The following is a 72,089-nucleotide window of genomic DNA, read 5'->3' on the forward strand; positions in this document are numbered from 1 at the left end:
GGTTTGACTGCGTTGGTCGGTTAGCTCAGCTGGTTAGAGCGTGGTGCGAATAACGCCAAGGTCGTGTGTTCAATCCCCGCACTGACCATGTGAGGCGCTTCCGTCGTTCGCAGGTCTGTGTCAGTGTTCGCCGTGACTTTTACTTTCACCGTCTGCAAGAACTTGTCACATGGTCGGTTGAGATGTGTATTCATTCGAAAGGCGACCATCGCTGTCATGGAACATCAACCCGCTGGTCCCATGCCGGATCTCAGCTGCGTTGCTATTTTAACAAACAACGTGCTCCACCAAAGCACGAAACAGGAAGCCTCACCTGCGCAATAAAACATTTGACAGGGATAGACGCACAACTTGATCGCCGTACCCATGATGACTGCTGGATGTTTTCTGCAGCAAATCAATCAGTCTCAATTGTTTTCACAAACAAATGCAAAGCATGAAATATATGCAGTTTTAAGCAGACCTGGCACAGTCTCGGAGCAGAACCAGAGTTCAGGCTTCAATTCAAATCAAAGATTCGTTCATGTTATTTTCCTTGATCTCTGTTAATACTTGTCACGCGACTTCCAGAGGGAATTCATTCGCTTGCACACCTCTCATGCATCGAAGCTGGAGTTATCATGACACCAGCAATATCATAGAGCCATTAATAAAATGAAATTACTGCGGGTGCTGGAATCGGAAACCAAAAGAGAGAATGCTGGAAAGTCTCAGCAGTTCTGGCACCATCTGCAAGGAGAGAAAAGAGCTGACGTTTCGATTCTAACTGATCATTTGTTAAAGATAAAAAAGGGGGAGAATTAGGGAGCTGTTTACACCAGGCTGAGAGATGGTGAGTCAGGGCTCCAGATGCAAAGGTGATAATGAGAGTGCATGGAGAGATCTAAGGGAGATTAGGAGCCGTGAATGACGCAGGTTGTAGCCAGTGCGATGTGAGAAAATATGTGGGGGGTGGGTGAACCTGAGACAAAATGGAAAACAGGGGAGAAGGGTAGCAAAGCGGGAAGTGGAAAGGAAAAAGATATTGATGGTGTGGGGAGCGAGAGAAAGAGAGACAATCAAGAAATAAGAGTTACAGAACAATAAAAAAATCACAAATAAAAAAGATAAATAAAATAATTGAAATAACATTACCTGAAGTTTTTTGAATTCAACAACTTGAGACAATTTTCTTCATTGAATTTATTTATCTTTTTTATCATTTCAGCTGCACTATCATAGAGCTCATTAGATATGGACAGCACTGAAAGCACAGTCTTCGGCCGAACTCGTCCATTCCAAACAGATATCTTCAATTGATCCAACCGCGATTGCATGCACTTGACCCACGTCTCTCCAAACCCTTCCTATTCAAATACACGTTAAGATTCCTTAAAAGTATTGGAATTATACCATCCATCACCTGCTTGTCTGGCAACTTATTCCACAAACACACCACCCTCTGCGCGCAGCCACTGCCCATCACTGCCTTTCCAATTCTCGCCCTCCCACACCTGGTTTATACCCTCTAGTTCTGCACTGCCACACTTGAGCGAAAGAAACTTATCTATTTACCCGATACATGCCCCTCATGATTGAAAAGCCTCCATAAGATCCGCTCCCAGCCTCTGACGCGCCAGGCAAAATAGTGAGTGAGTGTTCAGCCTGGAAACGTTTGCAACTGTTCCATTTTCAAATGTAGGATGTAGCATGCTGTCTGAAGCAATCATCTTAGCATCTGATCTGTCACTGACGAACGCTGCAGGAAGGCGTGATAACTTGCTAAATATGCTGTCAAACGAAGATTGCATGAGCAACGTGAGTGATTGAGGAAAACGTGCAATTGGCTTCTGAGCTGTTGCTGACACCAAAGCAACTGCGTCGTTCGGGAGCAGAAAAAATCCCACTGTTCGATTACAATTCAAATGCATTTGGCATAAGGTTCGTAGCAGTTTATCAGCAGCACATACCCTGACTCCAAACGTCTGTGAGTATCCAGTAGAACAGTGAGCGATCGTTGAAGGTACGTTTCTCCAGACGATATTTGTCAACATGACAAGCTGCAGCTGAGCTGGTGGCATTGCGATTGAAACTGCATGCGTCCGGACATTGTGCTTAATTTTGAATATCAGAGCAAATGGTTAAGTCGAGTAGGCGCGTTCGGAAAACTAAATGCTTTTTTTTCGTTGAAAAGCTTTGCAACGAAAGGAAGTATTTCAGACGATCGTGCGATCGACATGAAGCAGAAAATGAACAGCCGCCGCGGTTGTGAGCACCGGGAATATAGGCATTTGCTTTCGCGGTTTTACTGTGTTGGTCGGTTAGCTCAGCTGGTTAGAGCGTGGTGCGAATAACGCCCAGGTCGTGGGTTCAATCCCCGCACTGACCATATGAGGCGGTTCCGTCGTTCGCAGATCTGTGTCAGTGTTCGCCGTGGCTTTTACTTTCACCGTCTGCAAGAACTTGTCACATGGTCGGTTGAGATGTGTATTCATTCGAAAGGCGACCATCGCTGTCATGGAACATCAACCCGCTGGTCCCATGCCGGATCTCAGCTGCGTTGCTATTTTAACAAACAACGTGCTCCACCAAAGCACGAAACAGGAAGCCTCACCTGCGCAATAAAACATTTGACAGGGATAGACGCACAACTTGATCGCCGTACCCATGATGACTGCTGGATGTTTTCTGCAGCAAATCAATCAGTCTCAATTGTTTTCACAAACAAATGCAAAGCATGAAATATATGCAGTTTTAAGCAGACCTGGCACAGTCTCGGAGCAGAACCAGAGTTCAGGCTTCAATTCAAATCAAAGATTCGTTCATGTTATTTTCCTTGATCTCTGTTAATACTTGTCACGCGACTTCCAGAGGGAATTCATTCGCTTGCACACCTCTCATGCATCGAAGCTGGAGTTATCATGACACCAGCAATATCATAGAGCCATTAATAAAATGAAATTACTGCGGGTGCTGGAATCGGAAACCAAAAGAGAGAATGCTGGAAAGTCTCAGCAGTTCTGGCACCATCTGCAAGGAGAGAAAAGAGCTGACGTTTCGATTCTAACTGATCATTTGTTAAAGATAAAAAAGGGGGAGAATTAGGGAGCTGTTTACACCAGGCTGAGAGATGGTGAGTCAGGGCTCCAGATGCAAAGGTGATAATGAGAGTGCATGGAGAGATCTAAGGGAGATTAGGAGCCGTGAATGACGCAGGTTGTAGCCAGTGCGATGTGAGAAAATATGTGGGGGGTGGGTGAACCTGAGACAAAATGGAAAACAGGGGAGAAGGGTAGCAAAGCGGGAAGTGGAAAGGAAAAAGATATTGATGGTGTGGGGAGCGAGAGAAAGAGAGACAATCAAGAAATAAGAGTTACAGAACAATAAAAAAATCACAAATAAAAAAGATAAATAAAATAATTGAAATAACATTACCTGAAGTTTTTTGAATTCAACAACTTGAGACAATTTTCTTCATTGAATTTATTTATCTTTTTTATCATTTCAGCTGCACTATCATAGAGCTCATTAGATATGGACAGCACTGAAAGCACAGTCTTCGGCCGAACTCGTCCATTCCAAACAGATATCTTCAATTGATCCAACCGCGATTGCATGCACTTGACCCACGTCTCTCCAAACCCTTCCTATTCAAATACACGTTAAGATTCCTTAAAAGTATTGGAATTATACCATCCATCACCTGCTTGTCTGGCAACTTATTCCACAAACACACCACCCTCTGCGCGCAGCCATTGCCCATCACTGCCTTTCCAATTCTCGCCCTCCCACACCTGGTTTATACCCTCTAGTTCTGCACTGCCACACTTGAGCGAAAGAAACTTATCTATTTACCCGATACATGCCCCTCATGATTGAAAAGCCTCCATAAGATCCGCTCCCAGCCTCTGACGCGCCAGGCAAAATAGTGAGTGAGTGTTCAGCCTGGAAACGTTTGCAACTGTTCCATTTTCAAATGTAGGATGTAGCATGCTGTCTGAAGCAATCATCTTAGCATCTGATCTGTCACTGACGAACGCTGCAGGAAGGCGTGATAACTTGCTAAATATGCTGTCAAACGAAGATTGCATGAGCAACGTGAGTGATTGAGGAAAACGTGCAATTGGCTTCTGAGCTGTTGCTGACACCAAAGCAACTGCGTCGTTCGGGAGCAGAAAAAATCCCACTGTTCGACTACAATTCAAATGCATTTGGCATAAGGTTCGTAGCAGTTTATCAGCAGCAAATAACCCTGACTCCAAACGTCTGTGAGTATCCAGTAGAACAGTGAGCGATCGTTGAAGGTACGTTTCTCCAGACGATATTTGTCAACATGACAAGCTGCAGCTGAGCTGGTGGCATTGCGATTGAAATTGCATGCGTCCGGACATTGTGCTTAATTTTGAATATCAGAGCAAATGGTTAAGTCGAGTAGGCGCGTTCGGAAAACTAAATGCCTTTTTTTCGTTGAAAAGCTTTGCAACGAAAGGAAGTATTTCAGACGATCGTGCGATCGACATGAAGCAGAAAATGAACAGCCGCCGCGGTTGTGAGCACCGGGAATATAGGCATTTGCTTTCGCGGTTTTACTGCGTTGGTCGGTTAGCTCAGCTGGTTAGAGCGTGGTGCGAATAACGCCAAGGTCGTGTGTTCAATCCCCGCACTGACCATGTGAGGCGCTTCCGTCGTTCGCAGGTCTGTGTCAGTGTTCGCCGTGACTTTTACTTTCACCGTCTGCAAGAACTTGTCACATGGTCGGTTGAGATGTGTATTCATTCGAAAGGCGACCATCGCTGTCATGGAACATCAACCCGCTGGTCCCATGCCGGATCTCAGCTGCGTTGCTATTTTAACAAACAACGTGCTCCACCAAAGCACGAAACAGGAAGCCTCACCTGCGCAATAAAACATTTGACAGGGATAGACGCACAACTTGACCGCCGTACCCATGATGACTGCTGGATGTTTTCTGCAGCAAATCAATCAGTCTCAATTGTTTTCACAAACAAATGCAAAGCATGAAATATATGCAGTTTTAAGCAGACCTGGCACAGTCTCGGAGCAGAACCAGAGTTCAGGCTTCAATTCAAATCAAAGATTCGTTCATGTTATTTTCCTTGATCTCTGTTAATACTTGTCACGCGACTTCCAGAGGGAATTCATTCGCTTGCACACCTCTCATGCATCGAAGCTGGAGTTATCATGACACCAGCAATATCATAGAGCCATTAATAAAATGAAATTACTGCGGGTGCTGGAATCGGAAACCAAAAGAGAGAATGCTGGAAAGTCTCAGCAGTTCTGGCACCATCTGCAAGGAGAGAAAAGAGCTGACGTTTCGATTCTAACTGATCATTTGTTAAAGATAAAAAAGGGGGAGAATTAGGGAGCTGTTTACACCAGGCTGAGAGATGGTGAGTCAGGGCTCCAGATGCAAAGGTGATAATGAGAGTGCATGGAGAGATCTAAGGGAGATTAGGAGCCGTGAATGACGCAGGTTGTAGCCAGTGCGATGTGAGAAAATATGTGGGGGGTGGGTGAACCTGAGACAAAATGGAAAACAGGGGAGAAGGGTAGCAAAGCGGGAAGTGGAAAGGAAAAAGATATTGATGGTGTGGGGAGCGAGAGAAAGAGAGACAATCAAGAAATAAGAGTTACAGAACAATAAAAAAATCACAAATAAAAAAGATAAATAAAATAATTGAAATAACATTACCTGAAGTTTTTTGAATTCAACAACTTGAGACAATTTTCTTCATTGAATTTATTTATCTTTTTTATCATTTCAGCTGCACTATCATAGAGCTCATTAGATATGGACAGCACTGAAAGCACAGTCTTCGGCCGAACTCGTCCATTCCAAACAGATATCTTCAATTGATCCAACCGCGATTGCATGCACTTGACCCACGTCTCTCCAAACCCTTCCTATTCAAATACATGTTAAGATTCCTTAAAAGTATTGGAATTATACCATCCATCACCTGCTTGTCTGGCAACTTATTCCACAAACACACCACCCTCTGCGCGCAGCCACTGCCCATCACTGCCTTTCCAATTCTCGCCCTCCCACACCTGGTTTATACCCTCTAGTTCTGCACTGCCACACTTGAGCGAAAGAAACTTATCTATTTACCCGATACATGCCCCTCATGATTGAAAAGCCTCCATAAGATCCGCTCCCAGCCTCTGACGCGCCAGGCAAAATAGTGAGTGAGTGTTCAGCCTGGAAACGTTTGCAACTGTTCCATTTTCAAATGTAGGATGTAGCATGCTGTCTGAAGCAATCATCTTAGCATCTGATCTGTCACTGACGAACGCTGCAGGAAGGCGTGATAACTTGCTAAATATGCTGTCAAACGAAGATTGCATGAGCAACGTGAGTGATTGAGGAAAACGTGAAATTGGCTTCTGAGCTGTTGCTGACACCAAAGCAACTGCGTCGTTCGGGAGCAGAAAAAATCCCACTGTTCGATTACAATTCAAATGCATTTGGCATAAGGTTCGTAGCAGTTTATCAGCAGCACATAACCCTGACTCCAAACGTCTGTGAGTATCCAGTAGAACAGTGAGCGATCGTTGAAGGTACGTTTCTCCAGACGATATTTGTCAACATGACAAGCTGCAGCTGAGCTGGTGGCATTGCGATTGAAACTGCATGCGTCCGGACATTGTGCTTAATTTTGAATATCAGAGCAAATGGTTAAGTCGAGTAGGCGCGTTCGGAAAACTAAATGCTTTTTTTTCGTTGAAAAGCTTTGCAACGAAAGGAAGTATTTCAGACGATCGTGCGATCGACATGAAGCAGAAAATGAACAGCCGCCGCGGTTGTGAGCACCGGGAATATAGGCATTTGCTTTCGCGGTTTTACTGTGTTGGTCGGTTAGCTCAGCTGGTTAGAGCGTGGTGCGAATAACGCCCAGGTCGTGGGTTCAATCCCCGCACTGACCATATGAGGCGGTTCCGTCGTTCGCAGATCTGTGTCAGTGTTCGCCGTGGCTTTTACTTTCACCGTCTGCAAGAACTTGTCACATGGTCGGTTGAGATGTGTATTCATTCGAAAGGCGACCATCGCTGTCATGGAACATCAACCCGCTGGTCCCATGCCGGATCTCAGCTGCGTTGCTATTTTAACAAACAACGTGCTCCACCAAACCACGAAACAGGAAGCCTCACCTGCGCAATAAAACATTTGACAGGGATAGACGCACGACTTGATCGCCGTACCCATGATGACTGCTGGATGTTGTCTGCAGCAAATCAATCAGTCTCAATTGTTTTCACAAACAAATGCAAAGCATGAAATATATGCAGTTTTAAGCAGACCTGGCACAGTCTCGGAGCAGAACCAGAGTTCAGGCTTCAATTCAAATCAAAGATTCGTTCATGTTATTTTCCTTGATCTCTGTTAATACTTGTCACGCGACTTCCAGAGGGAATTCATTCGCTTGCACACCTCTCATGCATCGAAGCTGGAGTTATCATGACACCAGCAATATCATAGAGCCATTAATAAAATGAAATTACTGCGGGTGCTGGAATCGGAAACCAAAAGAGAGAATGCTGGAAAGTCTCAGCAGTTCTGGCACCATCTGCAAGGAGAGAAAAGAGCTGACGTTTCGATTCTAACTGATCATTTGTTAAAGATAAAAAAGGGGGAGAATTAGGGAGCTGTTTACACCAGGCTGAGAGATGGTGAGTCAGGGCTCCAGATGCAAAGGTGATAATGAGAGTGCATGGAGAGATCTAAGGGAGATTAGGAGCCGTGAATGACGCAGGTTGTAGCCAGTGCGATGTGAGAAAATATGTGGGGGGTGGCTGAACCTGAGACAAAATGGAAAACAGGGGAGAAGGGTAGCAAAGCGGGAAGTGGAAAGGAAAAAGATATTGATGGTGTGGGGAGCGAGAGAAAGAGAGACAATCAAGAAATAAGAGTTACAGAACAATAAAAAAAATCACAAATAAAAAAGATAAATAAAATAATTGAAATAACATTACCTGAAGTTTTTTGAATTCAACAACTTGAGACAATTTTCTTCATTGAATTTATTTATCTTTTTTATCATTTCAGCTGCACTATCATAGAGCTCATTAGATATGGACAGCACTGAAAGCACAGTCTTCGGCCGAACTCGTCCATTCCAAACAGATATCTTCAATTGATCCAACCGCGATTGCATGCACTTGACCCACGTCTCTCCAAACCCTTCCTATTCAAATACACGTTAAGATTCCTTAAAAGTATTGGAATTATACCATCCATCACCTGCTTGTCTGGCAACTTATTCCACAAACACACCACCCTCTGCGCGCAGCCACTGCCCATCACTGCCTTTCCAATTCTCGCCCTCCCACACCTGGTTTATACCCTCTAGTTCTGCACTGCCACACTTGAGCGAAAGAAACTTATCTATTTACCCGATACATGCCCCTCATGATTGAAAAGCCTCCATAAGATCCGCTCCCAGCCTCTGACGCGCCAGGCAAAATAGTGAGTGAGTGTTCAGCCTGGAAACGTTTGCAACTGTTCCATTTTCAAATGTAGGATGTAGCATGCTGTCTGAAGCAATCATCTTAGCATCTGATCTGTCACTGACGAACGCTGCAGGAAGGCGTGATAACTTGCTAAATATGCTGTCAAACGAAGATTGCATGAGCAACGTGAGTGATTGAGGAAAACGTGCAATTGGCTTCTGAGCTGTTGCTGACACCAAAGCAACTGCGTCGTTCGGGAGCAGAAAAAATCCCACTGTTCGATTACAATTCAAATGCATTTGGCATAAGGTTCGTAGCAGTTTATCAGCAGCACATAACCCTGACTCCAAACGTCTATGAGTATCCAGTAGAACAGTGAGCGATCGTTGAAGGTACGTTTCTCCAGACGATATTTGTCAACATGACAAGCTGCAGCTGAGCTGGTGGCATTGCGATTGAAACTGCATGCGTCCGGACATTGTGCTTAATTTTGAATATCAGAGCAAATGGTTAAGTCGAGTAGGCGCGTTCGGAAAACTAAATGCTTTTTTTTCGTTGAAAAGCTTTGCAACGAAAGGAAGTATTTCAGACGATCGTGCGATCGACATGAAGCAGAAAATGAACAGCCGCCGCGGTTGTGAGCACCGGGAATATAGGCATTTGCTTTCGCGGTTTTACTGTGTTGGTCGGTTAGCTCAGCTGGTTAGAGCGTGGTGCGAATAACGCCCAGGTCGTGGGTTCAATCCCCGCACTGACCATATGAGGCGGTTCCGTCGTTCGCAGATCTGTGTCAGTGTTCGCCGTGGCTTTTACTTTCACCGTCTGCAAGAACTTGTCACATGGTCGGTTGAGATGTGTATTCATTCGAAAGGCGACCATCGCTGTCATGGAACATCAACCCGCTGGTCCCATGCCGGATCTCAGCTGCGTTGCTATTTTAACAAACAACGTGCTCCACCAAACCACGAAACAGGAAGCCTCACCTGCGCAATAAAACATTTGACAGGGATAGACGCACGACTTGATCGCCGTACCCATGATGACTGCTGGATGTTGTCTGCAGCAAATCAATCAGTCTCAATTGTTTTCACAAACAAATGCAAAGCATGAAATATATGCAGTTTTAAGCAGACCTGGCACAGTCTCGGAGCAGAACCAGAGTTCAGGCTTCAATTCAAATCAAAGATTCGTTCATGTTATTTTCCTTGATCTCTGTTAATACTTGTCACGCGACTTCCAGAGGGAATTCATTCGCTTGCACACCTCTCATGCATCGAAGCTGGAGTTATCATGACACCAGCAATATCATAGAGCCATTAATAAAATGAAATTACTGCGGGTGCTGGAATCGGAAACCAAAAGAGAGAATGCTGGAAAGTCTCAGCAGTTCTGGCACCATCTGCAAGGAGAGAAAAGAGCTGACGTTTCGATTCTAACTGATCATTTGTTAAAGATAAAAAAGGGGGAGAATTAGGGAGCTGTTTACACCAGGCTGAGAGATGGTGAGTCAGGGCTCCAGATGCAAAGGTGATAATGAGAGTGCATGGAGAGATCTAAGGGAGATTAGGAGCCGTGAATGACGCAGGTTGTAGCCAGTGCGATGTGAGAAAATATGTGGGGGGTGGCTGAACCTGAGACAAAATGGAAAACAGGGGAGAAGGGTAGCAAAGCGGGAAGTGGAAAGGAAAAAGATATTGATGGTGTGGGGAGCGAGAGAAAGAGAGACAATCAAGAAATAAGAGTTACAGAACAATAAAAAAATCACAAATAAAAAAGATAAATAAAATAATTGAAATAACATTACCTGAAGTTTTTTGAATTCAACAACTTGAGACAATTTTCTTCATTGAATTTATTTATCTTTTTTATCATTTCAGCTGCACTATCATAGAGCTCATTAGATATGGACAGCACTGAAAGCACAGTCTTCGGCCGAACTCGTCCATTCCAAACAGATATCTTCAATTGATCCAACCGCGATTGCATGCACTTGACCCACGTCTCTCCAAACCCTTCCTATTCAAATACACGTTAAGATTCCTTAAAAGTATTGGAATTATACCATCCATCACCTGCTTGTCTGGCAACTTATTCCACAAACACACCACCCTCTGCGCGCAGCCATTGCCCATCACTGCCTTTCCAATTCTCGCCCTCCCACACCTGGTTTATACCCTCTAGTTCTGCACTGCCACACTTGAGCGAAAGAAACTTATCTATTTACCCGATACATGCCCCTCATGATTGAAAAGCCTCCATAAGATCCGCTCCCAGCCTCTGACGCGCCAGGCAAAATAGTGAGTGAGTGTTCAGCCTGGAAACGTTTGCAACTGTTCCATTTTCAAATGTAGGATGTAGCATGCTGTCTGAAGCAATCATCTTAGCATCTGATCTGTCACTGACGAACGCTGCAGGAAGGCGTGATAACTTGCTAAATATGCTGTCAAACGAAGATTGCATGAGCAACGTGAGTGATTGAGGAAAACGTGCAATTGGCTTCTGAGCTGTTGCTGACACCAAAGCAACTGCGTCGTTCGGGAGCAGAAAAAATCCCACTGTTCGATTACAATTCAAATGCATTTGGCATAAGGTTCGTAGCAGTTTATCAGCAGCAAATAACCCTGACTCCAAACGTCTGTGAGTATCCAGTAGAACAGTGAGCGATCGTTGAAGGTACGTTTCTCCAGACGATATTTGTCAACATGACAAGCTGCAGCTGAGCTGGTGGCATTGCGATTGAAATTGCATGCGTCCGGACATTGTGCTTAATTTTGAATATCAGAGCAAATGGTTAAGTCGAGTAGGCGCGTTCGGAAAACTAAATGCCTTTTTTTCGTTGAAAAGCTTTGCAACGAAAGGAAGTATTTCAGACGATCGTGCGATCGACATGAAGCAGAAAATGAACAGCCGCCGCGGTTGTGAGCACCGGGAATATAGGCATTTGCTTTCGCGGTTTTACTGCGTTGGTCGGTTAGCTCAGCTGGTTAGAGCGTGGTGCGAATAACGCCAAGGTCGTGTGTTCAATCCCCGCACTGACCATGTGAGGCGCTTCCGTCGTTCGCAGGTCTGTGTCAGTGTTCGCCGTGACTTTTACTTTCACCGTCTGCAAGAACTTGTCACATGGTCGGTTGAGATGTGTATTCATTCGAAAGGCGACCATCGCTGTCATGGAACATCAACCCGCTGGTCCCATGCCGGATCTCAGCTGCGTTGCTATTTTAACAAACAACGTGCTCCACCAAAGCACGAAACAGGAAGCCTCACCTGCGCAATAAAACATTTGACAGGGATAGACGCACAACTTGACCGCCGTACCCATGATGACTGCTGGATGTTTTCTGCAGCAAATCAATCAGTCTCAATTGTTTTCACAAACAAATGCAAAGCATGAAATATATGCAGTTTTAAGCAGACCTGGCACAGTCTCGGAGCAGAACCAGAGTTCAGGCTTCAATTCAAATCAAAGATTCGTTCATGTTATTTTCCTTGATCTCTGTTAATACTTGTCACGCGACTTCCAGAGGGAATTCATTCGCTTGCACACCTCTCATGCATCGAAGCTGGAGTTATCATGACACCAGCAATATCATAGAGCCATTAATAAAATGAAATTACTGCGGGTGCTGGAATCGGAAACCAAAAGAGAGAATGCTGGAAAGTCTCAGCAGTTCTGGCACCATCTGCAAGGAGAGAAAAGAGCTGACGTTTCGATTCTAACTGATCATTTGTTAAAGATAAAAAAGGGGGAGAATTAGGGAGCTGTTTACACCAGGCTGAGAGATGGTGAGTCAGGGCTCCAGATGCAAAGGTGATAATGAGAGTGCATGGAGAGATCTAAGGGAGATTAGGAGCCGTGAATGACGCAGGTTGTAGCCAGTGCGATGTGAGAAAATATGTGGGGGGTGGGTGAACCTGAGACAAAATGGAAAACAGGGGAGAAGGGTAGCAAAGCGGGAAGTGGAAAGGAAAAAGATATTGATGGTGTGGGGAGCGAGAGAAAGAGAGACAATCAAGAAATAAGAGTTACAGAACAATAAAAAAATCACAAATAAAAAAGATAAATAAAATAATTGAAATAACATTACCTGAAGTTTTTTGAATTCAACAACTTGAGACAATTTTCTTCATTGAATTTATTTATCTTTTTTATCATTTCAGCTGCACTATCATAGAGCTCATTAGATATGGACAGCACTGAAAGCACAGTCTTCGGCCGAACTCGTCCATTCCAAACAGATATCTTCAATTGATCCAACCGCGATTGCATGCACTTGACCCACGTCTCTCCAAACCCTTCCTATTCAAATACATGTTAAGATTCCTTAAAAGTATTGGAATTATACCATCCATCACCTGCTTGTCTGGCAACTTATTCCACAAACACACCACCCTCTGCGCGCAGCCACTGCCCATCACTGCCTTTCCAATTCTCGCCCTCCCACACCTGGTTTATACCCTCTAGTTCTGCACTGCCACACTTGAGCGAAAGAAACTTATCTATTTACCCGATACATGCCCCTCATGATTGAAAAGCCTCCATAAGATCCGCTCCCAGCCTCTGACGCGCCAGGCAAAATAGTGAGTGAGTGTTCAGCCTGGAAACGTTTGCAACTGTTCCATTTTCAAATGTAGGATGTAGCATGCTGTCTGAAGCAATCATCTTAGCATCTGATCTGTCACTGACGAACGCTGCAGGAAGGCGTGATAACTTGCTAAATATGCTGTCAAACGAAGATTGCATGAGCAACGTGAGTGATTGAGGAAAACGTGCAATTGGCTTCTGAGCTGTTGCTGACACCAAAGCAACTGCGTCGTTCGGGAGCAGAAAAAATCCCACTGTTCGATTACAATTCAAATGCATTTGGCATAAGGTTCGTAGCAGTTTATCAGCAGCACATAACCCTGACTCCAAACGTCTGTGAGTATCCAGTAGAACAGTGAGCGATCGTTGAAGGTACGTTTCTCCAGACGATATTTGTCAACATGACAAGCTGCAGCTGAGCTGGTGGCATTGCGATTGAAACTGCATGCGTCCGGACATTGTGCTTAATTTTGAATATCAGAGCAAATGGTTAAGTCGAGTAGGCGCGTTCGGAAAACTAAATGCTTTTTTTTCGTTGAAAAGCTTTGCAACGAAAGGAAGTATTTCAGACGATCGTGCGATCGACATGAAGCAGAAAATGAACAGCCGCCGCGGTTGTGAGCACCGGGAATATAGGCATTTGCTTTCGCGGTTTTACTGTGTTGGTCGGTTAGCTCAGCTGGTTAGAGCGTGGTGCGAATAACGCCCAGGTCGTGGGTTCAATCCCCGCACTGACCATATGAGGCGGTTCCGTCGTTCGCAGATCTGTGTCAGTGTTCGCCGTGGCTTTTACTTTCACCGTCTGCAAGAACTTGTCACATGGTCGGTTGAGATGTGTATTCATTCGAAAGGCGACCATCGCTGTCATGGAACATCAACCCGCTGGTCCCATGCCGGATCTCAGCTGCGTTGCTATTTTAACAAACAACGTGCTCCACCAAACCACGAAACAGGAAGCCTCACCTGCGCAATAAAACATTTGACAGGGATAGACGCACGACTTGATCGCCGTACCCATGATGACTGCTGGATGTTGTCTGCAGCAAATCAATCAGTCTCAATTGTTTTCACAAACAAATGCAAAGCATGAAATATATGCAGTTTTAAGCAGACCTGGCACAGTCTCGGAGCAGAACCAGAGTTCAGGCTTCAATTCAAATCAAAGATTCGTTCATGTTATTTTCCTTGATCTCTGTTAATACTTGTCACGCGACTTCCAGAGGGAATTCATTCGCTTGCACACCTCTCATGCATCGAAGCTGGAGTTATCATGACACCAGCAATATCATAGAGCCATTAATAAAATGAAATTACTGCGGGTGCTGGAATCGGAAACCAAAAGAGAGAATGCTGGAAAGTCTCAGCAGTTCTGGCACCATCTGCAAGGAGAGAAAAGAGCTGACGTTTCGATTCTAACTGATCATTTGTTAAAGATAAAAAAGGGGGAGAATTAGGGAGCTGTTTACACCAGGCTGAGAGATGGTGAGTCAGGGCTCCAGATGCAAAGGTGATAATGAGAGTGCATGGAGAGATCTAAGGGAGATTAGGAGCCGTGAATGACGCAGGTGGTAGCCAGTGCGATGTGAGAAAATATGTGGGGGGTGGCTGAACCTGAGACAAAATGGAAAACAGGGGAGAAGGGTAGCAAAGCGGGAAGTGGAAAGGAAAAAGATATTGATGGTGTGGGGAGCGAGAGAAAGAGAGACAATCAAGAAATAAGAGTTACAGAACAATAAAAAAAATCACAAATAAAAAAGATAAATAAAATAATTGAAATAACATTACCTGAAGTTTTTTGAATTCAACAACTTGAGACAATTTTCTTCATTGAATTTATTTATCTTTTTTATCATTTCAGCTGCACTATCATAGAGCTCATTAGATATGGACAGCACTGAAAGCACAGTCTTCGGCCGAACTCGTCCATTCCAAACAGATATCTTCAATTGATCCAACCGCGATTGCATGCACTTGACCCACGTCTCTCCAAACCCTTCCTATTCAAATACACGTTAAGATTCCTTAAAAGTATTGGAATTATACCATCCATCACCTGCTTGTCTGGCAACTTATTCCACAAACACACCACCCTCTGCGCGCAGCCATTGCCCATCACTGCCTTTCCAATTCTCGCCCTCCCACACCTGGTTTATACCCTCTAGTTCTGCACTGCCACACTTGAGCGAAAGAAACTTATCTATTTACCCGATACATGCCCCTCATGATTGAAAAGCCTCCATAAGATCCGCTCCCAGCCTCTGACGCGCCAGGCAAAATAGTGAGTGAGTGTTCAGCCTGGAAACGTTTGCAACTGTTCCATTTTCAAATGTAGGATGTAGCATGCTGTCTGAAGCAATCATCTTAGCATCTGATCTGTCACTGACGAACGCTGCAGGAAGGCGTGATAACTTGCTAAATATGCTGTCAAACGAAGATTGCATGAGCAACGTGAGTGATTGAGGAAAACGTGCAATTGGCTTCTGAGCTGTTGCTGACACCAAAGCAACTGCGTCGTTCGGGAGCAGAAAAAATCCCACTGTTCGATTACAATTCAAATGCATTTGGCATAAGGTTCGTAGCAGTTTATCAGCAGCAAATAACCCTGACTCCAAACGTCTGTGAGTATCCAGTAGAACAGTGAGCGATCGTTGAAGGTACGTTTCTCCAGACGATATTTGTCAACATGACAAGCTGCAGCTGAGCTGGTGGCATTGCGATTGAAATTGCATGCGTCCGGACATTGTGCTTAATTTTGAATATCAGAGCAAATGGTTAAGTCGAGTAGGCGCGTTCGGAAAACTAAATGCCTTTTTTTCGTTGAAAAGCTTTGCAACGAAAGGAAGTATTTCAGACGATCGTGCGATCGACATGAAGCAGAAAATGAACAGCCGCCGCGGTTGTGAGCACCGGGAATATAGGCATTTGCTTTCGCGGTTTTACTGCGTTGGTCGGTTAGCTCAGCTGGTTAGAGCGTGGTGCGAATAACGCCAAGGTCGTGTGTTCAATCCCCGCACTGACCATGTGAGGCGCTTCCGTCGTTCGCAGGTCTGTGTCAGTGTTCGCCGTGACTTTTACTTTCACCGTCTGCAAGAACTTGTCACATGGTCGGTTGAGATGTGTATTCATTCGAAAGGCGACCATCGCTGTCATGGAACATCAACCCGCTGGTCCCATGCCGGATCTCAGCTGCGTTGCTATTTTAACAAACAACGTGCTCCACCAAAGCACGAAACAGGAAGCCTCACCTGCGCAATAAAACATTTGACAGGGATAGACGCACAACTTGACCGCCGTACCCATGATGACTGCTGGATGTTTTCTGCAGCAAATCAATCAGTCTCAATTGTTTTCACAAACAAATGCAAAGCATGAAATATATGCAGTTTTAAGCAGACCTGGCACAGTCTCGGAGCAGAACCAGAGTTCAGGCTTCAATTCAAATCAAAGATTCGTTCATGTTATTTTCCTTGATCTCTGTTAATACTTGTCACGCGACTTCCAGAGGGAATTCATTCGCTTGCACACCTCTCATGCATCGAAGCTGGAGTTATCATGACACCAGCAATATCATAGAGCCATTAATAAAATGAAATTACTGCGGGTGCTGGAATCGGAAACCAAAAGAGAGAATGCTGGAAAGTCTCAGCAGTTCTGGCACCATCTGCAAGGAGAGAAAAGAGCTGACGTTTCGATTCTAACTGATCATTTGTTAAAGATAAAAAAGGGGGAGAATTAGGGAGCTGTTTACACCAGGCTGAGAGATGGTGAGTCAGGGCTCCAGATGCAAAGGTGATAATGAGAGTGCATGGAGAGATCTAAGGGAGATTAGGAGCCGTGAATGACGCAGGTTGTAGCCAGTGCGATGTGAGAAAATATGTGGGGGGTGGGTGAACCTGAGACAAAATGGAAAACAGGGGAGAAGGGTAGCAAAGCGGGAAGTGGAAAGGAAAAAGATATTGATGGTGTGGGGAGCGAGAGAAAGAGAGACAATCAAGAAATAAGAGTTACAGAACAATAAAAAAATCACAAATAAAAAAGATAAATAAAATAATTGAAATAACATTACCTGAAGTTTTTTGAATTCAACAACTTGAGACAATTTTCTTCATTGAATTTATTTATCTTTTTTATCATTTCAGCTGCACTATCATAGAGCTCATTAGATATGGACAGCACTGAAAGCACAGTCTTCGGCCGAACTCGTCCATTCCAAACAGATATCTTCAATTGATCCAACCGCGATTGCATGCACTTGACCCACGTCTCTCCAAACCCTTCCTATTCAAATACATGTTAAGATTCCTTAAAAGTATTGGAATTATACCATCCATCACCTGCTTGTCTGGCAACTTATTCCACAAACACACCACCCTCTGCGCGCAGCCACTGCCCATCACTGCCTTTCCAATTCTCGCCCTCCCACACCTGGTTTATACCCTCTAGTTCTGCACTGCCACACTTGAGCGAAAGAAACTTATCTATTTACCCGATACATGCCCCTCATGATTGAAAAGCCTCCATAAGATCCGCTCCCAGCCTCTGACGCGCCAGGCAAAATAGTGAGTGAGTGTTCAGCCTGGAAACGTTTGCAACTGTTCCATTTTCAAATGTAGGATGTAGCATGCTGTCTGAAGCAATCATCTTAGCATCTGATCTGTCACTGACGAACGCTGCAGGAAGGCGTGATAACTTGCTAAATATGCTGTCAAACGAAGATTGCATGAGCAACGTGAGTGATTGAGGAAAACGTGCAATTGGCTTCTGAGCTGTTGCTGACACCAAAGCAACTGCGTCGTTCGGGAGCAGAAAAAATCCCACTGTTCGATTACAATTCAAATGCATTTGGCATAAGGTTCGTAGCAGTTTATCAGCAGCACATAACCCTGACTCCAAACGTCTGTGAGTATCCAGTAGAACAGTGAGCGATCGTTGAAGGTACGTTTCTCCAGACGATATTTGTCAACATGACAAGCTGCAGCTGAGCTGGTGGCATTGCGATTGAAACTGCATGCGTCCGGACATTGTGCTTAATTTTGAATATCAGAGCAAATGGTTAAGTCGAGTAGGCGCGTTCGGAAAACTAAATGCTTTTTTTTCGTTGAAAAGCTTTGCAACGAAAGGAAGTATTTCAGACGATCGTGCGATCGACATGAAGCAGAAAATGAACAGCCGCCGCGGTTGTGAGCACCGGGAATATAGGCATTTGCTTTCGCGGTTTTACTGTGTTGGTCGGTTAGCTCAGCTGGTTAGAGCGTGGTGCGAATAACGCCCAGGTCGTGGGTTCAATCCCCGCACTGACCATATGAGGCGGTTCCGTCGTTCGCAGATCTGTGTCAGTGTTCGCCGTGGCTTTTACTTTCACCGTCTGCAAGAACTTGTCACATGGTCGGTTGAGATGTGTATTCATTCGAAAGGCGACCATCGCTGTCATGGAACATCAACCCGCTGGTCCCATGCCGGATCTCAGCTGCGTTGCTATTTTAACAAACAACGTGCTCCACCAAACCACGAAACAGGAAGCCTCACCTGCGCAATAAAACATTTGACAGGGATAGACGCACGACTTGATCGCCGTACCCATGATGACTGCTGGATGTTGTCTGCAGCAAATCAATCAGTCTCAATTGTTTTCACAAACAAATGCAAAGCATGAAATATATGCAGTTTTAAGCAGACCTGGCACAGTCTCGGAGCAGAACCAGAGTTCAGGCTTCAATTCAAATCAAAGATTCGTTCATGTTATTTTCCTTGATCTCTGTTAATACTTGTCACGCGACTTCCAGAGGGAATTCATTCGCTTGCACACCTCTCATGCATCGAAGCTGGAGTTATCATGACACCAGCAATATCATAGAGCCATTAATAAAATGAAATTACTGCGGGTGCTGGAATCGGAAACCAAAAGAGAGAATGCTGGAAAGTCTCAGCAGTTCTGGCACCATCTGCAAGGAGAGAAAAGAGCTGACGTTTCGATTCTAACTGATCATTTGTTAAAGATAAAAAAGGGGGAGAATTAGGGAGCTGTTTACACCAGGCTGAGAGATGGTGAGTCAGGGCTCCAGATGCAAAGGTGATAATGAGAGTGCATGGAGAGATCTAAGGGAGATTAGGAGCCGTGAATGACGCAGGTTGTAGCCAGTGCGATGTGAGAAAATATGTGGGGGGTGGCTGAACCTGAGACAAAATGGAAAACAGGGGAGAAGGGTAGCAAAGCGGGAAGTGGAAAGGAAAAAGATATTGATGGTGTGGGGAGCGAGAGAAAGAGAGACAATCAAGAAATAAGAGTTACAGAACAATAAAAAAAATCACAAATAAAAAAGATAAATAAAATAATTGAAATAACATTACCTGAAGTTTTTTGAATTCAACAACTTGAGACAATTTTCTTCATTGAATTTATTTATCTTTTTTATCATTTCAGCTGCACTATCATAGAGCTCATTAGATATGGACAGCACTGAAAGCACAGTCTTCGGCCGAACTCGTCCATTCCAAACAGATATCTTCAATTGATCCAACCGCGATTGCATGCACTTGACCCACGTCTCTCCAAACCCTTCCTATTCAAATACACGTTAAGATTCCTTAAAAGTATTGGAATTATACCATCCATCACCTGCTTGTCTGGCAACTTATTCCACAAACACACCACCCTCTGCGCGCAGCCACTGCCCATCACTGCCTTTCCAATTCTCGCCCTCCCACACCTGGTTTATACCCTCTAGTTCTGCACTGCCACACTTGAGCGAAAGAAACTTATCTATTTACCCGATACATGCCCCTCATGATTGAAAAGCCTCCATAAGATCCGCTCCCAGCCTCTGACGCGCCAGGCAAAATAGTGAGTGAGTGTTCAGCCTGGAAACGTTTGCAACTGTTCCATTTTCAAATGTAGGATGTAGCATGCTGTCTGAAGCAATCATCTTAGCATCTGATCTGTCACTGACGAACGCTGCAGGAAGGCGTGATAACTTGCTAAATATGCTGTCAAACGAAGATTGCATGAGCAACGTGAGTGATTGAGGAAAACGTGCAATTGGCTTCTGAGCTGTTGCTGACACCAAAGCAACTGCGTCGTTCGGGAGCAGAAAAAATCCCACTGTTCGATTACAATTCAAATGCATTTGGCATAAGGTTCGTAGCAGTTTATCAGCAGCACATAACCCTGACTCCAAACGTCTGTGAGTATCCAGTAGAACAGTGAGCGATCGTTGAAGGTACGTTTCTCCAGACGATATTTGTCAACATGACAAGCTGCAGCTGAGCTGGTGGCATTGCGATTGAAACTGCATGCGTCCGGACATTGTGCTTAATTTTGAATATCAGAGCAAATGGTTAAGTCGAGTAGGCGCGTTCGGAAAACTAAATGCTTTTTTTTCGTTGAAAAGCTTTGCAACGAAAGGAAGTATTTCAGACGATCGTGCGATCGACATGAAGCAGAAAATGAACAGCCGCCGCGGTTGTGAGCACCGGGAATATAGGCATTTGCTTTCGCGGTTTTACTGTGTTGGTCGGTTAGCTCAGCTGGTTAGAGCGTGGTGCGAATAACGCCCAGGTCGTGGGTTCAATCCCCGCACTGACCATATGAGGCGGTTCCGTCGTTCGCAGATCTGTGTCAGTGTTCGCCGTGGCTTTTACTTTCACCGTCTGCAAGAACTTGTCACATGGTCGGTTGAGATGTGTATTCATTCGAAAGGCGACCATCGCTGTCATGGAACATCAACCCGCTGGTCCCATGCCGGATCTCAGCTGCGTTGCTATTTTAACAAACAACGTGCTCCACCAAACCACGAAACAGGAAGCCTCACCTGCGCAATAAAACATTTGACAGGGATAGACGCACGACTTGATCGCCGTACCCATGATGACTGCTGGATGTTGTCTGCAGCAAATCAATCAGTCTCAATTGTTTTCACAAACAAATGCAAAGCATGAAATATATGCAGTTTTAAGCAGACCTGGCACAGTCTCGGAGCAGAACCAGAGTTCAGGCTTCAATTCAAATCAAAGATTCGTTCATGTTATTTTCCTTGATCTCTGTTAATACTTGTCACGCGACTTCCAGAGGGAATTCATTCGCTTGCACACCTCTCATGCATCGAAGCTGGAGTTATCATGACACCAGCAATATCATAGAGCCATTAATAAAATGAAATTACTGCGGGTGCTGGAATCGGAAACCAAAAGAGAGAATGCTGGAAAGTCTCAGCAGTTCTGGCACCATCTGCAAGGAGAGAAAAGAGCTGACGTTTCGATTCTAACTGATCATTTGTTAAAGATAAAAAAGGGGGAGAATTAGGGAGCTGTTTACACCAGGCTGAGAGATGGTGAGTCAGGGCTCCAGATGCAAAGGTGATAATGAGAGTGCATGGAGAGATCTAAGGGAGATTAGGAGCCGTGAATGACGCAGGTTGTAGCCAGTGCGATGTGAGAAAATATGTGGGGGGTGGCTGAACCTGAGACAAAATGGAAAACAGGGGAGAAGGGTAGCAAAGCGGGAAGTGGAAAGGAAAAAGATATTGATGGTGTGGGGAGCGAGAGAAAGAGAGACAATCAAGAAATAAGAGTTACAGAACAATAAAAAAAATCACAAATAAAAAAGATAAATAAAATAATTGAAATAACATTACCTGAAGTTTTTTGAATTCAACAACTTGAGACAATTTTCTTCATTGAATTTATTTATCTTTTTTATCATTTCAGCTGCACTATCATAGAGCTCATTAGATATGGACAGCACTGAAAGCACAGTCTTCGGCCGAACTCGTCCATTCCAAACAGATATCTTCAATTGATCCAACCGCGATTGCATGCACTTGACCCACGTCTCTCCAAACCCTTCCTATTCAAATTCACGTTAAGATTCCTTAAAAGTATTGGAATTATACCATCCATCACCTGCTTGTCTGGCAACTTATTCCACAAACACACCACCCTCTGCGCGCAGCCACTGCCCATCACTGCCTTTCCAATTCTCGCCCTCCCACACCTGGTTTATACCCTCTAGTTCTGCACTGCCACACTTGAGCGAAAGAAACTTATCTATTTACCCGATACATGCCCCTCATGATTGAAAAGCCTCCATAAGATCCGCTCCCAGCCTCTGACGCGCCAGGCAAAATAGTGAGTGAGTGTTCAGCCTGGAAACGTTTGCAACTGTTCCATTTTCAAATGTAGGATGTAGCATGCTGTCTGAAGCAATCATCTTAGCATCTGATCTGTCACTGACGAACGCTGCAGGAAGGCGTGATAACTTGCTAAATATGCTGTCAAACGAAGATTGCATGAGCAACGTGAGTGATTGAGGAAAACGTGCAATTGGCTTCTGAGCTGTTGCTGACACCAAAGCAACTGCGTCGTTCGGGAGCCGAAAAAATCCCACTGTTCGATTACAATTCAAATGCATTTGGCATAAGGTTCGTAGCAGTTTATCAGCAGCACATAACCCTGACTCCAAACGTCTGTGAGTATCCAGTAGAACAGTGAGCGATCGTTGAAGGTACGTTTCTCCAGACGATATTTGTCAACATGACAAGCTGCAGCTGAGCTGGTGGCATTGCGATTGAAACTGCATGCGTCCGGACATTGTGCTTAATTTTGAATATCAGAGCAAATGGTTAAGTCGAGTAGGCGCGTTCGGAAAACTAAATGCTTTTTTTTCGTTGAAAAGCTTTGCAACGAAAGGAAGTATTTCAGACGATCGTGCGATCGACATGAAGCAGAAAATGAACAGCCGCCGCGGTTGTGAGCACCGGGAATATAGGCATTTGCTTTCGCGGTTTTACTGTGTTGGTCGGTTAGCTCAGCTGGTTAGAGCGTGGTGCGAATAACGCCCAGGTCGTGGGTTCAATCCCCGCACTGACCATATGAGGCGGTTCCGTCGTTCGCAGATCTGTGTCAGTGTTCGCCGTGGCTTTTACTTTCACCGTCTGCAAGAACTTGTCACATGGTCGGTTGAGATGTGTATTCATTCGAAAGGCGACCATCGCTGTCATGGAACATCAACCCGCTGGTCCCATGCCGGATCTCAGCTGCGTTGCTATTTTAACAAACAACGTGCTCCACCAAACCACGAAACAGGAAGCCTCACCTGCGCAATAAAACATTTGACAGGGATAGACGCACGACTTGATCGCCGTACCCATGATGACTGCTGGATGTTGTCTGCAGCAAATCAATCAGTCTCAATTGTTTTCACAAACAAATGCAAAGCATGAAATATATGCAGTTTTAAGCAGACCTGGCACAGTCTCGGAGCAGAACCAGAGTTCAGGCTTCAATTCAAATCAAAGATTCGTTCATGTTATTTTCCTTGATCTCTGTTAATACTTGTCACGCGACTTCCAGAGGGAATTCATTCGCTTGCACACCTCTCATGCATCGAAGCTGGAGTTATCATGACACCAGCAATATCATAGAGCCATTAATAAAATGAAATTACTGCGGGTGCTGGAATCGGAAACCAAAAGAGAGAATGCTGGAAAGTCTCAGCAGTTCTGGCACCATCTGCAAGGAGAGAAAAGAGCTGACGTTTCGATTCTAACTGATCATTTGTTAAAGATAAAAAAGGGGGAGAATTAGGGAGCTGTTTACACCAGGCTGAGAGATGGTGAGTCAGGGCTCCAGATGCAAAGGTGATAATGAGAGTGCATGGAGAGATCTAAGGGAGATTAGGAGCCGTGAATGACGCAGGTTGTAGCCAGTGCGATGTGAGAAAATATGTGGGGGGTGGCTGAACCTGAGACAAAATGGAAAACAGGGGAGAAGGGTAGCAAAGCGGGAAGTGGAAAGGAAAAAGATATTGATGGTGTGGGGAGCGAGAGAAAGAGAGACAATCAAGAAATAAGAGTTACAGAACAATAAAAAAAATCACAAATAAAAAAGATAAATAAAATAATTGAAATAACATTACCTGAAGTTTTTTGAATTCAACAACTTGAGACAATTTTCTTCATTGAATTTATTTATCTTTTTTATCATTTCAGCTGCACTATCATAGAGCTCATTAGATATGGACAGCACTGAAAGCACAGTCTTCGGCCGAACTCGTCCATTCCAAACAGATATCTTCAATTGATCCAACCGCGATTGCATGCACTTGACCCACGTCTCTCCAAACCCTTCCTATTCAAATACACGTTAAGATTCCTTAAAAGTATTGGAATTATACCATCCATCACCTGCTTGTCTGGCAACTTATTCCACAAACACACCACCCTCTGCGCGCAGCCACTGCCCATCACTGCCTTTCCAATTCTCGCCCTCCCACACCTGGTTTATACCCTCTAGTTCTGCACTGCCACACTTGAGCGAAAGAAACTTATCTATTTACCCGATACATGCCCCTCATGATTGAAAAGCCTCCATAAGATCCGCTCCCAGCCTCTGACGCGCCAGGCAAAATAGTGAGTGAGTGTTCAGCCTGGAAACGTTTGCAACTGTTCCATTTTCAAATGTAGGATGTAGCATGCTGTCTGAAGCAATCATCTTAGCATCTGATCTGTCACTGACGAACGCTGCAGGAAGGCGTGATAACTTGCTAAATATGCTGTCAAACGAAGATTGCATGAGCAACGTGAGTGATTGAGGAAAACGTGCAATTGGCTTCTGAGCTGTTGCTGACACCAAAGCAACTGCGTCGTTCGGGAGCAGAAAAAATCCCACTGTTCGATTACAATTCAAATGCATTTGGCATAAGGTTCGTAGCAGTTTATCAGCAGCACATAACCCTGACTCCAAACGTCTGTGAGTATCCAGTAGAACAGTGAGCGATCGTTGAAGGTACGTTTCTCCAGACGATATTTGTCAACATGACAAGCTGCAGCTGAGCTGGTGGCATTGCGATTGAAACTGCATGCGTCCGGACATTGTGCTTAATTTTGAATATCAGAGCAAATGGTTAAGTCGAGTAGGCGCGTTCGGAAAACTAAATGCTTTTTTTTCGTTGAAAAGCTTTGCAACGAAAGGAAGTATTTCAGACGATCGTGCGATCGACATGAAGCAGAAAATGAACAGCCGCCGCGGTTGTGAGCACCGGGAATATAGGCATTTGCTTTCGCGGTTTTACTGTGTTGGTCGGTTAGCTCAGCTGGTTAGAGCGTGGTGCGAATAACGCCCAGGTCGTGGGTTCAATCCCCGCACTGACCATATGAGGCGGTTCCGTCGTTCGCAGATCTGTGTCAGTGTTCGCCGTGGCTTTTACTTTCACCGTCTGCAAGAACTTGTCACATGGTCGGTTGAGATGTGTATTCATTCGAAAGGCGACCATCGCTGTCATGGAACATCAACCCGCTGGTCCCATGCCGGATCTCAGCTGCGTTGCTATTTTAACAAACAACGTGCTCCACCAAACCACGAAACAGGAAGCCTCACCTGCGCAATAAAACATTTGACAGGGATAGACGCACGACTTGATCGCCGTACCCATGATGACTGCTGGATGTTGTCTGCAGCAAATCAATCAGTCTCAATTGTTTTCACAAACAAATGCAAAGCATGAAATATATGCAGTTTTAAGCAGACCTGGCACAGTCTCGGAGCAGAACCAGAGTTCAGGCTTCAATTCAAATCAAAGATTCGTTCATGTTATTTTCCTTGATCTCTGTTAATACTTGTCACGCGACTTCCAGAGGGAATTCATTCGCTTGCACACCTCTCATGCATCGAAGCTGGAGTTATCATGACACCAGCAATATCATAGAGCCATTAATAAAATGAAATTACTGCGGGTGCTGGAATCGGAAACCAAAAGAGAGAATGCTGGAAAGTCTCAGCAGTTCTGGCACCATCTGCAAGGAGAGAAAAGAGCTGACGTTTCGATTCTAACTGATCATTTGTTAAAGATAAAAAAGGGGGAGAATTAGGGAGCTGTTTACACCAGGCTGAGAGATGGTGAGTCAGGGCTCCAGATGCAAAGGTGATAATGAGAGTGCATGGAGAGATCTAAGGGAGATTAGGAGCCGTGAATGACGCAGGTTGTAGCCAGTGCGATGTGAGAAAATATGTGGGGGGTGGCTGAACCTGAGACAAAATGGAAAACAGGGGAGAAGGGTAGCAAAGCGGGAAGTGGAAAGGAAAAAGATATTGATGGTGTGGGGAGCGAGAGAAAGAGAGACAATCAAGAAATAAGAGTTACAGAACAATGAAAAAATCACAAAAAAAAAGATAAATAAAATAATTGAAATAACATTACCTGAAGTTTTTTGAATTCAACAACTTGAGACAATTTTCTTCATTGAATTTATTTATCTTTTTTATCATTTCAGCTGCACTATCATAGAGCTCATTAGATATGGACAGCACTGAAAGCACAGTCTTCGGCCGAACTCGTCCATTCCAAACAGATATCTTCAATTGATCCAACCGCGATTGCATGCACTTGACCCACGTCTCTCCAAACCCTTCCTATTCAAATACACGTTAAGATTCCTTAAAAGTATTGGAATTATACCATCCATCACCTGCTTGTCTGGCAACTTATTCCACAAACACACCACCCTCTGCGCGCAGCCATTGCCCATCACTGCCTTTCCAATTCTCGCCCTCCCACACCTGGTTTATACCCTCTAGTTCTGCACTGCCACACTTGAGCGAAAGAAACTTATCTACTTACCCGATACATGCCCCTCATGATTGAAAAGCCTCCATAAGATCCGCTCCCAGCCTCTGACGCGCCAGGCAAAATAGTGAGTGAGTGTTCAGCCTGGAAACGTTTGCAACTGTTCCATTTTCAAATGTAGGATGTAGCATGCTGTCTGAAGCAATCATCTTAGCATCTGATCTGTCACTGACGAACGCTGCAGGAAGGCGTGATAACTTGCTAAATATGCTGTCAAACGAAGATTGCATGAGCAACGTGAGTGATTGAGGAAAACGTGCAATTGGCTTCTGAGCTGTTGCTGACACCAAAGCAACTGCGTCGTTCGGGAGCAGAAAAAATCCCACTGTTCGATTACAATTCAAATGCATTTGGCATAAGGTTCGTAGCAGTTTATCAGCAGCACATAACCCTGACTCCAAACGTCTGTGAGTATCCAGTAGAACAGTGAGCGATCGTTGAAGGTACGTTTCTCCAGACGATATTTGTCAACATGACAAGCTGCAGCTGAGCTGGTGGCATTGCGATTGAAACTGCATGCGTCCGGACATTGTGCTTAATTTTGAATATCAGAGCAAATGGTTAAGTCGAGTAGGCGCGTTCGGAAAACTAAATGTTTTTTTTTCGTTGAAAAGCTTTGCAACGAAAGGAAGTATTTCAGACGATCGTGCGATCGACATGAAGCAGAAAATGAACAGCCGCCGCGGTTGTGAGCACCGGGAATATAGGCATTTGCTTTCGCGGTTTTACTGTGTTGGTCGGTTAGCTCAGCTGGTTAGAGCGTGGTGCGAATAACGCCCAGGTCGTGGGTTCAATCCCCGCACTGACCATATGAGGCGGTTCCGTCGTTCGCAGATCTGTGTCAGTGTTCGCCGTGGCTTTTACTTTCACCGTCTGCAAGAACTTGTCACATGGTCGGTTGAGATGTGTATTCATTCGAAAGGCGACCATCGCTGTCATGGAACATCAACCCGCTGGTCCCATGCCGGATCTCAGCTGCGTTGCTATTTTAACAAACAACGTGCTCCACCAAACCACGAAACAGGAAGCCTCACCTGCGCAATAAAACATTTGACAGGGATAGACGCACGACTTGATCGCCGTACCCATGATGACTGCTGGATGTTGTCTGCAGCAAATCAATCAGTCTCAATTGTTTTCACAAACAAATGCAAAGCATGAAATATATGCAGTTTTAAGCAGACCTGGCACAGTCTCGGAGCAGAACCAGAGTTCAGGCTTCAATTCAAATCAAAGATTCGTTCATGTTATTTTCCTTGATCTCTGTTAATACTTGTCACGCGACTTCCAGAGGGAATTCATTCGCTTGCACACCTCTCATGCATCGAAGCTGGAGTTATCATGACACCAGCAATATCATAGAGCTATTAATAAAATGAAATTACTGCGGGTGCTGGAATCGGAAACCAAAAGAGAGAATGCTGGAAAGTCTCAGCAGTTCTGGCACCATCTGCAAGGAGAGAAAAGAGCTGACGTTTCGATTCTAACTGATCATTTGTTAAAGATAAAAAAGGGGGAGAATTAGGGAGCTGTTTACACCAGGCTGAGAGATGGTGAGTCAGGGCTCCAGATGCAAAGGTGATAATGAGAGTGCATGGAGAGATCTAAGGGAGATTAGGAGCCGTGAATGACGCAGGTTGTAGCCAGTGCGATGTGAGAAAATATGTGGGGGGTGGCTGAACCTGAGACAAAATGGAAAACAGGGGAGAAGGGTAGCAAAGCGGGAAGTGGAAAGGAAAAAGATATTGATGGTGTGGGGAGCGAGAGAAAGAGAGACAATCAAGAAATAAGAGTTACAGAACAATAAAAAAATCACAAATAAAAAAGATAAATAAAATAATTGAAATAACATTACCTGAAGTTTTTTGAATTCAACAACTTGAGACAATTTTCTTCATTGAATTTATTTATCTTTTTTATCATTTCAGCTGCACTATCATAGAGCTCATTAGATATGGACAGCACTGAAAGCACAGTCTTCGGCCGAACTCGTCCATTCCAAACAGATATCTTCAATTGATCCAACCGCGATTGCATGCACTTGACCCACGTCTCTCCAAACCCTTCCTATTCAAATACACGTTAAGATTCCTTAAAAGTATTGGAATTATACCATCCATCACCTGCTTGTCTGGCAACTTATTCCACAAACACACCACCCTCTGCGCGCAGCCACTGCCCATCACTGCCTTTCCAATTCTCGCCCTCCCACACCTGGTTTATACCCTCTAGTTCTGCACTGCCACACTTGAGCGAAAGAAACTTATCTATTTACCCGATACATGCCCCTCATGATTGAAAAGCCTCCATAAGATCCGCTCCCAGCCTCTGACGCGCCAGGCAAAATAGTGAGTGAGTGTTCAGCCTGGAAACGTTTGCAACTGTTCCATTTTCAAATGTAGGATGTAGCATGCTGTCTGAAGCAATCATCTTAGCATCTGATCTGTCACTGACGAACGCTGCAGGAAGGCGTGATAACTTGCTAAATATGCTGTCAAACGAAGATTGCATGAGCAACGTGAGTGATTGAGGAAAACGTGCAATTGGCTTCTGAGCTGTTGCTGACACCAAAGCAACTGCGTCGTTCGGGAGCAGAAAAAATCCCACTGTTCGATTACAATTCAAATGCATTTGGCATAAGGTTCGTAGCAGTTTATCAGCAGCACATAACCCTGACTCCAAACGTCTGTGAGTATCCAGTAGAACAGTGAGCGATCGTTGAAGGTACGTTTCTCCAGACGATATTTGTCAACATGACAAGCTGCAGCTGAGCTGGTGGCATTGCGATTGAAACTGCATGCGTCCGGACATTGTGCTTAATTTTGAATATCAGAGCAAATGGTTAAGTCGAGTAGGCGCGTTCGGAAAACTAAATGCTTTTTTTTCGTTGAAAAGCTTTGCAACGAAAGGAAGTATTTCAGACGATCGTGCGATCGACATGAAGCAGAAAATGAACAGCCGCCGCGGTTGTGAGCACCGGGAATATAGGCATTTGCTTTCGCGGTTTTACTGTGTTGGTCGGTTAGCTCAGCTGGTTAGAGCGTGGTGCGAATAACGCCCAGGTCGTGGGTTCAATCCCCGCACTGACCATATGAGGCGGTTCCGTCGTTCGCAGATCTGTGTCAGTGTTCGCCGTGGCTTTTACTTTCACCGTCTGCAAGAACTTGTCACATGGTCGGTTGAGATGTGTATTCATTCGAAAGGCGACCATCGCTGTCATGGAACATCAACCCGCTGGTCCCATGCCGGATCTCAGCTGCGTTGCTATTTTAACAAACAACGTGCTCCACCAAACCACGAAACAGGAAGCCTCACCTGCGCAATAAAACATTTGACAGGGATAGACGCACGACTTGATCGCCGTACCCATGATGACTGCTGGATGTTGTCTGCAGCAAATCAATCAGTCTCAATTGTTTTCACAAACAAATGCAAAGCATGAAATATATGCAGTTTTAAGCAGACCTGGCACAGTCTCGGAGCAGAACCAGAGTTCAGGCTTCAATTCAAATCAAAGATTCGTTCATGTTATTTTCCTTGATCTCTGTTAATACTTGTCACGCGACTTCCAGAGGGAATTCATTCGCTTGCACACCTCTCATGCATCGAAGCTGGAGTTATCATGACACCAGCAATATCATAGAGCCATTAATAAAATGAAATTACTGCGGGTGCTGGAATCGGAAACCAAAAGAGAGAATGCTGGAAAGTCTCAGCAGTTCTGGCACCATCTGCAAGGAGAGAAAAGAGCTGACGTTTCGATTCTAACTGATCATTTGTTAAAGATAAAAAAGGGGGAGAATTAGGGAGCTGTTTACACCAGGCTGAGAGATGGTGAGTCAGGGCTCCAGATGCAAAGGTGATAATGAGAGTGCATGGAGAGATCTAAGGGAGATTAGGAGCCGTGAATGACGCAGGTTGTAGCCAGTGCGATGTGAGAAAATATGTGGGGGGTGGGTGAACCTGAGACAAAATGGAAAACAGGGGAGAAGGGTAGCAAAGCGGGAAGTGGAAAGGAAAAAGATATTGATGGTGTGGGGAGCGAGAGAAAGAGAGACAATCAAGAAATAAGAGTTACAGAACAATGAAAAAATCACAAATAAAAAAGATAAATAAAATAATTGAAATAACATTACCTGAAGTTTTTTGAATTCAACAACTTGAGACAATTTTCTTCATTGAATTTATTTATCTTTTTTATCATTTCAGCTGCACTATCATAGAGCTCATTAGATATGGACAGCACTGAAAGCACAGTCTTCGGCCGAACTCGTCCATTCCAAACAGATATCTTCAATTGATCCAACCGCGATTGCATGCACTTGACCCACGTCTCTCCAAACCCTTCCTATTCAAATACACGTTAAGATTCCTTAAAAGTATTGGAATTATACCATCCATCACCTGCTTGTCTGGCAACTTATTCCACAAACACACCACCCTCTGCGCGCAGCCATTGCCCATCACTGCCTTTCCAATTCTCGCCCTCCCACACCTGGTTTATACCCTCTAGTTCTGCACTGCCACACTTGAGCGAAAGAAACTTATCTACTTACCCGATACATGCCCCTCATGATTGAAAAGCCTCCATAAGATCCGCTCCCAGCCTCTGACGCGCCAGGCAAAATAGTGAGTGAGTGTTCAGCCTGGAAACGTTTGCAACTGTTCCATTTTCAAATGTAGGATGTAGCATGCTGTCTGAAGCAATCATCTTAGCATCTGATCTGTCACTGACGAACGCTGCAGGAAGGCGTGATAACTTGCTAAATATGCTGTCAAACGAAGATTGCATGAGCAACGTGAGTGATTGAGGAAAACGTGCAATTGGCTTCTGAGCTGTTGCTGACACCAAAGCAACTGCGTCGTTCGGGAGCAGAAAAAATCCCACTGTTCGATTACAATTCAAATGCATTTGGCATAAGGTTCGTAGCAGTTTATCAGCAGCACATAACCCTGACTCCAAACGTCTGTGAGTATCCAGTAGAACAGTGAGCGATCGTTGAAGGTACGTTTCTCCAGACGATATTTGTCAACATGACAAGCTGCAGCTGAGCTGGTGGCATTGCGATTGAAACTGCATGCGTCCGGACATTGTGCTTAATTTTGAATATCAGAGCAAATGGTTAAGTCGAGTAGGCGCGTTCGGAAAACTAAATGTTTTTTTTTCGTTGAAAAGCTTTGCAACGAAAGGAAGTATTTCAGACGATCGTGCGATCGACATGAAGCAGAAAATGAACAGCCGCCGCGGTTGTGAGCACCGGGAATATAGGCATTTGCTTTCGCGGTTTTACTGTGTTGGTCGGTTAGCTCAGCTGGTTAGAGCGTGGTGCGAATAACGCCCAGGTCGTGGGTTCAATCCCCGCACTGACCATATGAGGCGGTTCCGTCGTTCGCAGATCTGTGTCAGTGTTCGCCGTGGCTTTTACTTTCACCGTCTGCAAGAACTTGTCACATGGTCGGTTGAGATGTGTATTCATTCGAAAGGCGACCATCGCTGTCATGGAACATCAACCCGCTGGTCCCATGCCGGATCTCAGCTGCGTTGCTATTTTAACAAACAACGTGCTCCACCAAACCACGAAACAGGAAGCCTCACCTGCGCAATAAAACATTTGACAGGGATAGACGCACGACTTGATCGCCGTACCCATGATGACTGCTGGATGTTGTCTGCAGCAAATCAATCAGTCTCAATTGTTTTCACAAACAAATGCAAAGCATGAAATATATGCAGTTTTAAGCAGACCTGGCACAGTCTCGGAGCAGAACCAGAGTTCAGGCTTCAATTCAAATCAAAGATTCGTTCATGTTATTTTCCTTGATCTCTGTTAATACTTGTCACGCGACTTCCAGAGGGAATTCATTCGCTTGCACACCTCTCATGCATCGAAGCTGGAGTTATCATGACACCAGCAATATCATAGAGCCATTAATAAAATGAAATTACTGCGGGTGCTGGAATCGGAAACCAAAAGAGAGAATGCTGGAAAGTCTCAGCAGTTCTGGCACCATCTGCAAGGAGAGAAAAGAGCTGACGTTTCGATTCTAACTGATCATTTGTTAAAGATAAAAAAGGGGGAGAATTAGGGAGCTGTTTACACCAGGCTGAGAGATGGTGAGTCAGGGCTCCAGATGCAAAGGTGATAATGAGAGTGCATGGAGAGATCTAAGGGAGATTAGGAGCCGTGAATGACGCAGGTTGTAGCCAGTGCGATGTGAGAAAATATGTGGGGGGTGGCTGAACCTGAGACAAAATGGAAAACAGGGGAGAAGGGTAGCAAAGCGGGAAGTGGAAAGGAAAAAGATATTGATGGTGTGGGGAGCGAGAGAAAGAGAGACAATCAAGAAATAAGAGTTACAGAACAATAAAAAAATCACAAATAAAAAAGATAAATAAAATAATTGAAATAACATTACCTGAAGTTTTTTGAATTCAACAACTTGAGACAATTTTCTTCATTGAATTTATTTATCTTTTTTATCATTTCAGCTGCACTATCATAGAGCTCATTAGATATGGACAGCACTGAAAGCACAGTCTTCGGCCGAACTCGTCCATTCCAAACAGATATCTTCAATTGATCCAACCGCGATTGCATGCACTTGACCCACGTCTCTCCAAACCCTTCCTATTCAAATACACGTTAAGATTCCTTAAAAGTATTGGAATTATACCATCCATCACCTGCTTGTCTGGCAACTTATTCCACAAACACACCACCCTCTGCGCGCAGCCACTGCCCATCACTGCCTTTCCAATTCTCGCCCTCCCACACCTGGTTTATACCCTCTAGTTCTGCACTGCCACACTTGAGCGAAAGAAACTTATCTATTTACCCGATACATGCCCCTCATGATTGAAAAGCCTCCATAAGATCCGCTCCCAGCCTCTGACGCGCCAGGCAAAATAGTGAGTGAGTGTTCAGCCTGGAAACGTTTGCAACTGTTCCATTTTCAAATGTAGGATGTAGCATGCTGTCTGAAGCAATCATCTTAGCATCTGATCTGTCACTGACGAACGCTGCAGGAAGGCGTGATAACTTGCTAAATATGCTGTCAAACGAAGATTGCATGAGCAACGTGAGTGATTGAGGAAAACGTGCAATTGGCTTCTGAGCTGTTGCTGACACCAAAGCAACTGCGTCGTTCGGGAGCAGAAAAAATCCCACTGTTCGATTACAATTCAAATGCATTTGGCATAAGGTTCGTAGCAGTTTATCAGCAGCACATAACCCTGACTCCAAACGTCTGTGAGTATCCAGTAGAACAGTGAGCGATCGTTGAAGGTACGTTTCTCCAGACGATATTTGTCAACATGACAAGCTGCAGCTGAGCTGGTGGCATTGCGATTGAAACTGCATGCGTCCGGACATTGTGCTTAATTTTGAATATCAGAGCAAATGGTTAAGTCGAGTAGGCGCGTTCGGAAAACTAAATGCTTTTTTTTCGTTGAAAAGCTTTGCAACGAAAGGAAGTATTTCAGACGATCGTGCGATCGACATGAAGCAGAAAATGAACAGCCGCCGCGGTTGTGAGCACCGGGAATATAGGCATTTGCTTTCGCGGTTTTACTGTGTTGGTCGGTTAGCTCAGCTGGTTAGAGCGTGGTGCGAATAACGCCCAGGTCGTGGGTTCAATCCCCGCACTGACCATATGAGGCGGTTCCGTCGTTCGCAGATCTGTGTCAGTGTTCGCCGTGGCTTTTACTTTCACCGTCTGCAAGAACTTGTCACATGGTCGGTTGAGATGTGTATTCATTCGAAAGGCGACCATCGCTGTCATGGAACATCAACCCGCTGGTCCCATGCCGGATCTCAGCTGCGTTGCTATTTTAACAAACAACGTGCTCCACCAAACCACGAAACAGGAAGCCTCACCTGCGCAATAAAACATTTGACAGGGATAGACGCACGACTTGATCGCCGTACCCATGATGACTGCTGGATGTTGTCTGCAGCAAATCAATCAGTCTCAATTGTTTTCACAAACAAATGCAAAGCATGAAATATATGCAGTTTTAAGCAGACCTGGCACAGTCTCGGAGCAGAACCAGAGTTCAGGCTTCAATTCAAATCAAAGATTCGTTCATGTTATTTTCCTTGATCTCTGTTAATACTTGTCACGCGACTTCCAGAGGGAATTCATTCGCTTGCACACCTCTCATGCATCGAAGCTGGAGTTATCATGACACCAGCAATATCATAGAGCCATTAATAAAATGAAATTACTGCGGGTGCTGGAATCGGAAACCAAAAGAGAGAATGCTGGAAAGTCTCAGCAGTTCTGGCACCATCTGCAAGGAGAGAAAAGAGCTGACGTTTCGATTCTAACTGATCATTTGTTAAAGATAAAAAAGGGGGAGAATTAGGGAGCTGTTTACACCAGGCTGAGAGATGGTGAGTCAGGGCTCCAGATGCAAAGGTGATAATGAGAGTGCATGGAGAGATCTAAGGGAGATTAGGAGCCGTGAATGACGCAGGTTGTAGCCAGTGCGATGTGAGAAAATATGTGGGGGGTGGCTGAACCTGAGACAAAATGGAAAACAGGGGAGAAGGGTAGCAAAGCGGGAAGTGGAAAGGAAAAAGATATTGATGGTGTGGGGAGCGAGAGAAAGAGAGACAATCAAGAAATAAGAGTTACAGAACAATGAAAAAATCACAAATAAAAAAGATAAATAAAATAATTGAAATAACATTACCTGAAGTTTTTTGAATTCAACAACTTGAGACAATTTTCTTCATTGAATTTATTTATCTTTTTTATCATTTCAGCTGCACTATCATAGAGCTCATTAGATATGGACAGCACTGAAAGCACAGTCTTCGGCCGAACTCGTCCATTCCAAACAGATATCTTCAATTGATCCAACCGCGATTGCATGCACTTGACCCACGTCTCTCCAAACCCTTCCTATTCAAATACACGTTAAGATTCCTTAAAAGTATTGGAATTATACCATCCATCACCTGCTTGTCTGGCAACTTATTCCACAAACACACCACCCTCTGCGCGCAGCCATTGCCCATCACTGCCTTTCCAATTCTCGCCCTCCCACACCTGGTTTATACCCTCTAGTTCTGCACTGCCACACTTGAGCGAAAGAAACTTATCTACTTACCCGATACATGCCCCTCATGATTGAAAAGCCTCCATAAGATCCGCTCCCAGCCTCTGACGCGCCAGGCAAAATAGTGAGTGAGTGTTCAGCCTGGAAACGTTTGCAACTGTTCCATTTTCAAATGTAGGATGTAGCATGCTGTCTGAAGCAATCATCTTAGCATCTGATCTGTCACTGACGAACGCTGCAGGAAGGCGTGATAACTTGCTAAATATGCTGTCAAACGAAGATTGCATGAGCAACGTGAGTGATTGAGGAAAACGTGCAATTGGCTTCTGAGCTGTTGCTGACACCAAAGCAACTGCGTCGTTCGGGAGCAGAAAAAATCCCACTGTTCGATTACAATTCAAATGCATTTGGCATAAGGTTCGTAGCAGTTTATCAGCAGCACATAACCCTGACTCCAAACGTCTGTGAGTATCCAGTAGAACAGTGAGCGATCGTTGAAGGTACGTTTCTCCAGACGATATTTGTCAACATGACAAGCTGCAGCTGAGCTGGTGGCATTGCGATTGAAACTGCATGCGTCCGGACATTGTGCTTAATTTTGAATATCAGAGCAAATGGTTAAGTCGAGTAGGCGCGTTCGGAAAACTAAATGCTTTTTTTTCGTTGAAAAGCTTTGCAACGAAAGGAAGTATTTCAGACGATCGTGCGATCGACATGAAGCAGAAAATGAACAGCCGCCGCGGTTGTGAGCACCGGGAATATAGGCATTTGCTTTCGCGGTTTTACTGTGTTGGTCGGTTAGCTCAGCTGGTTAGAGCGTGGTGCGAATAACGCCCAGGTCGTGGGTTCAATCCCCGCACTGACCATATGAGGCGGTTCCGTCGTTCGCAGGTCAGTGTTCGCCGTGGCTTTTACTTTCACCGTCTGCAAGAACTTGTCACATGGTCGGTTGAGATGTGTATTCATTCGAAAGGCGACCATCGCTGTCATGGAACATCAACCCGCTGGTCCCATGCCGGATCTCAGCTGCGTTGCTATTTTAACAAACAACGTGCTCCACCAAACCACGAAACAGGAAGCCTCACCTGCGCAATAAAACATTTGACAGGGATAGACGCACGACTTGATCGCCGTACCCATGATGACTGCTGGATGTTGTCTGCAGCAAATCAATCAGTCTCAATTGTTTTCACAAACAAATGCAAAGCATGAAATATATGCAGTTTTAAGCAGACCTGGCACAGTCTCGGAGCAGAACCAGAGTTCAGGCTTCAATTCAAATCAAAGATTCGTTCATGTTATTTTCCTTGATCTCTGTTAATACTTGTCACGCGACTTCCAGAGGGAATTCATTCGCTTGCACACCTCTCATGCATCGAAGCTGGAGTTATCATGACACCAGCAATATCATAGAGCCATTAATAAAATGAAATTACTGCGGGTGCTGGAATCGGAAACCAAAAGAGAGAATGCTGGAAAGTCTCAGCAGTTCTGGCACCATCTGCAAGGAGAGAAAAGAGCTGACGTTTCGATTCTAACTGATCATTTGTTAAAGATAAAAAAGGGGGAGAATTAGGGAGCTGTTTACACCAGGCTGAGAGATGGTGAGTCAGGGCTCCAGATGCAAAGGTGATAATGAGAGTGCATGGAGAGATCTAAGGGAGATTAGGAGCCGTGAATGACGCAGGTTGTAGCCAGTGCGATGTGAGAAAATATGTGGGGGGTGGGTGAACCTGAGACAAAATGGAAAACAGGGGAGAAGGGTAGCAAAGCGGGAAGTGGAAAGGAAAAAGATATTGATGGTGTGGGGAGCGAGAGAAAGAGAGACAATCAAGAAATAAGAGTTACAGAACAATGAAAAAATCACAAATAAAAAAGATAAATAAAATAATTGAAATAACATTACCTGAAGTTTTTTGAATTCAACAACTTGAGACAATTTTCTTCATTGAATTTATTTATCTTTTTTATCATTTCAGCTGCACTATCATACAGCTCATTAGATATGGACAGCACTGAAAGCACAGTCTTCGGCCGAACTCGTCCATTCCAAACAGATATCTTCAATTGATCCAACCGCGATTGCATGCACTTGACCCACGTCTCTCCAAACCCTTCCTATTCAAATACACGTTAAGATTCCTTAAAAGTATTGGAATTATACCATCCATCACCTGCTTGTCTGGCAACTTATTCCACAAACACACCACCCTCTGCGCGCAGCCATTGCCCATCACTGCCTTTCCAATTCTCGCCCTCCCACACCTGGTTTATACCCTCTAGTTCTGCACTGCCACACTTGAGCGAAAGAAACTTATCTACTTACCCGATACATGCCCCTCATGATTGAAAAGCCTCCATAAGATCCGCTCCCAGCCTCTGACGCGCCAGGCAAAATAGTGAGTGAGTGTTCAGCCTGGAAACGTTTGCAACTGTTCCATTTTCAAATGTAGGATGTAGCATGCTGTCTGAAGCAATCATCTTAGCATCTGATCTGTCACTGACGAACGCTGCAGGAAGGCGTGATAACTTGCTAAATATGCTGTCAAACGAAGATTGCATGAGCAACGTGAGTGATTGAGGAAAACGTGCAATTGGCTTCTGAGCTGTTGCTGACACCAAAGCAACTGCGTCGTTCGGGAGCAGAAAAAATCCCACTGTTCGATTACAATTCAAATGCATTTGGCATAAGGTTCGTAGCAGTTTATCAGCAGCACATAACCCTGATTCCAAACGTCTGTGAGTATCCAGTAGAACAGTGAGCGATCGTTGAAGGTACGTTTCTCCAGACGATATTTGTCAACATGACAAGCTGCAGCTGAGCTGGTGGCATTGCGATTGAAATTGCATGCGTCCGGACATTGTGCTTAATTTTGAATATCAGAGCAAATGGTTAAGTCGAGTAGGCGCGTTCGGAAAACTAAATGCCTTTTTTTTCGTTGAAAAGCTTTGCAACGAAAGGAAGTATTTCAGACGATCGTGCGATCGACATGAAGCAGAAAATGAACAGCCGCCGCGGTTGTGAGCACCGGGAATATAGGCATTTGCTTTCGCGGTTTTACTGCGTTGGTCGGTTAGCTCAGCTGGTTAGAGCGTGGTGCGAATAACGCCAAAGTCGTGGGTTCAATTCCCGCACTGACCATATGAGGCGGTTCCGTCGTTCGCAGGTCTGTGTCAGTGTTCGCCGTGGCTTTTACTTTCACCGTCTGCAAGAACTTGTCACATGGTCGGTTGAGATGTGTATTCATTCGAAAGGCGACCATCGCTGTCATGGAACATCAACCCGCTGGTCCCATGCCGGATCTCAGCTGCGTTGCTATTTTAACAAACAACGTGCTCCACCAAAGCACGAAACAGGAAGCCTCACCTGCGCAATAAAACATTTGACAGGGAGAGACGCACAACTTGATCGCCGTACCCATGTTGACTGCTGGATGTTTTCTGCAGCAAATCAATCAGTCTCAATTGTTTTCACAAACAAATGCAAAGCATGAAATATATGCAGTTTTAAGCAGACCTGGCACAGTCTCGGAGCAGAACCAGAGTTCAGGCTTCAATTCAAATCAAAGATTCGTTCATGTTATTTTCCTTGATCTCTGTTAATACTTGTCACGCGACTTCCAGAGGGAATTCATTCGCTTGCACACCTCTCATGCATCGAAGCTGGAGTTATCATGACACCAGCAATATCATAGAGCCATTAATAAAATGAAATTACTGCGGGTGCTGGAATCGGAAACCAAAAGAGAGAATGCTGGAAAGTCTCAGCAGTTCTGGCACCATCTGCAAGGAGAGAAAAGAGCTGACGTTTCGATTCTAACTGATCATTTGTTAAAGATAAAAAAGGGGGAGAATTAGGGAGCTGTTTACACCAGGCTGAGAGATGGTGAGTCAGGGCTCCAGATGCAAAGGTGATAATGAGAGTGCATGGAGAGATCTAAGGGAGATTAGGAGCCGTGAATGACGCAGGTTGTAGCCAGTGCGATGTGAGAAAATATGTGGGGGGTGGGTGAACCTGAGACAAAATGGAAAACAGGGGAGAAGGGTAGCAAAGCGGGAAGTGGAAAGGAAAAAGATATTGATGGTGTGGGGAGCGAGAGAAAGAGAGACAATCAAGAAATAAGAGTTACAGAACAATGAAAAAATCACAAATAAAAAAGATAAATAAAATAATTGAAATAACATTACCTGAAGTTTTTTGAATTCAACAACTTGAGACAATTTTCTTCATTGAATTTATTTATCTTTTTTATCATTTCAGCTGCACTATCATAGAGCTCATTAGATATGGACAGCACTGAAAGCACAGTCTTCGGCCGAACTCGTCCATTCCAAACAGATATCTTCAATTGATCCAACCGCGATTGCATGCACTTGACCCACGTCTCTCCAAACCCTTCCTATTCAAATACACGTTAAGATTCCTTAAAAGTATTGGAATTATACCATCCATCACCTGCTTGTCTGGCAACTTATTCCACAAACACACCACCCTCTGCGCGCAGCCATTGCCCATCACTGCCTTTCCAATTCTCGCCCTCCCACACCTGGTTTATACCCTCTAGTTCTGCACTGCCACACTTGAGCGAAAGAAACTTATCTACTTACCCGATACATGCCCCTCATGATTGAAAAGCCTCCATAAGATCCGCTCCCAGCCTCTGACGCGCCAGGCAAAATAGTGAGTGAGTGTTCAGCCTGGAAACGTTTGCAACTGTTCCATTTTCAAATGTAGGATGTAGCATGCTGTCTGAAGCAATCATCTTAGCATCTGATCTGTCACTGACGAACGCTGCAGGAAGGCGTGATAACTTGCTAAATATGCTGTCAAACGAAGATTGCATGAGCAACGTGAGTGATTGAGGAAAACGTGCAATTGGCTTCTGAGCTGTTGCTGACACCAAAGCAACTGCGTCGTTCGGGAGCAGAAAAAATCCCACTGTTCGATTACAATTCAAATGCATTTGGCATAAGGTTCGTAGCAGTTTATCAGCAGCACATAACCCTGACTCCAAACGTCTGTGAGTATCCAGTAGAACAGTGAGCGATCGTTGAAGGTACGTTTCTCCAGACGATATTTGTCAACATGACAAGCTGCAGCTGAGCTGGTGGCATTGCGATTGAAATTGCATGCGTCCGGACATTGTGCTTAATTTTGAATATCAGAGCAAATGGTTAAGTCGAGTAGGCGCGTTCGGAAAACTAAATGCCTTTTTTTTCGTTGAAAAGCTTTGCAACGAAAGGAAGTATTTCAGACGATCGTGCGATCGACATGAAGCAGAAAATGAACAGCCGCCGCGGTTGTGAGCACCGGGAATATAGGCATTTGCTTTCGCGGTTTTACTGCGTTGGTCGGTTAGCTCAGCTGGTTAGAGCGTGGTGCGAATAACGCCAAAGTCGTGGGTTCAATTCCCGCACTGACCATATGAGGCGGTTCCGTCGTTCGCAGGTCTGTGTCAGTGTTCGCCGTGGCTTTTACTTTCACCGTCTGCAAGAACTTGTCACATGGTCGGTTGAGATGTGTATTCATTCGAAAGGCGACCATCGCTGTCATGGAACATCAACCCGCTGGTCCCATGCCGGATCTCAGCTGCGTTGCTATTTTAACAAACAACGTGCTCCACCAAAGCACGAAACAGGAAGCCTCACCTGCGCAATAAAACATTTGACAGGGAGAGACGCACAACTTGATCGCCGTACCCATGTTGACTGCTGGATGTTTTCTGCAGCAAATCAATCAGTCTCAATTGTTTTCACAAACAAATGCAAAGCATGAAATATATGCAGTTTTAAGCAGACCTGGCACAGTCTCGGAGCAGAACCAGAGTTCAGGCTTCAATTCAAATCAAAGATTCGTTCATGTTATTTTCCTTGATCTCTGTTAATACTTGTCACGCGACTTCCAGAGGGAATTCATTCGCTTGCACACCTCTCATGCATCGAAGCTGGAGTTATCATGACACCAGCAATATCATAGAGCCATTAATAAAATGAAATTACTGCGGGTGCTGGAATCGGAAACCAAAAGAGAGAATGCTGGAAAGTCTCAGCAGTTCTGGCACCATCTGCAAGGAGAGAAAAGAGCTAACGTTTCGATTCTAACTGATCATTTGTTAAAGATAAAAAAGGGGGAGAATTAGGGAGCTGTTTACACCAGGCTGAGAGATGGTGAGTCAGGGCTCCAGATGCAAAGGTGATAATGAGAGTGCATGGAGAGATCTAAGGGAGATTAGGAGCCGTGAATGACGCAGGTTGTAGCCAGTGCGATGTGAGAAAATATGTGGGGGGTGGCTGAACCTGAGACAAAATGGAAAACAGGGGAGAAGGGTAGCAAAGCGGGAAGTGGAAAGGAAAAAGATATTGATGGTGTGGGGAGCGAGAGAAAGAGAGACAATCAAGAAATAAGAGTTACAGAACAATAAAAAAATCACAAATAAAAAAGATAAATAAAATAATTGAAATAACATTACCTGAAGTTTTTTGAATTCAACAACTTGAGACAATTTTCTTCATTGAATTTATTTATCTTTTTTATCATTTCAGCTGCACTATCATACAGCTCATTAGATATGGACAGCACTGAAAGCACAGTCTTCGGCCGAACTCGTCCATTCCAAACAGATATCTTCAATTGATCCAACCGCGATTGCATGCACTTGACCCACGTCTCTCCAAACCCTTCCTATTCAAATACACGTTAAGATTCCTTAAAAGTATTGGAATTATACCATCCATCACCTGCTTGTCTGGCAACTTATTCCACAAACACACCACCCTCTGCGCGCAGCCATTGCCCATCACTGCCTTTCCAATTCTCGCCCTCCCACACCTGGTTTATACCCTCTAGTTCTGCACTGCCACACTTGAGCGAAAGAAACTTATCTATTTACCCGATACATGCCCCTCATGATTGAAAAGCCTCCATAAGATCCGCTCCCAGCCTCTGACGCGCCAGGCAAAATAGTGAGTGAGTGTTCAGCCTGGAAACGTTTGCAACTGTTCCATTTTCAAATGTAGGATGTAGCATGCTGTCTGAAGCAATCATCTTAGCATCTGATCTGTCACTGACGAACGCTGCAGGAAGGCGTGATAACTTGCTAAATATGCTGTCAAACGAAGATTGCATGAGCAACGTGAGTGATTGAGGAAAACGTGCAATTGGCTTCTGAGCTGTTGCTGACACCAAAGCAACTGCGTCGTTCGGGAGCAGAAAAAATCCCACTGTTCGATTACAATTCAAATGCATTTGGCATAAGGTTCGTAGCAGTTTATCAGCAGCACATAACCCTGACTCCAAACGTCTGTGAGTATCCAGTAGAACAGTGAGCGATCGTTGAAGGTACGTTTCTCCAGACGATATTTGTCAACATGACAAGCTGCAGCTGAGCTGGTGGCATTGCGATTGAAATTGCATGCGTCCGGACATTGTGCTTAATTTTGAATATCAGAGCAAATGGTTAAGTCGAGTAGGCGCGTTCGGAAAACTAAATGCCTTTTTTTCGTTGAAAAGCTTTGCAACGAAAGGAAGTATTTCAGACGATCGTGCGATCGACATGAAGCAGAAAATGAACAGCCGCCGCGGTTGTGAGCACCGGGAATATAGGCATTTGCTTTCGCGGTTTTACTGCGTTGGTCGGTTAGCTCAGCTGGTTAGAGCGTGGTGCTAATAACGCCAAGGTCGTGTGTTCAATCCCCGCACTGACCATGTGAGGCGCTTCCGTCGTTCGCAGGTCTGTGTCAGTGTTCGCCGTGGCTTTTACTTTCACCGTCTGCAAGAACTTGTCACATGGTCGGTTGAGATGTGTATTCATTCGAAAGGCGACCATCGCTGTCATGGAACATCAACCCGCTGGTCCCATGCCGGATCTCAGCTGCGTTGCTATTTTAACAAACAACGTGCTCCACCAAAGCACGAAACAGGAAGCCTCACCTGCGCAATAAAACATTTGACAGGGAGAGACGCACAACTTGATCGCCGTACCCATGATGACTGCTGGATGTTTTCTGCAGCAAATCAATCAGTCTCAATTGTTTTCACAAACAAATGCAAAGCATGAAATATATGCAGTTTTAAGCAGACCTGGCACAGTCTCGGAGCAGAACCAGAGTTCAGGCTTCAATTCAAATCAAAGATTCGTTCATGTTATTTTCCTTGATCTCTGTTAATACTTGTCACGCGACTTCCAGAGGGAATTCATTCGCTTGCACACCTCTCCTGCATCGAAGCTGGAGTTATCATGACACCAGCAATATCATAGAGCCATTAATAAAATGAAATTACTGCGGGTGCTGGAATCGGAAACCAAAAGAGAGAATGCTGGAAAGTCTCAGCAGTTCTGGCACCATCTGCAAGGAGAGAAAAGAGCTGACGTTTCGATTCTAACTGATCATTTGTTAAAGATAAAAAAGGGGGAGAATTAGGGAGCTGTTTACACCAGGCTGAGAGATGGTGAGTCAGGGCTCCAGATGCAAAGGTGATAATGAGAGTGCATGGAGAGATCTAAGGGAGATTAGGAGCCGTGAATGACGCAGGTTGTAGCCAGTGCGATGTGAGAAAATATGTGGGGGGTGGGTGAACCTGAGACAAAATGGAAAACAGGGGAGAAGGGTAGCAAAGCGGGAAGTGGAAAGGAAAAAGATATTGATGGTGTGGGGAGCGAGAGAAAGAGAGACAATCAAGAAATAAGAGTTACAGAACAATAAAAAAATCACAAATAAAAAAGATAAATAAAATAATTGAAATAACATTACCTGAAGTTTTTTGAATTCAACAACTTGAGACAATTTTCTTCATTGAATTTATTTATCTTTTTTATCATTTCAGCTGCACTATCATAGAGCTCATTAGATATGGACAGCACTGAAAGCACAGTCTTCGGCCGAACTCGTCCATTCCAAACAGATATCTTCAATTGATCCAACCGCGATTGCATGCACTTGACCCACGTCTCTCCAAACCCTTCCTATTCAAATACACGTTAAGATTCCTTAAAAGTATTGGAATTATACCATCCATCACCTGCTTGTCTGGCAACTTATTCCACAAACACACCACCCTCTGCGCGCAGCCACTGCCCATCACTGCCTTTCCAATTCTCGCCCTCCCACACCTGGTTTATACCCTCTAGTTCTGCACTGCCACACTTGAGCGAAAGAAACTTATCTATTTACCCGATACATGCCCCTCATGATTGAAAAGCCTCCATAAGATCCGCTCCCAGCCTCTGACGCGCCAGGCAAAATAGTGAGTGAGTGTTCAGCCTGGAAACGTTTGCAACTGTTCCATTTTCAAATGTAGGATGTAGCATGCTGTCTGAAGCAATCATCTTAGCATCTGATCTGTCACTGACGAACGCTGCAGGAAGGCGTGATAACTTGCTAAATATGCTGTCAAACGAAGATTGCATGAGCAACGTGAGTGATTGAGGAAAACGTGCAATTGGCTTCTGAGCTGTTGCTGACACCAAAGCAACTGCGTCGTTCGGGAGCAGAAAAAATCCCACTGTTCGATTACAATTCAAATGCATTTGGCATAAGGTTCGTAGCAGTTTATCAGCAGCACATAACCCTGACTCCAAACGTCTGTGAGTATCCAGTAGAACAGTGAGCGATCGTTGAAGGTACGTTTCTCCAGACGATATTTGTCAACATGACAAGCTGCAGCTGAGCTGGTGGCATTGCGATTGAAATTGCATGCGTCCGGACATTGTGCTTAATTTTGAATATCAGAGCAAATGGTTAAGTCGAGTAGGCGCGTTCGGAAAACTAAATGCCTTTTTTTCGTTGAAAAGCTTTGCAACGAAAGGAAGTATTTCAGACGATCGTGCGATCGACATGAAGCAGAAAATGAACAGCCGCCGCGGTTGTGAGCACCGGGAATATAGGCATTTGCTTTCGCGGTTTTACTGCGTTGGTCGGTTAGCTCAGCTGGTTAGAGCGTGGTGCTAATAACGCCAAGGTCGTGTGTTCAATCCCCGCACTGACCATGTGAGGCGCTTCCGTCGTTCGCAGGTCTGTGTCAGTGTTCGCCGTGGCTTTTACTTTCACCGTCTGCAAGAACTTGTCACATGGTCGGTTGAGATGTGTATTCATTCGAAAGGCGACCATCGCTGTCATGGAACATCAACCCGCTGGTCCCATGCCGGATCTCAGCTGCGTTGCTATTTTAACAAACAACGTGCTCCACCAAAGCACGAAACAGGAAGCCTCACCTGCGCAATAAAACATTTGACAGGGAGAGACGCACAACTTGATCGCCGTACCCATGATGACTGCTGGATGTTTTCTGCAGCAAATCAATCAGTCTCAATTGTTTTCACAAACAAATGCAAAGCATGAAATATATGCAGTTTTAAGCAGACCTGGCACAGTCTCGGAGCAGAACCAGAGTTCAGGCTTCAATTCAAATCAAAGATTCGTTCATGTTATTTTCCTTGATCTCTGTTAATACTTGTCATGCGACTTCCAGAGGGAATTCATTCGCTTGCACACCTCTCATGCATCGAAGCTGGAGTTATCATGACACCAGCAATATCATAGAGCCATTAATAAAATGAAATTACTGCGGGTGCTGGAATCGGAAACCAAAAGAGAGAATGCTGGAAAGTCTCAGCAGTTCTGGCACCATCTGCAAGGAGAGAAAAGAGCTGACGTTTCGATTCTAACTGATCATTTGTTAAAGATAAAAAAGGGGGAGAATTAGGGAGCTGTTTACACCAGGCTGAGAGATGGTGAGTCAGGGCTCCAGATGCAAAGGTGATAATGAGAGTGCATGGAGAGATCTAAGGGAGATTAGGAGCCGTGAATGACGCAGGTTGTAGCCAGTGCGATGTGAGAAAATATGTGGGGGGTGGCTGAACCTGAGACAAAATGGAAAACAGGGGAGAAGGGTAGCAAAGCGGGAAGTGGAAAGGAAAAAGATATTGATGGTGTGGGGAGCGAGAGAAAGAGAGACAATCAAGAAATAAGAGTTACAGAACAATAAAAAAATCACAAATAAAAAAGATAAATAAAATAATTGAAATAACATTACCTGAAGTTTTTTGAATTCAACAACTTGAGACAATTTTCTTCATTGAATTTATTTATCTTTTTTATCATTTCAGCTGCACTATCATAGAGCTCATTAGATATGGACAGCACTGAAAGCACAGTCTTCGGCCGAACTCGTCCATTCCAAACAGATATCTTCAATTGATCCAACCGCGATTGCATGCACTTGACCCACGTCTCTCCAAACCCTTCCTATTCAAATACACGTTAAGATTCCTTAAAAGTATTGGAATTATACCATCCATCACCTGCTTGTCTGGCAACTTATTCCACAAACACACCACCCTCTGCGCGCAGCCATTGCCCATCACTGCCTTTCCAATTCTCGCCCTCCCACACCTGGTTTATACCCTCCAGTTCTGCACTGCCACACTTGAGCGAAAGAAACTTATCTACTTACCCGATACATGCCCCTCATGATTGAAAAGCCTCCATAAGATCCGCTCCCAGCCTCTGACGCGCCAGGCAAAATAGTGAGTGAGTGTTCAGCCTGGAAACGTTTGCAACTGTTCCATTTTCAAATGTAGGATGTAGCATGCTGTCTGAAGCAATCATCTTAGCATCTGATCTGTCACTGACGAACGCTGCAGGAAGGCGTGATAACTTGCTAAATATGCTGTCAAACGAAGTTTGCATGAGCAACGTGAGTGATTGAGGAAAACGTGCAATTGGCTTCTGAGCTGTTGCTGACACCAAAGCAACTGCGTCGTTCGGGAGCAGAAAAAATCCCACTGTTCGATTACAATTCAAATGCATTTGGCATAAGGTTCGTAGCAGTTTATCAGCAGCACATAACCCTGACTCCAAACGTCTGTGAGTATCCAGTAGAACAGTGAGCGATCGTTGAAGGTACGTTTCTCCAGACGATATTTGTCAACATGACAAGCTGCAGCTGAGATGGTGGCATTGCGATTGAAATTGCATGCGTCCGGACATTGTGCTTAATTTTGAATATCAGAGCAAATGGTTAAGTCGAGTAGGCGCGTTCGGAAAACTAAATGCCTTTTTTTCGTTGAAAAGCTTTGCAACGAAAGGAAGTATTTCAGACGATCGTGCGATCGACATGAAGCAGAAAATGAACAGCCGCCGCGGTTGTGAGCAACGGGAATATAGGCATTTGCTTTCGCGGTTTTACTGCGTTGGTCGGTTAGCTCAGCTGGTTAGAGCGTGGTGCGAATAACGCCCAGGTCGTGGGTTCAATCCCCGCACTGACCATATGAGGCGGTCCCGTCGTTCGCAGGTCTGTGTCAGTGTTCGCCGTGGCTTTTACTTTCACCGTCTGCAAGAACTTGTCACATGGTCGGTTGAGATGTGTATTCATTCGAAAGGCGACCATCGCTGTCATGGAACATCAACCCGCTGGTCCCATGCCGGATCTCAGCTGCGTTGCTATTTTAACAAACAACGTGCTCCACCAAACCACGAAACAGGAAGCCTCACCTGCGCAATAAAACATTTGACAGGGATAGACGCACGACTTGATCGCCGTACCCATGATGACTGCTGGATGTTGTCTGCAGCAAATCAATCAGTCTCAATTGTTTTCACAAACAAATGCAAAGCATGAAATATATGCAGTATTAAGCAGACCTGGCACAGTCTCGGAGCAGAACCAGAGTTCAGGCTTCAATTCAAATCAAAGATTCGTTCATGTTATTTTCCTTGATCTCTGTTAATACTTGTCACGCGACTTCCAGAGGGAATTCATTCGCTTGCACACCTCTCATGCATCGAAGCTGGAGTTATCATGACACCAGCAATATCATAGAGCCATTAATAAAATGAAATTACTGCGGGTGCTGGAATCGGAAACCAAAAGAGAGAATGCTGGAAAGTCTCAGCAGTTCTGGCACCATCTGCAAGGAGAGAAAAGAGCTGACGTTTCGATTCTAACTGATCATTTGTTAAAGATAAAAAAGGGGGAGAATTAGGGAGCTGTTCACACCAGGCTGAGAGATGGTGAGTCAGGGCTCCAGATGCAAAGGTGATAATGAGAGTGCATGGAGAGATCTAAGGGAGATTAGGAGCCGTGAATGACGCAGGTTGTAGCCAGTGCGATGTGAGAAAATATGTGGGGGGTGGGTGAACCTGAGACAAAATGGAAAACAGGGGAGAAGGGTAGCAAAGCGGGAAGTGGAAAGGAAAAAGATATTGATGGTGTGGGGAGCGAGAGAAAGAGAGACAATCAAGAAATAAGAGTTACAGAACAATAAAAAAATCACAAATAAAAAAGATAAATAAAATAATTGAAATAACATTACCTGAAGTTTTTTGAATTCAACAACTTGAGACAATTTTCTTCATTGAATTTATTTATCTTTTTTTATCATTTCAGCTGCACTATCATAGAGCTCATTAGATATGGACAGCACTGAAAGCACAGTCTTCGGCCGAACTCGTCCATTCCAAACAGATATCTTCAATTGATCCAACCGCGATTGCATGCACTTGACCCACGTCTCTCCAAACCCTTCCTATTCAAATACACGTTACGATTCCTTAAAAGTATTGGAATTATACCATCCATCACCTGCTTGTCTGGCAACTTATTCCACAAACACACCACCCTCTGCGCGCAGCCACTGCCCATCACTGCCTTTCCAATTCTCGCCCTCCCACACCTGGTTTATACCCTCTAGTTCTGCACTGCCACACTTGAGCGAAAGAAACTTATCTATTTACCCGATACATGCCCCTCATGATTGAAAAGCCTCCATAAGATCCGCTCCCAGCCTCTGACGCGTCAGGCAAAATAGTGAGTGAGTGTTCAGCCTGGAAACGTTTGCAACTGTTCCATTTTCAAATGTAGGATGTAGCATGCTGTCTGAAGCAATCATCTTAGCATCTGATCTGTCACTGACGAACGCTGCAGGAAGGCGTGATAACGTGCTAAATATGCTGTCAAACGAAGATTGCATGAGCAACGTGAGTGATTGAGGAAAACGTGCAATTGGCTTCTGAGCTGTTGCTGACACCAAAGCAACTGCGTCGTTCGGGAGCAGAAAAAATCCCACTGTTCGATTACAATTCAAATGCATTTGGCATAAGGTTCGTAGCAGTTTATCAGCAGCACATAACCCTGACTCCAAACGTCTGTGAGTATCCAGTAGAACAGTGAGCGATCGTTGAAGGTACGTTTCTCCAGACGATATTTGTCAACATGACAAGCTGCAGCTGAGATGGTGGCATTGCGATTGAAATTGCATGCGTCCGGACATTGTGCTTAATTTTGAATATCAGAGCAAATGGTTAAGTCGAGTAGGCGCGTTCGGAAAACTAAATGCCTTTTTTTCGTTGAAAAGCTTTGCAACGAAAGGAAGTATTTCAGACGATCGTGCGATCGACATGAAGCAGAAAATGAACAGCCGCCGCGGTTGTGAGCACCGGGAATATAGGCATTTGCTTTCGCGGTTTTACTGCGTTGGTCGGTTAGCTCAGCTGGTTAGAGCGTGGTGCGAATAACGCCATGGTCGTGGGTTCAATCCTCGCACTGATCATATGAGGCGGTTCCGTCGTTCGCAGGTCTGTGTCAGTGTTCGCCGTGGCTTTTACTTTCACCGTCTGCAAGAACTTGTCACATGGTCGGTTGAGATGTGTATTCATTCGAAAAGCGACCATCGCTGTCATGGAACATCAACCCGCTGGTCCCATGCCGGATCTCAGCTGCGTTGTTATTTTAACAAACAACGTGCTCCACCAAACCACGAAACAGGAAGCCTCACCTGCGCAATAAAACATTTGACAGGGATAGACGCACGACTTGATCGCCGTACCCATGATGACTGCTGGATGTTTTCTGCAGCAAATCAATCAGTCTCAATTGTTTTCACAAACAAATGCAAAGCATGAAACATATGCAGTATTAAGCAGACCTGGTACAGTCTCGGAGCAGAACCAGAGTTCAGGCTTCAATTCAAATCAAAGATTCGTTCATGTTATTTTCCTTGATCTCTGTTAATACTTGTCACGCGACTTCCAGAGGGAATTCATTCGCTTGCACACCTCTCATGCATCGAAGCTGGAGTTATCATGACACCAGCAATATCATAGAGCCATTAATAAAATGAAATTACTGCGGGTGCTGGAATCGGAAACCAAAAGAGAGAATGCTGGAAAGTCTCAGCAGTTCTGGCACCATCTGCAAGGAGAGAAAAGAGCTGACGTTTCGATTCTAACTGATCATTTGTTAAAGATAAAAAAGGGGGAGAATTAGGGAGCTGTTTACACCAGGCTGAGAGATGGTGAGTCAGGGCTCCAGATGCAAAGGTGATAATGAGAGTGCATGGAGAGATCTAAGGGAGATTAGGAGCCGTGAATGACGCAGGTTGTAGCCAGTGCGATGTGAGAAAATATGTGGGGGGTGGCTGAACCTGAGACAAAATGGAAAACAGGGGAGAAGGGTAGCAAAGCGGGAATTATAAAGGAAAAAGATATTGATGGTGTGGGGAGCGAGAGAAAGAGAGACAATCAAGAAATAAGAGTTACAGAACAATGAAAAAATCACAAATAAAAAAGATAAATAAAATAATTGAAATAACATTACCTGAAGTTTTTTGAATTCAACAACTTGAGACAATTTTCTTCATTGAATTTATTTATCTTTTTTATCATTTCAGCTGCACTATCATAGAGCTCATTAGATATGTACAGCACTGAAAGCACAGTCTTCGGCCGAACTCGTCCATTCCAAACAGATATCTTCAATTGATCCAACCGCGATTGCATGCACTTGACCCATGTCTCTCCAAACCCTTCCTATTCAAATACACGTTAAGATTCCTTAAAAGTATTGGAATTATACCATCCATCACCTGCTTGTCTGGCAACTTATTCCACAAACACACCACCCTCTGCGCGCAGCCATTGCCCATCACTGCCTTTCCAATTCTCGCCCTCCCACACCTGGTTTATACCCTCTAGTTCTGCACTGCCACACTTGAGCGAAAGAAACTTATCTATTTACCCGATACATGCCCCTCATGATTGAAAAGCCTCCATAAGATCCGCTCCCAGCCTCTGACGCGCCAGGCAAAATAGTGAGTGAGTGTTCAGCCTGGAAACGTTTGCAACTGTTCCATTTTCAAATGTAGGATGTAGCATGCTGTCTGAAGCAATCATCCTGGCATCTGATCTGTCACTGACGAACGCTGCAGGAAGGCGTGATAACTTGCTAAATATGCTGTCAAACGAAGATTGCATGAGCAACGTGAGTGATTGAGGAAAACGTGCAATTGGCTTCTGAGCTGTTGCTGACACCAAAGCAACTGCGTCGTTCGGGAGCAGAAAAAATCCCACTGTTCGATTACAATTCAAATGCATTTGGCATAAGGTTCGTAGCAGTTTATCAGCAGCACATAACCCTGACTCCAAACGTCTGTGAGTATCCAGTAGAACAGTGAGCGATCGTTGAAGGTACGTTTCTCCAGACGATATTTGTCAACATGACAAGCTGCAGCTGAGCTGGTGGCATTGCGATTGAAATTGCATGCGTCCGGACATTGTGCTTAATTTTGAATATCAGAGCAAATGGTTAAGTCGAGTAGGCGCGTTCGGAAAACTAAATGCCTTTTTTTCGTTGAAAAGCTTTGCAACGAAAGGAAGTATTTCAGACGATCGTGCGATCGACATGAAGCAGAAAATGAACAGCCGCCGCGGTTGTGAGCACCGGGAATATAGGCATTTGCTTTCGCGGTTTGACAGCGTTGGTCGGTTAGCTCAGCTGGTTAGAGCGTGGTGCGAATAACGCCCAGGTCGTGGGTTCAATCCCCGCACTGACCATATGAGGCGGTTCCGTCGTTCGCAGGTCTGTCAGTGTTCGCCGTGGCTTTTACTTTCACCGTCTGCAAGAACTTGTCACATGGTCGGTTGAGATGTGTATTCATTCGAAAGGCGACCATCGCTGTCATGGAACATCAACCCGCTGGTCCCATGCCGGATCTCAGCTGCGTTGCTATTTTAACAAACAACGTGCTCCACCAAAGCACGAAACAGGAAGCCTCACCTGCGCAATAAAACATTTGACAGGGAGAGACGCACAACTTGATCGCCGTACCCATGATGACTGCTGGATGTTTTCTGCAGCAAATCAATCAGTCTCAATTGTTTTCACAAACAAATGCAAAGCATGAAATATATGCAGTTTTAAGCAGACCTGGCACTGTCTCGGAGCAGAACCAGAGTTCAGGCTTCAATTCAAATCAAAGATTCGTTCATGTTATTTTCCTTGATCTCTGTTAATACTTGTCATGAAACTTCCAGAGGGAATTCATTCGCTTGCACACCTCTCATGCATCGAAGCTGGAGTTATCATGACACCAGCAATATCATAGAGCCATTAATAAAATGAAATTACTGCGGGTGCTGGAATCGGAAACCAAAAGAGAGAATGCTGGAAAGTCTCAGCAGTTCTGGCACCATCTGCAAGGAGAGAAAAGAGCTGACGTTTCGATTCTAACTGATCATTTGTTAAAGATAAAAAAGGGGGAGAATTAGGGAGCTGTTTACACCAGGCTGAGAGATGGTGAGTCAGGGCTCCAGATGCAAAGGTGATAATGAGAGTGCATGGAGAGATCTAAGGGAGATTAGGAGCCGTGAATGACGCAGGTTGTAGCCAGTGCGATGTGAGAAAATATGTGGGGGGTGGGTGAACCTGAGACAAAATGGAAAACAGGGGAGAAGGGTAGCAAAGCGGGAAGTGGAAAGGAAAAAGATATTGATGGTGTGGGGAGCGAGAGAAAGAGAGACAATCAAGAAATAAGAGTTACAGAACAATAAAAAAATCACAAATAAAAAAGATAAATAAAATAATTGAAATAACATTACCTGAAGTTTTTTGAATTCAACAACTTGAGACAATTTTCTTCATTGAATTTATTTATCTTTTTTTATCATTTCAGCTGCACTATCATAGAGCTCATTAGATATGGACAGCACTGAAAGCACAGTCTTCGGCCGAACTCGTCAATTCCAAACAGATATCTTCAATTGATCCAACCGCGATTGCATGCACTTGACCCACGTCTCTCCAAACCCTTCCTATTCAAATACACGTTACGATTCCTTAAAAGTATTGGAATTATACCATCCATCACCTGCTTGTCTGGCAACTTATTCCACAAACACACCACCCTCTGCGCGCAGCCACTGCCCATCACTGCCTTTCCAATTCTCGCCCTCCCACACCTGGTTTATACCCTCTAGTTCTGCACTGCCACACTTGAGCGAAAGAAACTTATCTATTTACCCGATACATGCCCCTCATGATTGAAAAGCCTCCATAAGATCCGCTCCCAGCCTCTGACGCGCCAGGCAAAATAGTGAGTGAGTGTTCAGCCTGGAAACGTTTGCAACTGTTCCATTTTCAAATGTAGGATGTAGCATGCTGTCTGAAGCAATCATCTTAGCATCTGATCTGTCACTGACGAACGCTGCAGGAAGGCGTGATAACGTGCTAAATATGCTGTCAAACGAAGATTGCATGAGCAACGTGAGTGATTGAGGAAAACGTTCAATTGGCCTCTGAGCTGTTGCTGACACCAAAGCAACTGCGTCGTTCGGGAGCAGAAAAAATCCCACTGTTCGATTACAATTCAAATGCATTTGGCATAAGGTTCGTAGCAGTTTATCAGCAGCACATAACCCTGACTCCAAACGTCTGTGAGTATACAGTAGAACAGTGAGCGATCGTTGAAGGTACGTTTCTCCAGACGATATTTGTCAACATGACAAGCTGCAGCTGAGCTGGTGGCATTGCGATTGAAATTGCATGCGTCCGGACATTGTGCTTAATTTTGAATATCAGAGCAAATGGTTAAGTCGAGTAGGCGCGTTCGGAAAACTAAATGCCTTTTTTTCGTTGAAAAGCTTTGCAACGAAAGGAAGTATTTCAGACGATCGTGCGATCGACATGAAGCAGAAAATGAACAGCCGCCGCGGTTGTGAGCACCGGGAATATAGGCATTTGCTTTCGCGGTTTTACTGCGTTGGTCGGTTAGCTCAGCTGGTTAGAGCGTGGTGCGAATAACGCCAAGGTCGTGGGTTCAATCCTCGCACTGATCATATGAGGCGGTTCTGTCGTTCGCAGGTCTGTGTCAGTGTTCGCCGTGGCTTTTACTTTCACCGTCTGCAAGAACTTGTCACATGGTCGGTTGAGATGTGTATTCATTCGAAAGGCGACCATCGCTGTCATGGAACATCAACCCGCTGGTCCCATGCCGGATCTCAGCTGCGTTGCTATTTTAACAAACAACGTGCTCCACCAAACCACGAAACAGGAAGCCTCACCTGCGCAATAAAACATTTGACAGGGATAGACGCACGACTTGATCGCCGTACCCATGATGACTGCTGGATGTTTTCTGCAGCAAATCAATCAGTCTCAATTGTTTTCACAAACAAATGCAAAGCATGAAACATATGCAGTATTAAGCAGACCTGGCACAGTCTCGGAGCAGAACCAGAGTTCAGGCTTCAATTCAAATCAAAGATTCGTTCATGTTATTTTCCTTGATCTCTGTTAATACTTGTCACGCGACTTCCAGAGGGAATTCATTCGCTTGCACACCTCTCATGCATCGAAGCTGGAGTTATCATGACACCAGCAATATCATAGAGCCATTAATAAAATGAAATTACTGCGGGTGCTGGAATCGGAAACCAAAAGAGAGAATGCTGGAAAGTCTCAGCAGTTCTGGCACCATCTGCAAGGAGAGAAAAGAGCTGACGTTTCGATTCTAACTGATCATTTGTTAAAGATAAAAAAGGGGGAGAATTAGGGAGCTGTTTACACCAGGCTGAGAGATGGTGAGTCAGGGCTCCAGATGCAAAGGTGATAATGAGAGTGCATGGAGAGATCTAAGGGAGATTAGGAGCCGTGAATGACGCAGGTTGTAGCCAGTGCGATGTGAGAAAATATGTGGGGGGTGGCTGAACCTGAGACAAAATGGAAAACAGGGGAGAAGGGTAGCAAAGCGGGAATTATAAAGGAAAAAGATATTGATGGTGTGGGGAGCGAGAGAAAGAGAGACAATCAAGAAATAAGAGTTACAGAACAATGAAAAAATCACAAATAAAAAAGATAAATAAAATAATTGAAATAACATTACCTGAAGTTTTTTGAATTCAACAACTTGAGACAATTTTCTTCATTGAATTTATTTATCTTTTTTATCATTTCAGCTGCACTATCATAGAGCTCATTAGATATGTACAGCACTGAAAGCACAGTCTTCGGCCGAACTCGTCCATTCCAAACAGATATCTTCAATTGATCCAACCGCGATTGCATGCACTTGACCCATGTCTCTCCAAACCCTTCCTATTCAAATACACGTTAAGATTCCTTAAAAGTATTGGAATTATACCATCCATCACCTGCTTGTCTGGCAACTTATTCCACAAACACACCACCCTCTGCGCGCAGCCATTGCCCATCACTGCCTTTCCAATTCTCGCCCTCCCACACCTGGTTTATACCCTCTAGTTCTGCACTGCCACACTTGAGCGAAAGAAACTTATCTATTTACCCGATACATGCCCCTCATGATTGAAAAGCCTCCATAAGATCCGCTCCCAGCCTCTGACGCGCCAGGCAAAATAGTGAGTGAGTGTTCAGCCTGGAAACGTTTGCAACTGTTCCATTTTCAAATGTAGGATGTAGCATGCTGTCTGAAGCAATCATCTTAGCATCTGATCTGTCACTGACGAACGCTGCAGGAAGGCGTGATAACTTGCTAAATATGCTGTCAAACGAAGATTGCATGAGCAACGTGAGTGATTGAGGAAAACGTGCAATTGGCTTCTGAGCTGTTGCTGACACCAAAGCAACTGCGTCGTTCGGGAGCAGAAAAAATCCCACTGTTCGATTACAATTCAAATGCATTTGGCATAAGGTTCGTAGCAGTTTATCAGCAGCACATAACCCTGACTCCAAACGTCTGTGAGTATCCAGTAGAACAGTGAGCGATCGTTGAAGGTACGTTTCTCCAGACGATATTTGTCAACATGACAAGCTGCAGCTGAGCTGGTGGCATTGCGATTGAAATTGCATGCGTCCGGACATTGTGCTTAATTTTGAATATCAGAGCAAATGGTTAAGTCGAGTAGGCGCGTTCGGAAAACTAAATGCCTTTTTTTCGTTGAAAAGCTTTGCAACGAAAGGAAGTATTTCAGACGATCGTGCGATCGACATGAAGCAGAAAATGAACAGCCGCCGCGGTTGTGAGCACCGGGAATATAGGCATTTGCTTTCGCGGTTTGACAGCGTTGGTCGGTTAGCTCAGCTGGTTAGAGCGTGGTGCGAATAACGCCCAGGTCGTGGGTTCAATCCCCGCACTGACCATATGAGGCGGTTCCGTCGTTCGCAGGTCTGTGTCAGTGTTCGCCGTGGCTTTTACTTTCACCGTCTGCAAGAACTTGTCACATGGTCGGTTGAGATGTGTATTCATTCGAAAGGCGACCATCGCTGTCATGGAACATCAACCCGCTGGTCCCATGCCGGATCTCAGCTGCGTTGCTATTTTAACAAACAACGTGCTCCACCAAAGCACGAAACAGGAAGCCTCACCTGCGCAATAAAACATTTGACAGGGAGAGACGCACAACTTGATCGCCGTACCCATGATGACTGCTGGATGTTTTCTGCAGCAAATCAATCAGTCTCAATTGTTTTCACAAACAAATGCAAAGCATGAAATATATGCAGTTTTAAGCAGACCTGGCACTGTCTCGGAGCAGAACCAGAGTTCAGGCTTCAATTCAAATCAAAGATTCGTTCATGTTATTTTCCTTGATCTCTGTTAATACTTGTCATGCGACTTCCAGAGGGAATTCATTCGCTTGCACACCTCTCATGCATCGAAGCTGGAGTTATCATGACACCAGCAATATCATAGAGCCATTAATAAAATGAAATTACTGCGGGTGCTGGAATCGGAAACCAAAAGAGAGAATGCTGGAAAGTCTCAGCAGTTCTGGCACCATCTGCAAGGAGAGAAAAGAGCTGACGTTTCGATTCTAACTGATCATTTGTTAAAGATAAAAAAGGGGGAGAATTAGGGAGCTGTTTACACCAGGCTGAGAGATGGTGAGTCAGGGCTCCAGATGCAAAGGTGATAATGAGAGTGCATGGAGAGATCTAAGGGAGATTAGGAGCCGTGAATGACGCAGGTTGTAGCCAGTGCGATGTGAGAAAATATGTGGGGGGTGGGTGAACCTGAGACAAAATGGAAAACAGGGGAGAAGGGTAGCAAAGCGGGAAGTGGAAAGGAAAAAGATATTGATGGTGTGGGGAGCGAGAGAAAGAGAGACAATCAAGAAATAAGAGTTACAGAACAATAAAAAAATCACAAATAAAAAAGATAAATAAAATAATTGAAATAACATTACCTGAAGTTTTTTGAATTCAACAACTTGAGACAATTTTCTTCATTGAATTTATTTATCTTTTTTATCATTTCAGCTGCACTATCATAGAGCTCATTAGATATGGACAGCACTGAAAGCACAGTCTTCGGCCGAACTCGTCCATTCCAAACAGATATCTTCAATTGATCCAACCGCGATTGCATGCACTTGACCCACGTCTCTCCAAACCCTTCCTATTCAAATACACGTTACGATTCCTTAAAAGTATTGGAATTATACCATCCATCACCTGCTTGTCTGGCAACTTATTCCACAAACACACCACCCTCTGCGCGCAGCCACTGCCCATCACTGCCTTTCCAATTCTCGCCCTCCCACACCTGGTTTATACCCTCTAGTTCTGCACTGCCACACTTGAGCGAAAGAAACTTATCTATTTACCCGATACATGCCCCTCATGATTGAAAAGCCTCCATAAGATCCGCTCCCAGCCTCTGACGCGCCAGGCAAAATAGTGAGTGAGTGTTCAGCCTGGAAACGTTTGCAACTGTTCCATTTTCAAATGTAGGATGTAGCATGCTGTCTGAAGCAATCATCTTAGCATCTGATCTGTCACTGACGAACGCTGCAGGAGGGCGTGATAACGTGCTAAATATGCTGTCAAACGAAGATTGCATGAGCAACGTGAGTGATTGAGGAAAACGTGCAATTGGCTTCTGAGCTGTTGCTGACACCAAAGCAACTGCGTCGTTCGGGAGCAGAAAAAATCCCACTGTTCGATTACAATTCAAATGCATTTGGCATAAGGTTCGTAGCAGTTTATCAGCAGCACATAACCCTGACTCCAAACGTCTGTGAGTATCCAGTAGAACAGTGAGCGATCGTTGAAGGTACGTTTCTCCAGACGATATTTGTCAACATGACAAGCTGCAGCTGAGCTGGTGGCATTGCGATTGAAATTGCATGCGTCCGGACATTGTGCTTAATTTTGAATATCAGAGCAAATGGTTAAGTCGAGTAGGCGCGTTCGGAAAACTAAATGCCTTTTTTTCGTTGAAAAGCTTTGCAACGAAAGGAAGTATTTCAGACGATCGTGCGATCGACATGAAGCAGAAAATGAACAGCCGCCGCGGTTGTGAGCACCGGGAATATAGGCATTTGCTTTCGCGGTTTTACTGCGTTGGTCGGTTAGCTCAGCTGGTTAGAGCGTGGTGCGAATAACGCCAAGGTCGTGGGTTCAATCCTCGCACTGATCATATGAGGCGGTTCCGTCGTTCGCAGGTCTGTGTCAGTGTTCGCCGTGGCTTTTACTTTCACCGTCTGCAAGAACTTGTCACATGGTCGGTTGAGATGTGTATTCATTCGAAAGGCGACCATCGCTGTCATGGAACATCAACCCGCTGGTCCCATGCCGGATCTCAGCTGCGTTGCTATTTTAACAAACAACGTGCTCCACCAAACCACGAAACAGGAAGCCTCACCTGCGCAATAAAACATTTGACAGGGATAGACGCACGACTTGATCGCCGTACCCATGATGACTGCTGGATGTTGTCTGCAGCAAATCAATCAGTCTCAATTGTTTTCACAAACAAATGCAAAGCATGAAATATATGCAGTATTAAGCAGACCTGGCACAGTCTCGGAGCAGAACCAGAGTTCAGGCTTCAATTCAAATCAAAGATTCGTTCATGTTATTTTCCTTGATCTCTGTTAATACTTGTCACGCGACTTCCAGAGGGAATTCATTCGCTTGCACACCTCTCATGCATCGAAGCTGGAGTTATCATGACACCAGCAATATCATAGAGCCATTAATAAAATGAAATTACTGCGGGTGCTGGAATCGGAAACCAAAAGAGAGAATGCTGGAAAGTCTCAGCAGTTCTGGCACCATCTGCAAGGAGAGAAAAGAGCTGACGTTTCGATTCTAACTGATCATTTGTTAAAGATAAAAAAGGGGGAGAATTAGGGAGCTGTTCACACCAGGCTGAGAGATGGTGAGTCAGGGCTCCAGATGCAAAGGTGATAATGAGAGTGCATGGAGAGATCTAAGGGAGATTAGGAGCCGTGAATGACGCAGGTTGTAGCCAGTGCGATGTGAGAAAATATGTGGGGGGTGGGTGAACCTGAGACAAAATGGAAAACAGGGGAGAAGGGTAGCAAAGCGGGAAGTGGAAAGGAAAAAGATATTGATGGTGTGGGGAGCGAGAGAAAGAGAGACAATCAAGAAATAAGAGTTACAGAACAATAAAAAAATCACAAATAAAAAAGATAAATAAAATAATTGAAATAACATTACCTGAAGTTTTTTGAATTCAACAACTTGAGACAATTTTCTTCATTGAATTTATTTATCTTTTTTATCATTTCAGCTGCACTATCATAGAGCTCATTAGATATGTACAGCACTGAAAGCACAGTCTTCGGCCGAACTCGTCCATTCCAAACAGATATCTTCAATTGATCCAACCGCGATTGCATGCACTTGACCCATGTCTCTCCAAACCCTTCCTATTCAAATACACGTTAAGATTCCTTAAAAGTATTGGAATTATACCATCCATCACCTGCTTGTCTGGCAACTTATTCCACAAACACACCACCCTCTGCGCGCAGCCATTGCCCATCACTGCCTTTCCAATTCTCGCCCTCCCACACCTGGTTTATACCCTCTAGTTCTGCACTGCCACACTTGAGCGAAAGAAACTTATCTATTTACCCGATACATGCCCCTCATGATTGAAAAGCCTCCATAAGATCCGCTCCCAGCCTCTGACGCGCCAGGCAAAATAGTGAGTGAGTGTTCAGCCTGGAAACGTTTGCAACTGTTCCATTTTCAAATGTAGGATGTAGCATGCTGTCTGAAGCAATCATCTTAGCATCTGATCTGTCACTGACGAACGCTGCAGGAAGGCGTGATAACTTGCTAAATATGCTGTCAAACGAAGATTGCATGAGCAACGTGAGTGATTGAGGAAAACGTGCAATTGGCTTCTGAGCTGTTGCTGACACCAAAGCAACTGCGTCGTTCGGGAGCAGAAAAAATCCCACTGTTCGATTACAATTCAAATGCATTTGGCATAAGGTTCGTAGCAGTTTATCAGCAGCACATAACCCTGACTCCAAACGTCTGTGAGTATCCAGTAGAACAGTGAGCGATCGTTGAAGGTACGTTTCTCCAGACGATATTTGTCAACATGACAAGCTGCAGCTGAGCTGGTGGCATTGCGATTGAAATTGCATGCGTCCGGACATTGTGCTTAATTTTGAATATCAGAGCAAATGGTTAAGTCGAGTAGGCGCGTTCGGAAAACTAAATGCCTTTTTTTCGTTGAAAAGCTTTGCAACGAAAGGAAGTATTTCAGACGATCGTGCGATCGACATGAAGCAGAAAATGAACAGCCGCCGCGGTTGTGAGCACCGGGAATATAGGCATTTGCTTTCGCGGTTTTACTGCGTTGGTCGGTTAGCTCAGCTGGTTAGAGCGTGGTGCGAATAACGCCAAGGTCGTGGGTTCAATCCTCGCACTGATCATATGAGGCGGTTCCGTCGTTCGCAGGTCTGTGTCAGTGTTCGCCGTGGCTTTTACTTTCACCGTCTGCAAGAACTTGTCACATGGTCGGTTGAGATGTGTATTCATTCGAAAGGCGACCATCGCTGTCATGGAACATCAACCCGCTGGTCCCATGCCGGATCTCAGCTGCGTTGCTATTTTAACAAACAACGTGCTCCACCAAACCACGAAACAGGAAGCCTCACCTGCGCAATAAAACATTTGACAGGGATAGACGCACGACTTGATCGCCGTACCCATGATGACTGCTGGATGTTGTCTGCAGCAAATCAATCAGTCTCAATTGTTTTCACAAACAAATGCAAAGCATGAAATATATGCAGTATTAAGCAGACCTGGCACAGTCTCGGAGCAGAACCAGAGTTCAGGCTTCAATTCAAATCAAAGATTCGTTCATGTTATTTTCCTTGATCTCTGTTAATACTTGTCACGCGACTTCCAGAGGGAATTCATTCGCTTGCACACCTCTCATGCATCGAAGCTGGAGTTATCATGACACCAGCAATATCATAGAGCCATTAATAAAATGAAATTACTGCGGGTGCTGGAATCGGAAACCAAAAGAGAGAATGCTGGAAAGTCTCAGCAGTTCTGGCACCATCTGCAAGGAGAGAAAAGAGCTGACGTTTCGATTCTAACTGATCATTTGTTAAAGATAAAAAAGGGGGAGAATTAGGGAGCTGTTCACACCAGGCTGAGAGATGGTGAGTCAGGGCTCCAGATGCAAAGGTGATAATGAGAGTGCATGGAGAGATCTAAGGGAGATTAGGAGCCGTGAATGACGCAGGTTGTAGCCAGTGCGATGTGAGAAAATATGTGGGGGGTGGGTGAACCTGAGACAAAATGGAAAACAGGGGAGAAGGGTAGCAAAGCGGGAAGTGGAAAGGAAAAAGATATTGATGGTGTGGGGAGCGAGAGAAAGAGAGACAATCAAGAAATAAGAGTTACAGAACAATAAAAAAATCACAAATAAAAAAGATAAATAAAATAATTGAAATAACATTACCTGAAGTTTTTTGAATTCAACAACTTGAGACAATTTTCTTCATTGAATTTATTTATCTTTTTTATCATTTCAGCTGCACTATCATAGAGCTCATTAGATATGTACAGCACTGAAAGCACAGTCTTCGGCCGAACTCGTCCATTCCAAACAGATATCTTCAATTGATCCAACCGCGATTGCATGCACTTGACCCATGTCTCTCCAAACCCTTCCTATTCAAATACACGTTAAGATTCCTTAAAAGTATTGGAATTATACCATCCATCACCTGCTTGTCTGGCAACTTATTCCACAAACACACCACCCTCTGCGCGCAGCCATTGCCCATCACTGCCTTTCCAATTCTCGCCCTCCCACACCTGGTTTATACCCTCTAGTTCTGCACTGCCACACTTGAGCGAAAGAAACTTATCTATTTACCCGATACATGCCCCTCATGATTGAAAAGCCTCCATAAGATCCGCTCCCAGCCTCTGACGCGCCAGGCAAAATAGTGAGTGAGTGTTCAGCCTGGAAACGTTTGCAACTGTTCCATTTTCAAATGTAGGATGTAGCATGCTGTCTGAAGCAATCATCTTAGCATCTGATCTGTCACTGACGAACGCTGCAGGAAGGCGTGATAACTTGCTAAATATGCTGTCAAACGAAGATTGCATGAGCAACGTGAGTGATTGAGGAAAACGTGCAATTGGCTTCTGAGCTGTTGCTGACACCAAAGCAACTGCGTCGTTCGGGAGCAGAAAAAATCCCACTGTTCGATTACAATTCAAATGCATTTGGCATAAGGTTCGTAGCAGTTTATCAGCAGCACATAACCCTGACTCCAAACGTCTGTGAGTATCCAGTAGAACAGTGAGCGATCGTTGAAGGTACGTTTCTCCAGACGATATTTGTCAACATGACAAGCTGCAGCTGAGCTGGTGGCATTGCGATTGAAATTGCATGCGTCCGGACATTGTGCTTAATTTTGAATATCAGAGCAAATGGTTAAGTCGAGTAGGCGCGTTCGGAAAACTAAATGCCTTTTTTTCGTTGAAAAGCTTTGCAACGAAAGGAAGTATTTCAGACGATCGTGCGATCGACATGAAGCAGAAAATGAACAGCCGCCGCGGTTGTGAGCACCGGGAATATAGGCATTTGCTTTCGCGGTTTTACTGCGTTGGTCGGTTAGCTCAGCTGGTTAGAGCGTGGTGCGAATAACGCCAAGGTCGTGGGTTCAATCCCCGCACTGACCATATGAGGCGGTTCCTTCGTTCGCAGGTCTGTGTCAGTGTTCGCCGTGGCTTTTACTTTCACCGTCTGCAAGAACTTGTCACATGGTCGGTTGAGATGTGTATTCATTCGAAAGGCGACCATCGCTGTCATGGAACATCAACCCGCTGGTCCCATGCCGGATCTCAGCTGCGTTGCTATTTTAACAAACAACGTGCTCCACCAAACCACGAAACAGGAAGCCTCACCTGCGCAATAAAACATTTGACAGGGATAGACGCACGACTTGATCGCCGTACCCATGATGACTGCTGGATGTTGTCTGCAGCAAATCAATCAGTCTCAATTGTTTTCACAAACAAATGCAAAGCATGAAATATATGCAGTATTAAGCAGACCTGGCACAGTCTCGGAGCAGAACCAGAGTTCAGGCTTCAATTCAAATCAAAGATTCGTTCATGTTATTTTCCTTGATCTCTGTTAATACTTGTCACGCGACTTCCAGCGGGAATTCATTCGCTTGCACACCTCTCATGCATCGAAGCTGGAGTTATCATGACACCAGCAATATCATAGAGCCATTAATAAAATGAAATTACTGCGGGTGCTGGAATCGGAAACCAAAAGAGAGAATGCTGGAAAGTCTCAGCAGTTCTGGCACCATCTGCAAGGAGAGAAAAGAGCTGACGTTTCGATTCTAACTGATCATTTGTTAAAGATAAAAAAGGGGGAGAATTAGGGAGCTGTTTACACCAGGCTGAGAGATGGTGAGTCAGGGCTCCAGATGCAAAGGTGATAATGAGAGTGTATGGAGAGATCTAAGGGAGATTAGGAGCCGTGAATGACGCAGGTTGTAGCCAGTGCTATGTGAGAAAATATGTGGGGGGTGGGTGAACCTGAGACAAAATGGAAAACAGGGGAGAAGGGTAGCAAAGCGGGAAGTGGAAAGGAAAAAGATATTGATGGTGTGGGGAGCGAGAGAAAGAGAGACAATCAAGAAATAAGAGTTACAGAACAATGAAAAAAATCACAAATAAAAAAGATAAATAAAATAATTGAAATAACATTACCTGAAGTTTTTTGAATTCAACAACTTCAGACAATTTTCTTCATTGAATTTATTTATCTTTTTTATCATTTCAGCTGCACTATCATAGAGCTCATTAGATATGGACAGCACTGAAAGCACAGTCTTCGGCCGAACTCGTCCATTCCAAACAGATATCTTCAATTGATCCAACCGCGATTGCATGCACTTGACCCATGTCTCTCCAAACCCTTCCTATTCAAATACACGTTAAGATTCCTTAAAAGTATTGGAATTATACCATCCATCACCTGCTTGTCTGGCAACTTATTCCACAAACACACCACCCTCTGCGCGCAGCCATTGCCCATCACTGCCTTTCCAATTCTCGCCCTCCCACACCTGGTTTATACCCTCTAGTTCTGCACTGCCACACTTGAGCGAAAGAAACTTATCTATTTATCCTTTACATGCCCCTCATGATTGAAAAGCCTCCATAAGATCCGCTCCCAGCCTCTGACGCGCCAGGCAAAATAGTGAGTGAGTGTTCAGCCTGGAAACGTTTGCAACTGTTCCATTTTCAAATGTAGATGTAGCATGCTGTCTGAAGCAATCATCTTAGCATCTGATCTGTCACTGACGAACGCTGCAGGAAGGCGTGATAACTTGCTAAATATGCTGTCAAACGAAGATTGCATGAGCAACGTGAGTGATTGAGGAAAACGTGCAATTGGCTTCTGAGCTGTTGCTGACACCAAAGCAACTGCGTCGTTCGGGAGCAGAAAAAATCCCACTGTTCGATTACAATTCAAATGCATTTGGCATAAGGTTCGTAGCAGTTTATCAGCAGCACATAACCCTGACTCCAAACGTCTGTGAGTATCCAGTAGAACAGTGAGCGATCGTTGAAGGTACGTTTCTCCAGACGATATTTGTCAACATGACAAGCTGCAGCTGAGCTGGTGGCATTGCGATTGAAATTGCATGCGTCCGGACATTGTGCTTAATTTTGAATATCAGAGCAAATGGTTAAGTCGAGTAGGCGCGTTCGGAAAACTAAATGCTTTTTTTTCGTTGAAAAGCTTTGCAACGAAAGGAAGTATTTCAGACGATCGTGCGATCGACATGAAGCAGAAAATGAACAGCCGCCGCGGTTGTGAGCATCGGGAATATAGGCATTTGCTTTCGCGACTTGACTGCGTTGGTCGGTTAGCTCAGCTGGTTCGCTCAGCTGGTGGTGCTAATAACGCCAAGGTCGTGGGTTCAATCCCCGCACTGACCATGTGAGGCGCTTCCGTTGTTCGCAGGTCTGTGTCAGTGTTCGCCGTGGCTTTTACTTTCACCGTCTGCAAGAACTTGTCACATGGTCGGTTGAGGTGTGTGTTCATTCGAAAGGCGACCATCGCTGTCATGGAACATCAACCCGCTGGTCCCATGCCGGATCTCAGCTGCGTTGCTATTTTAACAAACAACGTGCTCCACCAAACCACGAAACAGGAAGCCTCACCTGCGCAATAAAACATTTGACAGGGAGAGACGCACAACTTGATCGCCGTACCCATGATGACTGCTGGATGTTTTCTGCAGCAAATCAATCAGTCTCAATTGTTTTCACAAACAAATGCAAAGCATGAAACATATGCAGTATTAAGCAGACCTGGCACAGTCTCGGAGCAGAACCAGAGTTCAGGCTTCAATTCAAATCAAAGATTCGTTCATGTTATTTTCCTTGATCTCTGTTAATACTTTCCACGCGACCTCCAGAGGGAATTCATTCGCTTGGTCTCCTGTCATGCATCGAAGCTGGAGTTATCATGACACCAGCAATATCATAGAGCCATTAATAAAATAAAATTACTGCGGACGCTGGAATCTGAAACCAAAAGAGAAAATGCTGGAAAGTCTCAGCAGGTCTGGCACCGTCTGCAAGGAGAGAAAAGAGCTGACGTTTCGAGTCTAACTGATCATTTGTTAAAGATATAAAAGGGTTAGAATTAGGGAGCTGTTTACACCAGGCTGAGAGATGTTGAGTCAGTGCTCCAGATGCAAAGGTGATAATGAGAGTGCATGGAGAGATCTAAGGGAGATTAGGAGCCGTGAATGACGCAGGCTGTAGCCAGTGCTATGTGACAAAATATGTGGTGGATGGGTGAAGCAGAGACAAAATGGAAAACAGAACGAAGACCATGTGTCACTCTTGTAACCTCGAATTTGTAATGGATCAACCTTATAATCTCATCCTTATAGGTGAACGCCATCATTGCAGGAATCAGTTGAGGGAACCATCTCTGAGCTGCTTCCAATGTTACAATATCCTTTCCTCTGTGAGGAAAACTAAAATGCACACTCCTCCAGGTATGATCTCATCAAGTTACTGTAGATCAGTGGCAACACTTTTCCAGCCTACTATAAGGTTCCCATCTAGGTTCGAGCAGTCCCAACTGTATGTAGAAATGCACAGCATTGTTAAAAATGTTCATTTTGATTCTCTTCACCATCTGCGTATGTGGACTTCTGGTGAAAATGACAAAATGATGCTTGAGAAGAACGAATAAGGTGTGATAAGATGAAGTCAATGTCGACGCCGAACTCGCCAAACATCTCGCCTGATTCTTCCATTAAAGTACCCAAAACACACATTGCTCGATTCCACAGAATCTGCTCAAGTGTTGCTGAGAAACAACAAAATGAATTAACTATTGTTTGAAGTGATACATCAAACTGAAAAATGCAATGCAAATTTTGAGTAAGTCATAAATCAGGAAATTAGATGAACAGGTTTGTCGGTACTGCATGAATAACGGACAGCTTCAAATTACAGCTGAGCTGAGCTAATCCAAGCGAATGCCCGTTCTGGGAGAAATGGAATTCTTGAGCGTGTGTGCTTTGTTTTGAATTAACAAGATGTTGACACTTATTTAGAGAAGAGGCTATTTTGGAATTGGGTGCTGCATATTCAGAGTAGCTAATTGAAAACCTTTGGGTTGGAATACATTTTGGGAATAGCGATCATAACATATGATTTTTAATAGACACTTTAAAAACACAACATTTGTTTTTGTTTGAATATACGGTTATAAACTCGTGTCATGCAAGCTATGATGTTGTGTGAGGCACATCGACTCCTGTAAATGGCAATAGTACATGGAAAGGATTTACAAAAATTAATGACAGGTAAACACTGGCTTTTTAAAATGAACAGTGTAATACGAACAATACACATACACCCACATCAGTGCAAACAACAAAATGGTAAGATGGCTAAACGATATTTAACAATATAAGTTAAAGATTGCATTAGATCAAAGGAAGTGGCTCACACAAATGCCAGGTTTTGAGGAAATCCTGGATTTGAAGACATTTCGGTCCCAGCAAAGGACGATAATTGCTCTGATTTGGACCAGAAGAAGAATTCAACCAGCAACAAACAATTTGTCGACCAAAGGCTTCCATCGATATTTGAAAAAAAAGTGAAGACGGGCAAATATGGAACAGTGAATATCGGATTACGTCATTATTTTCGCAGAGAATTGCAAAATTTCAGCGAAACGAAACAGTCACTTTCATGTCTATCTTCATACAGACAAAATTATCTAATGTGGAAATTCTGTTCTCTCGAGATTCAAAAATATCAGAGGTGATGGCAGTGAAAATTCACACAGTGGCGACTGACGATCATCGGAGCATGGACAAGTGCAAGCAGTCAAAGTTCACAAGACTGCCAAGGTATTCTGCACATACGTCAAGCGGAACAGAACAACCAGGAACAATTAGCGCCCATGAGAACCCAAGCGGACAACCCGTTTATGAAGCTGTAGAACTTGATAGTTTGTTACATGACCACTTCAAATCTGTTTTAAGTGGACAAAGGAGGATGGAGGTACAGCAGTAAACAAGATGGACTATGAAGCTCTTGAGGAGAAAGTGAGGACTGCAGATGCTGGAGATAAGAGCTGAAAATGTGTTGCTGGAAAAGCGCAGCAGGTCAGGCAGCATCCAGGAAACAGGAGAATCGACGTTTTGGACATAAGCCCTTCTTCAGGAATGAGGAAAGTTTGTCCAGCAGGCTAAGATAAAAGGTAGAGAGGAGGGACTTGAGGGAGGGGCGTCGGAAATGTGATAGGTGGAAAGAGGTCAAGGTGAGGTTGATAGGTCAGACTGGGGTGGGGGCGGAGAGGTCAGGAAGAAGATTGCAGGTTAGATGACCTGGGGGGTGCAGTGAGAGAGGGACTCACTGAAATCTTTGTAGAGGGAGGAAGAAAGCTTCTTCAAGGAAGGCATCCTTGTAAGAGGATTAGCAGTAGGTTGTAATCTTTGAGGAGAAAGTGAGGACTGCAGATGCTGGAGATCAGAGCAAAAAACGGGTTGCTGGAGAAGCGCAGCAGGTCAGGCAGCATCCAAGGAACAGGAGCATCGACGTTTCGGGCATAAGCCCTTCTTCAGGAATGAGGAAAGTTTGTCCAGCAGGCTAAGATAAAAGGTAGGGAGGAGGGACTTGGGGGAGTGGCGTCAGAAATGTGATAGGTGGAAAGAGGTCAAGGTGAGGGTGATAAGTCAGACTGGGGTGGGGGCGGAGAGAGGGATCTCAGTGAGAGTACTGCGAGAGGGATCGATTTCCAAACAAAACCCTGCAAGTTATGCTGTAGCTTTATCACATGCATTCTCACCTGGAGAATTATGCATATTTTTCTTACTTGATAAATAATGTAACAGCACTGTTCAGGACGTGGATGAGTTTCACTAAATTGATTTTGGAGTCAAGAGCGTTGGCTTCTGAGCACAGACTGAGTCGCTGAGACGATACTCATTCGAATTTAGAACAATGGGGGAAATCTTATCGCCACATCTAAAATTATGAAGGGAATAGGGCAATAGTTAATGGAGAAGTAGAGAGGTGATTTCTACGAAGTGATATGTCTTCAAAATAAAGGGATGAATATTTGCGACTGTGTTGAAGAAGTGATTAATTGCCCAAAGGATTGAGAATCTGTAAGTTTCCATGCATCGGAATCAGTTGAGTCCATCAAATTGTATGCATGTAAGACAAAGTTAGATCAATATTTGAACAATTCAGAAATTCAGGCTTTTTGCGAGCTGGCAGGGAAGTTGATTAGAACCCCGGAAAGATCAGCTGTGATCTTATTGAATTGTGAATCAGGCTCGAGGGGGCCACTTGGTCTACTTCTACTCCTTATCTTTCTTGGGTTAGCACGTAGAACATAGATGACAGACCCTTCGACTGCCGATGCTGCAGCGACCTGCAAAGCTAATCTGAAGTCCATTTTAAATGTACTATCCCATTTTCATCCATGTTTCTCCAATGATCATTTAAATGCCCTTAAATCTGGCCAGTATCTTACTGTTGCAGATCTTTCACGCTCTTCGTACTCTCTGAGTAAAGAAAGAACCTCTGACATCTGTGCAATATCTAACAACACACAAGTTATATCTACACCCCTCATTCTAGGCATCGCCATTCCATGAAGAAGCTCTCACCCTCCACCCGATATAACCTTTTGATTATCTTATACGTCTCAATTGAGTCACATCTCAAACGTCTTCTGCAGAACAGAAGCAGCCTAATTCTCAGCGTTTCCTCGTAACACCGTTCGTCTACACTAGACAACATCCTGGTAAATCTCCTCCGAATCATTTCCAAAGTTTCCACATCCAGCCTACAATGCGGTAACCAGAACTACCGCAATACTGCAAGCATATTCGCAATAGAATACTATACACTTGCAGCATCTCCTCGTGCCTCCGAACATCAGTAACTACAAGCTAAATGTGAGATTTAAACGATGTGCAACAGCAAGTGTTAAAAGGAAAAAAAATAACAAACAGGCTTTTCTATATTCGGGAGTTCATGCTTGACGTTCAATGTGGGTTGTTTTTCGATCAAAAGATCCTGTGCAGGAATTGGTTCCAGCAAAGTCTGGACAAGACCTCATAATAAAGGACAAATCAGATGGTGAACAGTAGTAGGAATCTCAAAGAGAAAATACTTAGTCTCTCAGTAAGTCGGCAGACTTCTAAATGGATTTTGCACTATTCCTCTGAGAAGAACAATTCTTTGTTGTCTGTACAGCATGCAGTTTTGAAGTCTCCCTGTCTAACATCCCACGAACGGGTCTTAGAGTTTCAGAGAATAGAAAATTATGATGCATGAATTATGTCCTTTTTACTGGGTGCACTGTAAAAATACCTTCAGAAAATCATTCAGGAAGTAATTATTAATGCCTACAGAACGGCGCAACGTGGAAACCTGCCAAATAATAGGGTCTGATTCGTGTTTATTTTATTTCATTTATATCTTGACTGTGATTGTGTATCCTCCTTTCTTGCACGAATTATGCTGAAAATAAAACCTTTTTGGTTTATTGCATTGACCAATTGGATAACGTTATTGTTTAGTTTTGTGCAACTGAAGTTGCTGTTTTTGAGTGAAATTGCTAAGTACTTTGCTTACGGTACAATTGTCTTGAATTGAGTATTCGCCGAGCCTGATGTTGATGATTTTAATTCCTGTTAGGACACAGTGGCATACATTTGCGGATAGCAATACGTTGTAATTCGACAGTTTTGCAATTACAGAAGGAGAAAGACTCACCTACTTCGGGTGTCTCCTTCTTTTTCATTCACAAACACAAAGAAAAATGCGATAAAATACAGACACTTCAGTATGTTTGCAGACGTGCGAATTAGCATTCAGATAAAAGCACACAATCTTATTGTTCCACACATAATTATACCAGCTGACCTGCAGATACTCAAACACCAGAAGACAATCACACAGTCAATAACTCTGGCCAATAGCACACCGATGCAAAGCCTCACAATCTTACAGTGATATATATGTAAATATACGTAAAAAAAGGCACATAAATATGAAAACATCTAAAAGGACATCGATGTCGTCACGCACATCGACACAAATATAAAGATGCACGTGCAAAAACAATTCCACATGCACAGGCAGAGAAATACAGTGGATAAGAGTACCGGCCAACCGATCGCTATTGTGATACCATAGCAATTGTCACAGCGGAAACAAGTTCTCTCACACAGAAAAAAAATGAGTTACATATTGCAAAAAGAAGACACACGTACTGTCAAGTATATACACAGGC

The sequence above is a fragment of the Chiloscyllium plagiosum genome, unplaced genomic scaffold, assembly GCF_037043375.1.
Source record: "Chiloscyllium plagiosum isolate Xiang-an unplaced genomic scaffold, Cpla_swu_hap1 HiC_scaffold_52, whole genome shotgun sequence".
Classification (NCBI taxonomy): domain Eukaryota; kingdom Metazoa; phylum Chordata; class Chondrichthyes; order Orectolobiformes; family Hemiscylliidae; genus Chiloscyllium; species Chiloscyllium plagiosum.